At 37.1% G+C, this 72,089-nt stretch overlaps 2 protein-coding genes across 3 annotated transcripts; both read left to right on the top strand.

Annotated features, from left to right (window-relative positions):
• The first annotated feature begins 36,449 nt into the window (after window positions 1-36,449).
• On the top strand, window positions 36,450-52,432 carry LOC130635932 (uncharacterized). Of its 2 annotated transcripts, none has more exons than XM_057445460.1 (9): window positions 36,450-36,636; window positions 44,303-44,659; window positions 49,529-49,825; window positions 49,929-50,312; window positions 50,383-50,487; window positions 50,620-50,644; window positions 50,730-50,760; window positions 50,831-51,236; window positions 51,320-52,432. In XM_057445460.1, the coding sequence occupies exons 1-8, from the start codon at window positions 36,585-36,587 to the stop codon at window positions 51,230-51,232; spliced, it is 1,653 nt and encodes a 550-aa protein (XP_057301443.1). In that variant the 5' UTR covers window positions 36,450-36,584; the 3' UTR covers window positions 51,233-51,236; window positions 51,320-52,432. The 2 variants fall into 2 exon arrangements, with proteins under 2 accessions (XP_057301443.1, XP_057301444.1); XM_057445461.1 differs by having other exon boundaries at window positions 36,451-36,636; window positions 49,929-50,255.
• Window positions 52,433-52,583: 151 nt separating this feature from the next.
• Window positions 52,584-57,690, top strand: LOC130635933 (uncharacterized). Its single transcript, XM_057445463.1, has 5 exons — window positions 52,584-52,830; window positions 53,380-53,529; window positions 54,967-54,994; window positions 55,840-55,885; window positions 56,006-57,690. The coding sequence occupies exons 1-5, from the start codon at window positions 52,818-52,820 to the stop codon at window positions 56,237-56,239; spliced, it is 471 nt and encodes a 156-aa protein (XP_057301446.1). The 5' UTR covers window positions 52,584-52,817; the 3' UTR covers window positions 56,240-57,690.
• The last annotated feature ends 14,399 nt before the right edge of the window (window positions 57,691-72,089 follow it).

Here is a 72,089-nt window from a genome sequence, read left to right as displayed (position 1 = left end):
TGTTCCTTTTCATTAAAAAATATTTGGGTCCTGTCCTTATATAGTTTTTCTTACAAAAAAAGCGCGTAGTCCTGTCACATTTCTTAGAAATTCCTAAAAAATATACCAGAGCATGTGATTTAAATTACTCAATTAGTTGGTGCAATTTTTCCGAATATGGATCCCTCCTCGAAATTAATTTCTAGTGTAGCAAAATTGTATTTCGGCGAAATAAAAATTACGCTAGAGAATCAGTAGGCCGTTTTCGCAAAACTTTTGCTCATCCAGTAGATGTAGGGAGCCTCTCAATACACACTTTTAGGGTTCAGGCTTAAATCCCCCGCTTCTCCCCCTCTCCCCCGCCACCTCCGGTAAAATGCACGACTCCATGTAAACTGTGCACGAAAATATTTTTGTTGTCATAGCAACCATTTGACGTCATCAAAATTTGCTGCTGCGCATGCGCAAAAACCTTCAACGGTATCCGACAGAATGTAACGTCATCATGCGCAAGTGAAGTAAAGTTTTTTAAAAAATGTTGTCCCTTTTAAAAAAACATTGATAAAATGTGTAAATAATAAAGGGACAGAATGAGTTTTTCTAGAAATGCAATCAGCGCAATATACAATGCTGTATCAGCACCAGTAGCATCCACTACCAATGCTCTTACCGCTCGATAGCAGTGTGTGCCGAATACCGTTAGCGATTATTATAAAAAATTAAAGGAACAATTTTCAAGAGGAACGACGCTTCACGATGAGGTTGAACAAGAAGCACAAGAAGACTTATGATACCGAGGGCAACCAAGAAATCTACGCAGGTATTGAGGACATCAAGCATCTGTTTCCACAAAAAAATAAGGTTCTAGAAGGTATTGCAAACCATTTCAAGCTTAACATCAAAGTATATGAGCCTAAATCAAACAATGCGAACGCACCATGGCGACTCATTTATGGGCAGAAGCAGGATAAGGAAGGGTTGAATTGTTGGAAGGCTACTGTTTCTATATCAAAAATATCAAGGTATTGACAAAAACGTTGGAGTGCGGGGTATGCGGTCAGCTCTTTACTGAAGCCCGGAATCTCACGCAGGATAAGAAAAATGAATGCGAGGGGGTCAAGACAACAATCATTTGCAAGGGTGAGAAAGTGAAACGTATGCCGAGCAATTCGGAGAAGGTATTCTATGGTGAGGGGTTTAGCTACGTTGCCTCTCAATGGATTGAATTCATGTGGAAAGAAACTGGGAGACATATACATCATGCTTTATGTGGTCTTGGTGGTGAACGTGTTATCCGTGATGACAAAGGAAAGGAGTGGAAAGTCGACAGCTATGAGCCTATCACGAAGACCATTTACGAACACCACGGATTTTACTAGCACGGATGCTCGTGTCAGTCAGAACCTAATACATACCGGTATGAGCAAACGATGAAAAAGGTGGCTATGATAGAAGAACAGGGATACAACCTCATCACAGTGTGGAAATGTAAAAATTCTCCCATGCTTAACCGATATTTCAAAAAAAAAATTCATCCGGTACACTCATTATATTGTGTTTGATTCCGAAGCCCTCTTGCCACCTTTATATTATCAGCAATAGAAAATAAAGACCCTCAAATTTTGTTAAAAATTTTTGTGGAGGAGCTCGAAAGGAGGCACAGTCTTATCATTGTTGAAGTTGAAAAAATGTACCCGAAACCTGATAATTTCAACATGCTTCCCAAAAAGACCCAGGATGCGTGGACCGAATGGGTAAACCAGGTAGCTGTGATTGGGTTCAACAGTGGTAAGTATGATTTATATATGATCAAGCGGTATTTTGTTGAGGAAATTGCACAAGATAAAGTGAAAAAGCAAGGTTGCAATGAAGGACAACACTTATATGTTCCTGACAATACCCAAGTTCAAATTTCTTGACATCAAAAATTTGCTTCCAAAAACTTCCAAATCCCCTCGAATGAAAGCTAGAGAAGCTCGTGTTCCCGTATGAATGGTTAACGGGTTATGATAAGTTAAGCCATGTTGGGCTTGTCGCGCACGAGGACTTTTATAGCCGATTCGGCGGTAAAAACACACTATCCGTTGAAGAATATGAAGCCTTCTGCGCAGAATTTCATAAGCAGGGCAGATCACAATGATGGATTGGTTACGCGAGTATAACATGGGTGACGTTGAACCCTTCATCGAAGCAGTTGATAAGATAAGACGTCAATATTACGGGGATGATATCGTTATTTTGAAGGATTCAGTGAATATCCTTGGTGTATCGACAAGATATGTGTTGAATAAGACCCTAAAATTAAACCATAAGATTGAGCTCTATGCACCAGGCCAACTATGGAAGCCCAAATGTAAAGAAGACCGCCACAGCAAGACTTGTAAGCATTGTGAAGAGGTGCATAAAACATGTGAAAAATGTACGAAGAATGAGGCCTATGAGCTGTTACAACCGGGTATGGTAGGAGCCCCGGCGATCGTATTTTGTAGGTACCACGAGCGTGGTGCAACAGGAATTAGATCACATGTGTACAAGGACGCCAAACAGTGCCAAATAATCCTAGGCCTAGACGCGAGCATGCTGTATGCTGGCACACTGATGTATGACTTTTCCAGCGGTAATGAAAAATTGTTCCAGATTTTTGAGCCTGGATAGCCGGATAACGTTTAAAAAACAGGCTCCTTGTTTGGGTTTTCCCAAGTTGATATTGAGGTGCCTGAAAGTCTGCGTGAAAAATTTAGTGAAATGTCTGCACTGTTTGTGGTGAAAGAAATACCCGATGAAGCCATTCCGGAGCACATGCACGATTATTTAAAATCTACGGGCCGTAAACGTATTCCTGGTACACATAAGTTGTTGGGTGTGATAAAAACTGAAAAGATTCTGCTCTATACACCTCTGTTAAAATGGTACCTGGATCATGGTTTACAAGTGATAGCGGTACACCAATTTTTAAAATAGAAGCGCGGTAAAACGTTTGCATGGTCCCCTGAAAAAATTGCTGCTTCTCGTAGGGAAACTGATAAAAGTCCAGACAAGCCCAGCGTAGTACTGGAGATACGACCAAGTTGAACGGGAATTCATTCTATGGGAAGATGATTGAGGATGTAGCAAGGCATGGGAATGCAACGTTTACCAGAGACGAGAGGAAGGTCGATTAAGCAATGAAATCTCTTTTTTTTGAAGGATTGGAGCCGATAAGTGATGCATACGAGATCAGAGAAGACAAACGCAAGTGCGGCATTGACAGAGCCTACAAATGCGGTATTGCATTATACCAATTAACCAAGTTACTTATGATTGAATTTTACTACGATTTCTTGAATAAGTACGTGGATCGTCAAAATTTTGAGTCTATCTACAAGGATACGGACAGTGCCTATTTTGCTATCTCTGGTGAAGAATTGCGTGATGTTGTGCGTCGTGAGCTGATTGAGGGGTACGACAATGCGGTGAAAAATTGGCTGGTGACGGACGATTACTCGAGTAGAACGGGAGGATTATTCAAACATGAATTTATAGGTTTTAGAATGATCGCATTGACAGCCAAGTGCGATTTCGTCGAAAGGAAAGATGGCACCAAGTTTTCGTGCAAAGGGCTGTCAAAGAAGCAGAATGCCATGACTTGGTCTAGGTACATCAACACGTTAAAAGGAAGGTTAGACGCTGCGAAAAAAAGGGTTAAGAGTTTATGATCAAGGGATGATAACTTATGAGCAAAGTAAGCTAAGGCTCTCAGCGTTCTACGACAAACGTCGCTTCCTAAATGACGGCATACATACGGTGCCTTTGGAATTGTAAGTCGCGTCCAATATATTCTTGTGTTTGTCACTAAGGCAAACACAACACAAAAGACATGGAAGAGAGTAAGAAATGCACGCGCTTTAATCACTATTATCCCTTAGACAAATTGAGGCTCAACGATCATAATGGACAGAGCGTGCCAAACGTCCTCACGGAGAAGACCGACCACATTGCCCCATATGTGATCGCTCAGTCTATCTACGCGACCGTATTCTAGGCAGAATATGCGAAGCACTAACGTGGGATACAGAGATAGTCTCTACAGAAACTATAGGATGTGACATTGTAACATTCATAAAGCACATCCAGGCACAGTTTAGAGGCGAGATGAAGTGGGAAAACTGAGGTCAGTGGGAATTCGACCACAAGGTTCACGTAAATATATAGAGAGAATGGAGAATATCCCAGCGACGACGAACAGATTGCAAGGCTGCACTACACCAACATGCAGCCTATGTGGATTTTACGGATAATCAGACAAAGGGTAATCGATATATCTCTGAATAGTAGAAAAAATTGTAGTATAGTGTGGTTGATCAAACAAAGTTTCAATAAATGGAATTTTGTTTATTTATTTCAATAATTTTACCATATATAATAGTACTAATATTTTTTTTAAAATTTCGATATATAATAAATAAAATGACCGAGCTTGTAAATATATTTGATGTTGTTGATACTCCTGCAGAAGCGACGACAAATAAGGAAAAACCAATCGACAAACGTCAAGGTTTGAAAGATGTAATCAGGGAGGGTAAAGCACATCTTTTGCCAAAGAAATGTACTGAAAGCTTTGTAGACAAAGCGTCGGTCGATGTGATCGACAAGGCATATGCTGAATATATTCAACGAGAAATTCAAGAGAAAGGAAAAAGAACGGACCAGGCATTATCTGCGCATGTAGTCAATTTATATTCAACTGCTGTGAGCAACTTGATTTCGATCGACTCTGTTCAAAAATTGCCGGGAGATATTGATAATGATCCTATTATTAAAGAATCAATGACAGACCTTGGTATTCTGTGTCATGTAATCTTTGGTAAATTTCTAGCACCGTTACTGGTGTTGGCGCACACTGCAATTCATGTTTAAGTTTTGTCCAAACAACACAAAAATGAAACCGAACAAAATCAAGAAGATAATGCGGAATAATATGTCAAAACAAGTTAAAGGATTATATGGAAAATATGCTCAAGACATTGCATGCGTCAATTTCAAAATTCCATATGGAATTATACCAAGCTTCAACGAATGGCTGAGTCATGGCATTGATGGACGTGGAAAGATTATACTCATTCCACCGGAAGGTAGGTTCCCGCCCCATGTCTGCAAGTGGGAATTAGGCGCGAAGAATTCGAAATAGTATTACGAGAAATGTAAAATAAAAAATAATTTTTAAATTTCGTCGACCTCCCATAAAATAAAATGGGCGACAGTACACAACAAGGTAGAGAAAAAATCATTACAAAACCAGTAAAGAATCCAGGTCGAGTAGCACAAGGTCACAAGTTAGCTGCATTAATGAAAAAGAGAAAAGAAGAAATGAGGAACAGTTCTGGAGACAGTTCAATATCAAGTACTGTACCAAGTGGTTCAATAAGTACTGGGTCCAGTACTACCGCAGTTTTAGGGGGCACGGCAGTAACAGTACTTGTTATAATAGGAGGCGATGGTGTCATCTATTATAAATTTTTTAAACAACAGGGAATGCAGCAGCAGCCTTTTAACAAATCATCAGAGCAGCCGCCACTTCCTGTTGAAAAACAAGTTCAAAATCAAACAATTGTCATTTTTAAGATGCATTAAACCCTATATAATAAAATGAGATCAAACATTACGCCGCAGTAAAAAGAGATATTTCATATGTTATACGAGATCTAAGTAGAAATCGGTTTTACATTCGGATATGCATTTGCAGGCAAGAAATTTTTAGGAATAGGGTAGCCTTCGGCACAGATGGACACTAATGATGTATTGAAGATAACTGGGTATTTCGCAGCCGGCAGGGCAAGCCGGAAAATGGCAATGAAGAAGGGCCTGGATCCCAGCATCGATCGTACCGAAAAAATAAATAATAAATAATAATATATTATGTCCAAAATTTAATGTTTGCCTACATCGCATACATTAAAACAACATGGAAGAGGCCAAGAAATACTCAACCTGCAAACACGTTTTATACCTAGACAATTTTAAGTTCAAGGGGAATGGACAAAGACATGCATTAGGTGTCTCGATGCTAGCAAGGCATCAAAAAAACTTTGTCATATAGGCAACACAACACAAAAGACATCGAAGAGACAAGCCAAAGCATGCAATGTAATAATTATTTACCCCTAGACAATTTCAAGTTCAATGGGCAACAGAATAAAATGTGCATCAGGTGCTATGGGGCAAAGGCAACCGTTATGTATAAATAACTAAATAGCAACCATGGCAGTTATAGCCGGAGGAGCCTTGATAAATGACCTGGCTTTTTCCGGATCAAATTGTTTATTCAGCAAACTCTCAGGTCCGCGATAGACAGTCGAAAATCGATTGTTACAATAAACAACGGGAGTTGAAAAGACAAGCTGGGAAGGATATGAAAGAACTCGTTGAAAGTATGCGAGACTACTACATTGCTACACTTGATAAAAGTCCCAAACTTTCGGATTTTACACACCTTCTAAACAACAACAGGACGGTGAATTAACCTTCATTGTTGGATCCCTGGCCCTTCTAGGTTTTGCAGCTAACAAATATTTGTAATGAAAAAACACACGTTTTGATATGTAATAAAAAACATTTCAAAACATATTGATGCAAAAAAAGAGGCCAAAAAATTGAGTAGTATTTCTAACAACCCGGAACATCTTTGGATTAGGCGAAAAGCCATTAAACTACTGGCTGAGGAAAGTAAATTACCGCGTAAAAGAGTTATCCCGCCAACCAAACGAAAAAATATTGATTGCCCCTATTTTATTATCACAAAACCAAACCAAATGCATCAGTTTGATCTCTTGTACATGCCCCATGACAAGCTGTATGTAAATACGCACAAGTATATCCTGACAGCGATCGATGTGGTTGAAAGATATATGGCGGCACGACCTTTAAAAACAAAAAAGGCCAGCGAGGTTGCATACATGATTAATGATATATATAAAGCAGGCCCTTTACACTACTCTACCATTTTTCAATGTGATAATGGTTCGGAATTTAAATCGGAAGTAGCAGAATTGTTAGAAGGAAAAGGAGTGGAGAGTAAACAAGCTACAATCAAGTATCATCATACCTTTACAGCGTTCGTTGAGTCGTACAATAAAGTACTTGCAGAAAAGATGCACAAGAGTTGGTCACTGAGGAGACTAGTGGTACATGGGTAAAGCACCTGTACACTATACACTATAGTGAAGAATTTAAATAACACCAAGACTGCAAAGAATGGAATAAAACCATCAAAAGCTATGAAGTTGGATGATGTACCACTTGCGAAAAGTGAAGAATACGCGGAGGAAAAACCTTTGCCTGAGGATGGGTTGTATTTATATTTGTTACAACCTGGAGAAGAACATAGAGATGCAAGGAGGCGTGCAAACGACGTTTTTTGGAGCAAAAGAACGTATAGACTGGATAGAATTGTAGCAAAACCAAATAATCGGGTTTTGTATTATTTGAAAGACGGGCCTGATCAAAGATTCGTTGCAGAGGAATTAATTTTAATCCCGGAGGATGTCGAAATACCTCCGCAGCATGTAATGAAGTGGTAGATTTCTTGCATCAAGGGAGTAGCATGCGGCTACCCCCTTGGTGGATCGAGATATTTTTTATGACTTTTAGAGTGACAAAATTATCGCCTGCTCACATCATATCGATCTTAAACAGCCCTTCGAAAAACTCCCATGTATCACCAGGCAGTATAAAGTGGTTGCGAAAAAATTCGTACTTGCCCAGGTCATCTTGTTTGAATCAGCCCCAGGCGTGTACGGCATTCGGATTGTCGCATACTGGTTTTCTCACGATCATATTAAGGTAACTATCTTTTAAAATATTTAGTCTGAGTTGTTTACGCTGGCATCGGATCATGAAATGGGCATGTCCTTCTATGCCAGGCTTGTGGGGATCCTTTTTGTCTACAACACATAGCACAGTGTCTATAAGGCTTCGATGTGGAAAATCTTTCCCAAAGGTCCGTATTTCTTCGCTCTGTACTGTACTCAATGTCATCCTCCAGCACCATAAGTTGCTTATCTCTGTCGTCTAGATCATCCACGAGAAAGGCAATGCTAGCATCTTACTCTTCGATTATCTCCTGAAACTTCTCCACCCCCTTCCTTGCAAGCCATTTTGTCAAAGCTACTGCTTTAGGTTTTTTCGAGCGATGCATAATCTCCAGAGCACCATCCAAGAAGATAAAGATATCATGCAGGTTCCTGCGCCTTCCAGGGGGTGGGCACATTCTGTCATACTCTGTTAAAGGTTTTTGCGCATGTGCAGCAGCAGGTTTTAATAACGTCATATGGTTGCTATGACAACAACAGATTTTAGTGCACAGTTTACATGGCGTCGTGCATTATACGGGGGGTGGCGAGGGAGAGGGGGAGAAGCAGGAATGAATGAAGAGTGTTGAAGTGGTGGAGTCGATATCAGATAAGCAACTGAGTTAAACAAGGATTTGGAGTGAGATGTGAAGCGCCATATTTCGACATGTGTTGGAGAAGTATCAGATTTGGATGGAAGAGTTGGGAAGAAAAATTTGGACTGTATCGCACAGACATTAGCTAGCTACTGAATGCTCACTTTGAAAAATTTCCTACAGAGTCTTATTTGTTGATGTTTAAAGCTTACCTCCCACTTCAAAAAAAGTTCATCTCATTCTGTTTATACTATGTTGAGAATTTGTAATTTAACATTTATTAAGTAAAATTCGAAATAATAAGCTAATATAAAGCCACTCGAGTTTACAGCATGCTTCCTTCGCGAAAGCCGCCATTTTGTTAATAATTATATGTGTTTTTGTCCTATGCCTTTTTGTAATAAGAATAATAGAAGTAGCGCAGGAAAGCATTCCTTTGCCAGTCTTCCAACAGGCAAGAAACAACGAGCTACGTCTCAATAACAGAGTCGATACGCTTTCAATGTCGAGTTTTAATCACTAGAATGTTTTGATCAACGTTGGCAAAAACGGCTTTGGCAGTTCTTTGCATTAGGCCATATGAACATTCTTGCATAGGTGCTCGCTCTTCTACGTTGCGTCTAAGACTTTTCTATTATATTCTGATACACTAGGCAGGGATTTACGGGATATTATTTTGTTTTGCGTGCGTTGTTGATTCTTCTTTCTTTCTTTTTCTTTCTTCCTTTCTTATATTAATCTATTTTAATTTATTTATCGTGTCCCGTTTCATTCTCATATCAAAGAATGCTAAGGTCCTGGGATCAAAGTTGCTTGAATTGTTAACATAATAAGCCCAGGGTTGTGTTTTTGCACCCGTTCTTTCTATGTTTACTTCTGCGTGGTCGTAATTATTAAACTTTAGAATTTTTATCTTTTATCTTTAATGAAAACGTCTAATCAATACTATATATAAACTTATTATAGTTATTATAGTTATTTGTTTGTTTTATTTTTTCATTTTAACATTTTGTTGCCTCGAAGCACTTTTTATTTTTGCTTCATTTAGAACATGTTTAAAGCAAGTAAACATAATTTGAAAGACATTTTAATAAAGTAAAAATGTGTTCACATCATTAAGCACGCTTTAAATCGTGCTTGAAATTTATAGCATGCTTTTAAAATTCTAGTGTGAACCCCTCCCCCCCCAAAAAAAAAGTTCTATACATTGCAGGTAAACATTCAGCTTTATTTCTTAGAAATAATTAATAATGCATTAGCTGCACATATTATATTGTACCCATATATCTTCAAGATTTTACATACTTTTGCCATAGTGCCAGTAACGACATGTTTCTGTGTGAGATCTATATCAACGCTACGACGAGTAAACACATACTCAAAAAACTCCATGACCCAGGTATGTTTCAACAATATATGTTTATGTTTCAACAATATGACGTTGCGTATTAAGGAGAATGTGACATTTTTAATCTTGTCGTGTATATATCTTGCCAATTAATTTATTGAGTTATCTGTTTTGATTGTGAAACACTACACTAAGTGCATTTAATTTTAATTTTGAAACTTTTCTTCAGGATCGATTAAAAGGCTTGGTGTGGCTAAATTTCAACAACGAGATGAATATAAATTTAGATGACATAATCGATATGTTTGCAATAAAATATCCAAAAAGATTTAAAATGTTAGATATCCTGAACGACGATTAAAAGTCTTGATAAAAAAAGTAATAAATCTTGTATATTATTATCTGTTGTTTAAATGTCCCGTATATAAATTCCCTAAAAGTAATAAGGCATGACAACAACATTTTTAAAAACAGCATTTTAATTACTTAAGTTGTACAAAAAACATTTAACACCGTACATACTTATGAAAGATGAGTCTGAGAGATGATTTCAAGCTATTTTAGCCGTTTAGGGGCGTTCAAGGGCGTTGGTGAGCTCACAACGCCCCCAAACAAACAGTTGTAAGATTACTGCCCTGGCCAGCAGTAAAGCCTCTTCAAAGCTTTTTTACACCAGTCAAAAAAATATCCTAGATTGGCCCCTGGAGGGCTTATTGGAAAGGGAGGCTAAATAAAGGAGGGGCTAAAAAGAGAAATTACGGTAGTCATGAGCAAATTTTTAGTTTGCAGCGAATTAGTGCAATTATGGTTTGTTTACTTGGAATATTTGCTAAATTTATTTGTAATACAGATTGTTATTAACATTTGGTGATAATATGAAGTAATAGCATGTATCATTGGGCAGTTATAAGGCTTTTTTTATTGTCCTTGGCGTTAAATGAGCTAGGTATTAGCTAGCTTTGAATATGATATGACTTGTGCCAAACAAACGTGAAATTTCAAGCTGTTTACCTAAAATTGGTGACGTTTCTGGTATATATTCTGTGTCCCAGTTATTAAGTGTACTTTCTTTGAAATGTTCTTGCTTATTTGTAAATTTAAGTCTCTGAATTTGGTAAAAATATTATTTATAATTTTAAAATATATGGTTGACTAAAAAGATGATATCCTAATTCTTAAATTATGTATTCAGAGAGTTCCCATTTTGGTATTTTTTAATGGTGATTTTGCTCAGTAAACAAATTTTTCCTTAAGAGGATCGCTAAAACACAAAACGTTTATTGACGTACTGCCTGGAAAAAAAGAAATTTATATAAAATTTTATCATGTCGAACTTTAACTTTAATAAGTGAAAACTATGTGAAATACTTTGTGACGTCAAAAACAACTTTTTTTGTTTCATATTTTCACATGTTTTATATCGATGTTGTAACCCGATTGGGATTTTAATCCAAGTAGGCTAAATGATGTACTTGGGTTAAACTAGCTCTTAAATGACTACTTGGTTCGTACGGCCAGTTTTTTTTGCGAGTTGTGTTGCCTTGTGGTGGTATACCAATATGGCGACAATGGAGGCGCTTGAAGAGACAACGTTTTTATCAGTGGTTAAATGGCATTAAAACAAGAACATGTCTGATTGGTAAGGAAGATATTGATAGTATCATACAGTCAAAAAGCAATGGTGGTGATGTATCCCATTAAATTGAAAAAAAGGATTAAAACAAACGCTTTTACTTTGGTTAATTTTCCAAGTGAGGAAAATTGTTTATGTGTGGTGGAGAAGTCCAAGAAAAGAGGTTTGATTAACGCAAAGTAGTTACTTTTATTTTTGTAGGCGAGACTCTTTTAAACAATTTACTTCATGTAAAAGTGTTATTGATACCTACAATCACGCTGATGATATTCGGTGTTTGAAACGTGTTGTTGCGAAAGAAGATATCTTCGATCTTTTACATGTCCACTACGCACAAACAAAGCGGTCAATATCTTTCTTGGGTTACAACATCGACAGGTATTTTCTGTGCAGCAATTTAAACAATTCTGCAAGATAAGCAAGAAAACAAAATACATAAGGACCTGGTTTTTAAGGAGATTGAGACTGAGATTTTTATAAATATTAAGCACGTTTACAGCTGAAATATTTTCTTTTCTTTTTCTTTTAAATAAAAACCTAAAAATACAGGGTGTCTCTTAAAAAAGAATATATGGAGATTTATGGTTAGGCTTTACGCTCTACAAACTGTAAGTATTAAGGTTAATCATTACAATGCCTAATATAAATGTACGATTTCAACAAATGTTAAAAAATGATTTGTTGATAACTCATGTCGCTAAGCTATAGTGTTGTATCTGGAGAGGCCAAACATAAGTTGATAATCGTGGCTTTTGATGATGTTTATTTATAAAATAAATCACATGGATGAGCGGCCATTGTAACTAAACTCTTAGATGTCGAACTAGGCCTTGACGCCGTGTAAGACACCAAAACACATAAACAAATATGGCAAATAGGAAGTGGCGGCTGGAATCCTTTCCAAAATACTTGTGAAAATGCGATAAGAAAATCCAGCCTTTTCATTATTCTTGATGTTGAAATCTCTTTAGTGTGCCATCCCCTTTTCCCCGAAGTCAATGTTACTTTTCTTTAGGTTTCTGGAGTACTTTGCTCTGGAGTAGTTGGCATCAGTCAAGCATATTCAATATTGATTTGGGGGGTATGGGGAGCTAAATTTAACATTCACAATATAATTTTCCAGGGTTGTAGCTTAGCTGCTGGCTACTTTGGCTTAGCTACCAGAAAACTAAATTTAATTTTTTAAACTGATCGAGTAATATGAAATGCCACTGAGCGTTAGTAAACTGTATATTGAGTTTCAGTTTTAAATTTACTTAGAAACAGTAAAATAAAAATGTATTTACATAATTCTAAGAACGTGGCTAAGTTTTCGTTGTTTAGCTAGCTAGCTTGATAACATATAACTTACCGTATAGCTTACCGGATCCAGCGGCATGGTCTTTAGTAGGCCAACATCGGTGGTCGTTTTAGAACTGGGGCTGACAGTCTTCTTTGAATTGTATAAAGCCCCCTAACAGCTTTTAAAGTTTTTTATTGAAGTAGCAGGCATTGCTTTCTTCGGTAGATTGTTCCATTCATTAATAACACAAGAAACAAATGAAAATTGTCTTTTATCCAGCCTACTATGAGGCTTCCATATCTATTTAAGTGTCCCCTTGTCATTTGATTCTCACACAGTTCAAAAAAGTGTAAACAACCAGCATCCCGAAATTTGCTCACAACTAATCTTGTTTTCATGTTATTCTGCATTTTCGTATGTATATTTCGCGAAATCAAACATATATGGAAATAGGTCTATTCCCTGTCTTTTAAAACATTTTTTTAAAACTCCACTTCTGACACTTTATACCTTCATTAGATAAGCAGATAAAAAACGATATAACTTGCTCAAAGACATCAAATCAAATGTTTGTTACAGGATTCCCCTGTTTTAAGTCTTCTTCACAAAATGTTTAGAATTTATTGCGCAAGCTTAAAGTCCACCGCTAAACAATTGTAAGCCCAACTCTAACCCCGTCTTCAGGGTTTTTTGCCTTTTTGACATCGAGGCAGGCGGCGAAATTTCCCCTGGTACAGGTTGGTGAGTTCTGTAATGCGATTTGCTTACATCCGACACAGATAATTTATTCCCGCGTCATAATATATGCATCAATTTATTATAAAGATGGCGAATTTTATTACAAAAACATTGCAAGATTATGAGAATGTTAAAAAAGACTGACTAAAAAACGGTGCGTTAAACAGTAAATATTTTTAAAAAGATTTATTATGCCAGAAATGTTCTTTTTAAAGCTTAGTAAAAAACATGACTTGGGCAATTTAGCTGGATAAAAAAAGACATATAAGTGGCTAGTTAATCTTGCTAACATGTATATATATTGTTTTACTTAAAAACAAGTGCTCTTCCAAAAGTATTGTTTTAATCAGACCGGCTAAATGGGTCTTCCAATTATAAACAAATGTGACTGCTTATCAAGTTTAAAATTTTGTTGGTCTGTCATGTATAGCTAACGAGCAGAAACGTCACACTTGTGCACAATTTAGCCAAACCAGTCAGGTAGAAAAATGTCAGGTTTCGAAGCAAAATTCGTGTCTGAAAACACCACAAAAAAGATTTAGAGCTGAAAACATATGAACCAAAAAAAATTATGTAGCTAGAGGGACTACTCAATAATTACATAATGCCTGAGGGGTTGGGGGTATGCTCTTTTTTATTACGCACTGTTACGAAAATTTAGTTTTTATGTATGTTAAATATTTTTAGTTATTTTAGTGTACGATCTTTATTATGAGTTAGTTTCTTGCCTCTGTGATACTTGATAAATAATGCTTCTTAAAAGATTTAATCACCATAAAGAATATATAGTTTCAGAGTGAACAAGTAATAGCTTGGTTTGAATTAAAACTTTCGTAAGTCTAGCGTTGAAAAACATAAACAACCAAAAGACATCGTCCCGCCATGTGTAAAGGACTCGATCAAATTGCTTTCACTAACCGCATAAACTGTAACAGAGAGACAAAGTTATTAATTTTTTATAGTTAACAATATACTGGTTATAAAAAGCAGCTTGTACCAGGGTCTTGTTTAGCCGTCAAGTAAGTTCTAACAAGGCCTAGGCAACAAACCCTGGGGACGAGGATGGCCAAACTCAATTATGAAACGTGATACAACGATTACGTATTGTTCGTTAGGTTCATACCATCGTGGTATAAATTTATTATTAATGTAGAAAAAACATTTATACTGAAAAATATGTATACGTTTTTAGTCCAACACGTTATTTTATTGCATTTATGTCATATACCGAACATATTATCGTTTGTGTTACTTTCTAGTCTTTCCGAGCCTTGGTGTGCACTTTAGCTTCGATCAGATTTCGCAGCATAAAATCCGAACTTTATTGCGCCGCACTTATAAAATTCTTGAATTTGTCCCTTAAGAAACTTTTACATGATCAAATTTTATATGACATATAATATATGATCATATAAACCACCAGTCAAGAAGTAAAAAAAAGTATAGAGATAGGCAAATGTTCCTTCTGGCACAGTCGCGTGCGCGTACAACATTGACGTCACAACAAATCCACCACCATGCGGTACCATACCATGCTTAGCCATGCCCAGTGGGGTAAACTCCCTATCATACAGCAATGAGTAAGGGTAAGTCCCTAAAAAGTAGTGACATCATCAAAGTATACAGAATAGAAGTTCAAAATTTTCTAGCACAATTCCCATAATATTCTACGCGCATATCAAAATGAGAAACTCCCTATTATACAAAACGGAGTAGAGGGAAATAACTGTGTAATCTTCGGACTTTGTAGAAATATAATAACGATGAGTTGGTTTCACAGTATTCTGGACCATGCCAAGACGCAAGACATGTGCAACAAAGCCGTTGGGAGGAGCTGCATCTACTCAAATATGTCCCGGATAGGTTCAAGACACAGGAAATGTGCAACAAGTCCGTTGAAAGGAATACTTACCTATTCAAGTTTGTCCCAAAACGGTCGACGAGGCGAGGCATGTGCAATGAACCTGTTGAAAAGAATCTCGAGGTGCTCGGGCGCGTGCGGGACAGGGTCAGGACGCAAGACATGTACAATGAGGCTGTTGAAAGGTATCCACGCGCGCTCGAGGATGTTCCGGACAGGTTCAAGATGTAAAACAAGAAAACAAAATACATAAGGACCTGGTTTTTAAGGAGATTGAGACTGAGATTTTTATAAATATTAAGCACGTTTACAGCTGAAATATTTTCTTTTCTTTTTCTTTTAAATAAAAACCTAAAAATACAGGGTGTCTCTTAAAAAAGAATATATGGAGATTTATGGTTAGGCTTTACGCTCTACAAACTGTAAGTATTAAGGTTAATCATTACAATGCCTAATATAAATGTACGATTTCAACAAATGTTAAAAAATGATTTGTTGATAACTCATGCCGCTAAGCTATAGTGTTGTATCTGGAGAGGCCAAACATAAGTTAATAATCGTGGCTTTTGATGATGTTTATTTATAAAATAAATCACATGGATGAGCGGCCATTGTAACTAAACTCTTAGATGTCGAACTAGGCCTTGACGCCGTGTAAGACACCAAAACACATAAACAAATATGGCAAATAGGAAGTGGCGGCTGGAATCCTTTCCAAAATACTTGTGAAAATGCGATAAGAAAATCCAGCCTTTTGATTATTCTTGATGTTGAAATCTCTTTAGTGTGCCATCCCCTTTTCCCCGAAGTCAATGTTACTTTTCTTTAGGTTTCTGGAGTACTTTGCTCTGGAGTAGTTGGCATCAGTCAAGCATATTCAATATTGATTTGGGGGTATGGGGAGCTGAATTTAACATTCACAATATAATTTTCCAGGGTTGTAGCTTAGCTGCTGGCTACTTTGGCTTAGCTACCAGAAAACTAAATTTAATTTTTTAAACTGATCGAGTAATATGAAATGCCACTGAGCGTTAGTAAACTGTATATTGAGTTTCAGTTTTAAATTTACTTAGAAACAGTAAAATAAAAATGTATTTACATAATTCTAAGAACGTGGCTAAGTTTTCGTTGTTTAGCTAGCTAGCTTGATAACATATAACTTACCGTATAGCTTACCGGATCCAGCGGCATGGTCTTTAGTAGGCCAACATCGGTGGTCGTTTTAGAACTGGGGCTGACAGTCTTCTTTGAATTGTATAAAGCCCCCTAACAGCTTTTAAAGTTTTTTATTGAAGTAGCAGACATTGCTTTCTTCGGTAGATTGTTCCATTCATTAATAACACAAGAAACAAATGAAAATTGTCTTTTATCCAGCCTACTATGAGGCTTCCATATCTATTTAAGTGTCCCCTTGTCATTTGATTCTCACACAGTTCAAAAAAGTGTAAACAACCAGCATCCCGAAATTTGCTCACAACTAATCTTGTTTTCATGTTATTCTGCATTTTCGTATGTATATTTCGCGAAATCAAACATATATGGAAATAGGTCTATTCCCTGTCTTTTAAAACATTTTTTTAAAACTCCACTTCTGACACTTTATACCTTCATTAGATAAGCAGATAAAAAACGATATAACTTGCTCAAAGACATCAAATCAAATGTTTGTTACAGGATTCCCCTGTTTTAAGTCTTCTTCACAAAATGTTTAGAATTTATTGCGCAAGCTTAAAGTCCACCGCTAAACAATTGTAAGCCCAACTCTAACCCCGTCTTCAGGGTTTTTTGCCTTTTTGACATCGAGGCAGGCGGCGAAATTTCCCCTGGTACAGGTTGGTGAGTTCTGTAATGCGATTTGCTTACATCCGACACAGATAATTTATTCCCGCGTCATAATATATGCATCAATTTATTATAAAGATGGCGAATTTTATTACAAAAACATTGCAAGATTATGAGAATGTTAAAAAAGACTGACTAAAAAACGGTGCGTTAAACAGTAAATATTTTTAAAAAGATTTATTATGCCAGAAATGTTCTTTTTAAAGCTTAGTAAAAAACATGACTTGGGCAATTTAGCTGGATAAAAAAAGACATATAAGTGGCTAGTTAATCTTGCTAACATGTATATATATTGTTTTACTTAAAAACAAGTGCTCTTCCAAAAGTATTGTTTTAATCAGACCGGCTAAATGGGTCTTCCAATTATAAACAAATGTGACTGCTTATCAAGTTTAAAATTTTGTTGGTCTGTCATGTATAGCTAACGAGCAGAAACGTCACACTTGTGCACAATTTAGCCAAACCAGTCAGGTAGAAAAATGTCAGGTTTCGAAGCAAAATTCGTGTCTGAAAACACCACAAAAAAGATTTAGAGCTGAAAACATATGAACCAAAAAAAATTATGTAGCTAGAGGGACTACTCAATAATTACATAATGCCTGAGGGGTTGGGGGTATGCTCATTTTTATTACGCACTGTTACGAAAATTTAGTTTTTATGTATGTTAAATATTTTTAGTTATTTTAGTGTACGATCTTTATTATGAATTAGTTTCTTGCCTCTGTGATACTTGATAAATAATGCTTCTTAAAAGATTTAATCACCATAAAGAATATATAGTTTCAGAGTGAACAAGTAATAGCTTGGTTTGAATTAAAACTTTCGTAAGTCTAGCGTTGAAAAACATAAACAACCAAAAGACATCGTCCCGCCATGTGTAAAGGACTCGATCAAATTGCTTTCACTAACCGCATAAACTGTAACAGAGAGACAAAGTTATTAATTTTTTATAGTTAACAATATACTGGTTATAAAAAGCAGCTTGTACCAGGGTCTTGTTTAGCCGTCAAGTAAGTTCTAACAAGGCCTAGGCAACAAACCCTGGGGACGAGGATGGCCAAACTCAATTATGAAACGTGATACAACGATTACGTATTGTTCGTTAGGTTCATACCATCGTGGTATAAATTTATTATTAATGTAGAAAAAACATTTATACTGAAAAATATGTATACGTTTTTAGTCCAACACGTTATTTTATTGCATTTATGTCATATACCGAACATATTATCGTTTGTGTTACTTTCTAGTCTTTCCGAGCCTTGGTGTGCACTTTAGCTTCGATCAGATTTCGCAGCATAAAATCCGAACTTTATTGCGCCGCACTTATAAAATTCTTGAATTTGTCCCTTAAGAAACTTTTACATGATCAAATTTTATATGACATATAATATATGATCATATAAACCACCAGTCAAGAAGTAAAAAAAAGTATAGAGATAGGCAAATGTTCCTTCTGGCACAGTCGCGTGCGCGTACAACATTGACGTCACAACAAATCCACCACCATGCGGTACCATACCATGCTTAGCCATGCCCAGTGGGGTAAACTCCCTATCATACAGCAATGAGTAAGGGTAAGTCCCTAAAAAGTAGTGACATCATCAAAGTATACAGAATAGAAGTTCAAAATTTTCTAGCACAATTCCCATAATATTCTACGCGCATATCAAAATGAGAAACTCCCTATTATACAAAACGGAGTAGAGGGAAATAACTGTGTAATCTTCGGACTTTGTAGAAATATAATAACGATGAGTTGGTTTCACAGTATTCTGGACCATGCCAAGACGCAAGACATGTGCAACAAAGCCGTTGGGAGGAGCTGCATCTACTCAAATATGTCCCGGATAGGTTCAAGACACAGGAAATGTGCAACAAGTCCGTTGAAAGGAATACTTACCTATTCAAGTTTGTCCCAAAACGGTCGACGAGGCGAGGCATGTGCAATGAACCTGTTGAAAAGAATCTCGAGGTGCTCGGGCGCGTGCGGGACAGGGTCAGGACGCAAGACATGTACAATGAGGCTGTTGAAAGGTATCCACGCGCGCTCGAGGATGTTCCGGACAGGTTCAAGATGTAAAACAAGAAAACAAAATACATAAGGACCTGGTTTTTAAGGAGATTGAGACTGAGATTTTTATAAATATTAAGCACGTTTACAGCTGAAATATTTTCTTTTCTTTTTCTTTTAAATAAAAACCTAAAAATACAGGGTGTCTCTTAAAAAAGAATATATGGAGATTTATGGTTAGGCTTTACGCTCTACAAACTGTAAGTATTAAGGTTAATCATTACAATGCCTAATATAAATGTACGATTTCAACAAATGTTAAAAAATGATTTGTTGATAACTCATGCCGCTAAGCTATAGTGTTGTATCTGGAGAGGCCAAACATAAGTTAATAATCGTGGCTTTTGATGATGTTTATTTATAAAATAAATCACATGGATGAGCGGCCATTGTAACTAAACTCTTAGATGTCGAACTAGGCCTTGACGCCGTGTAAGACACCAAAACACATAAACAAATATGGCAAATAGGAAGTGGCGGCTGGAATCCTTTCCAAAATACTTGTGAAAATGCGATAAGAAAATCCAGCCTTTTGATTATTCTTGATGTTGAAATCTCTTTAGTGTGCCATCCCCTTTTCCCCGAAGTCAATGTTACTTTTCTTTAGGTTTCTGGAGTACTTTGCTCTGGAGTAGTTGGCATCAGTCAAGCATATTCAATATTGATTTGGGGGTATGGGGAGCTGAATTTAACATTCACAATATAATTTTCCAGGGTTGTAGCTTAGCTGCTGGCTACTTTGGCTTAGCTACCAGAAAACTAAATTTAATTTTTTAAACTGATCGAGTAATATGAAATGCCACTGAGCGTTAGTAAACTGTATATTGAGTTTCAGTTTTAAATTTACTTAGAAACAGTAAAATAAAAATGTATTTACATAATTCTAAGAACGTGGCTAAGTTTTCGTTGTTTAGCTAGCTAGCTTGATAACATATAACTTACCGTATAGCTTACCGGATCCAGCGGCATGGTCTTTAGTAGGCCAACATCGGTGGTCGTTTTAGAACTGGGGCTGACAGTCTTCTTTGAATTGTATAAAGCCCCCTAACAGCTTTTAAAGTTTTTTATTGAAGTAGCAGACATTGCTTTCTTCGGTAGATTGTTCCATTCATTAATAACACAAGAAACAAATGAGAATTGTCTTTTATCCAGCCTACTATGAGGCTTCCATATCTATTTAAGTGTCCCCTTGTCATTTGATTCTCACACAGTTCAAAAAAGTGTAAACAACCAGCATCCCGAAATTTGCTCACAACTAATCTTGTTTTCATGTTATTCTGCATTTTCGTATGTATATTTCGCGAAATCAAACATATATGGAAATAGGTCTATTCCCTGTCTTTTAAAACATTTTTTTAAAACTCCACTTCTGACACTTTATACCTTCATTAGATAAGCAGATAAAAAACGATATAACTTGCTCAAAGACATCAAATCAAATGTTTGTTACAGGATTCCCCTGTTTTAAGTCTTCTTCACAAAATGTTTAGAATTTATTGCGCAAGCTTAAAGTCCACCGCTAAACAATTGTAAGCCCAACTCTAACCCCGTCTTCAGGGTTTTTTGCCTTTTTGACATCGAGGCAGGCGGCGAAATTTCCCCTGGTACAGGTTGGTGAGTTCTGTAATGCGATTTGCTTACATCCGACACAGATAATTTATTCCCGCGTCATAATATATGCATCAATTTATTATAAAGATGGCGAATTTTATTACAAAAACATTGCAAGATTATGAGAATGTTAAAAAAGACTGACTAAAAAACGGTGCGTTAAACAGTAAATATTTTTAAAAAGATTTATTATGCCAGAAATGTTCTTTTTAAAGCTTAGTAAAAAACATGACTTGGGCAATTTAGCTGGATAAAAAAAGACATATAAGTGGCTAGTTAATCTTGCTAACATGTATATATATTGTTTTACTTAAAAACAAGTGCTCTTCCAAAAGTATTGTTTTAATCAGACCGGCTAAATGGGTCTTCCAATTATAAACAAATGTGACTGCTTATCAAGTTTAAAATTTTGTTGGTCTGTCATGTATAGCTAACGAGCAGAAACGTCACACTTGTGCACAATTTAGCCAAACCAGTCAGGTAGAAAAATGTCAGGTTTCGAAGCAAAATTCGTGTCTGAAAACACCACAAAAAAGATTTAGAGCTGAAAACATATGAACCAAAAAAAATTATGTAGCTAGAGGGACTACTCAATAATTACATAATGCCTGAGGGGTTGGGGGTATGCTCATTTTTATTACGCACTGTTACGAAAATTTAGTTTTTATGTATGTTAAATATTTTTAGTTATTTTAGTGTACGATCTTTATTATGAATTAGTTTCTTGCCTCTGTGATACTTGATAAATAATGCTTCTTAAAAGATTTAATCACCATAAAGAATATATAGTTTCAGAGTGAACAAGTAATAGCTTGGTTTGAATTAAAACTTTCGTAAGTCTAGCGTTGAAAAACATAAACAACCAAAAGACATCGTCCCGCCATGTGTAAAGGACTCGATCAAATTGCTTTCACTAACCGCATAAACTGTAACAGAGAGACAAAGTTATTAATTTTTTATAGTTAACAATATACTGGTTATAAAAAGCAGCTTGTACCAGGGTCTTGTTTAGCCGTCAAGTAAGTTCTAACAAGGCCTAGGCAACAAACCCTGGGGACGAGGATGGCCAAACTCAATTATGAAACGTGATACAACGATTACGTATTGTTCGTTAGGTTCATACCATCGTGGTATAAATTTATTATTAATGTAGAAAAAACATTTATACTGAAAAATATGTATACGTTTTTAGTCCAACACGTTATTTTATTGCATTTATGTCATATACCGAACATATTATCGTTTGTGTTACTTTCTAGTCTTTCCGAGCCTTGGTGTGCACTTTAGCTTCGATCAGATTTCGCAGCATAAAATCCGAACTTTATTGCGCCGCACTTATAAAATTCTTGAATTTGTCCCTTAAGAAACTTTTACATGATCAAATTTTATATGACATATAATATATGATCATATAAACCACCAGTCAAGAAGTAAAAAAAAGTATAGAGATAGGCAAATGTTCCTTCTGGCACAGTCGCGTGCGCGTACAACATTGACGTCACAACAAATCCACCACCATGCGGTACCATACCATGCTTAGCCATGCCCAGTGGGGTAAACTCCCTATCATACAGCAATGAGTAAGGGTAAGTCCCTAAAAAGTAGTGACATCATCAAAGTATACAGAATAGAAGTTCAAAATTTTCTAGCACAATTCCCATAATATTCTACGCGCATATCAAAATGAGAAACTCCCTATTATACAAAACGGAGTAGAGGGAAATAACTGTGTAATCTTCGGACTTTGTAGAAATATAATAACGATGAGTTGGTTTCACAGTATTCTGGACCATGCCAAGACGCAAGACATGTGCAACAAAGCCGTTGGGAGGAGCTGCATCTACTCAAATATGTCCCGGATAGGTTCAAGACACAGGAAATGTGCAACAAGTCCGTTGAAAGGAATACTTACCTATTCAAGTTTGTCCCAAAACGGTCGACGAGGCGAGGCATGTGCAATGAACCTGTTGAAAAGAATCTCGAGGTGCTCGGGCGCGTGCGGGACAGGGTCAGGACGCAAGACATGTACAATGAGGCTGTTGAAAGGTATCCACGCGCGCTCGAGGATGTTCCGGACAGGTTCAAGATGTAAAACATGTGCAACAAGGCTGTTGAAAGGAATCCCAATGTATTAGAATACGTGCCCGACAGGTTCAAGAGGCAAAACATGTGCAACAAAGCCTTTAAAAAGTATTCATGGCTATCCAGGTATATACCGGACCGGTTCAAAACGCAAGACATGCGCGACAACACGTGAAATACATAAGTCATCCTAAAACATGGTTGTAAGATACTATAATAAATGTGCATCAGCTGCCAGGGAAAATTTAATATATTTGGAAGTGCAGTAGCCATGACTTTTATGATCAGTATTGGTATCTCCCTGCCGCTAATAGAGTTGGCCCTGGTATTACAAGAATTGAAGGAGAGGGTAAATGAATGGATAAGAAATTCGAGGCTTTTGAGGGAACGTCTTGATGACCTAGAAGATGATCGTCCTTGTAACTGTGATGAATAAATGAAACAATGTAAGAACTCTGAAAGGGTAGATGTGCCTGCAAACGTAGGCTGGTGGTAAATGGTAAAATGTTGTGCTGGTACTGCTACCACGAATATATCACATATAATGGAGGTGGTTGCGTATGTACAATGACATGCAATTCTCTAAAGTCGTTTAATTACAATTTTAGAAGATGCTACAATTTGAAATGAGCTTGTCAGGCCTAAGTTATTCTACTCATTTGGTGCTACTTTTACAGACATCGACGATATCAATGTGGACTATCTTACGGTTTCAGATCCCATTGCTGCTAACGGGGGTAAGCATCAACGGTGCATTATAGGGTACCATACACGGGACCGTGTGGTAGCTCTGAGGGTAAAAACACCTAAAGTCTGGTCTCAGCATGTAGGGACCCGGTAGAATGCCAATGCAGTACCAGCAATAAGTCTTGATTTTGACGATTAACCCGATTGGATTTTGAAATATCGCCAAATCTTGTGCAAGATTAAGGGGCTTATATCTGCGCCATTGATGACAGAGCCCGTAAAACAGGACAGTTATGTGAACGCCAAACTTAAATACTACAAGGGCGCGATCACAACGAAATTCTATGGTATGCCAGTGCCATACGATGAGCCCTGCCAAACCAGTGCCTAGCTATTTAATCGGTCTGTGTACAAGTTAAAAACTACTACATCCAGGTACACATCACAGAATGCCGATAAAAAGACTTCAAAAAAGAATTGTTGCTGAGTGAGGATTAAAAACCATATATTTTATAGGTCCATGCAAGACCTGTAAAGTATATCAAATTAATACTTATACTCTGCTTATACTGCACAAATTAAACTTTTTTTTAAAACTTCTAGCCTTCTTTCTTCCCGAACATTGGCAATTACCTGGGCTCGCTCTTGTTCGTTGATGCTATTTGCAATACGATTAAATCGTTGCTGCATATGTTCCTTCGGCAACATATGCCGTTTCTTTTTGCGGCTAAACAGGCTGTACTCATAGTCACTAATCGCACCATTTTCCATTGCCTTGTTGATCAGGATGACGATAGAGTTCAGTTTGCTTTCCGTGAGTAGCCTGATACTCTCATGCTTTTTTGATTTGACATGGAGTCTTTTTGAAGCGTTCCAGAGACCGGCCTGACCTATTCCGGCTGCGTTCGCGAGTTCCCCCACGGCTTAGATCAATGGGACCCCCCAACCCGAGGCCATGGCAACAATCCCTATTCCCGACGTAATCACGCCAATGCCATGCAGCCTATGTTCATAGAAGCGTACCCACGTATTATGCATTCTAAATCTCTTCGCAAGCCTGTTCCGCTCCTTTAACTCATCTCGTAGATATATCTCTATTTCTTTGATCTTTTTAAGCCTAAAGACTTGTCCCTCCTGCACATCAGGACCAGCAACTGTTGCACTCGACAAACTCGGATACAGTCTGGTTACGTCATTCATTTAATCTATGAGAATGCACATAGCTAGAACGGTGGACGTGACATTCTTCTCGTGGTGATAGACGCCTGTTAGCATGCATTCTAGACAATCAGTTGGAGCCTTCAGTGGAAGGTAAACAGGGGTATCAGCATATCTCCCCAAGAGTTTAACTCTTTGGTGAAAATAAGGCCAAAAGTTTAGACTTTTTGCCATCAAGAAGGCAGTTGTCCTCATCCAACTTTGTGCAGACGAGTCTCAGCCTATGGTAAATGTCGGTTATGTAATATGCATCGTAGCCACCGCTCGTTTACTTTTATATGGTAGGTCCAAAAGCTCTTGCAATGGTCTATGAATCACGACCATATAGCCATCCCTGACACGGAGGCTGCAGTAGCCATTTTGAGTACAAACAGTTTGATTTTATCCTCCGCCCGGCTATTGACAAAAGTCGGGATATACTCTATCCTGTATAAACCACTCATAATCTCAATCCGAATCACCTTCTGGTCAGGCCTTACCTTGTGAATAGTGAAGTCGTTGTTGCTGTACAAATTCAACCATCCAGGTCGAATACTGATGGATGTCAGAGTTATACGAGTGTCCTGTTCCAGGTAGTCCTGAATTATAGTAGGCTTTTTAATAGCGGTGATGTGCAGTTGTTTCATCCCTTCCTTCTAAGAAAGGGATAAATTTACATTCGTACAATCTTAAGGCAAGGTACAAAAATAACAGGTGAGAATGGCCGATTGATATTACAAATCTGGAGCACCAAGATCTTTATGTGAGTATAGACTCCCATATTTCGGTGGTATTTCCGGAGTTTACCAAGTATGCCATCAATGTGCCAACAACCTATCTTGATGTCCCCGTTCAACAGAGTTAGGAAGGGCAAGCGCCTAACTATTGGAATATCAAGGTAACTTTGACACACACTGTCCAACTACTACGTTAGGCATATGTGTCAAACATATGACAGGCTCCGTACCCCTTATAAACGCGATCTTTAAATTCCACGTACATTATCACATGCGTTGTATTCTTGCAAGAATGAAGTTACCAATGCCATATGATGATGGCTTCTTACAGTACAAAAATACGTAGTCAACCTCCAAATATGCGCAGGTATGTAGGGAATACGGCGCAGATTCCAATGCTTTGTACAAGTTTAAAGCCGTCATGTCATCATTAACGAATGGCAGATGGTGGCCCCAAGTTGACGCGATTGGGCTAAGTTTATTACACCTACAAGTCAGGGCTTGACATCTGAAGGTCTAACCAAGCAAAGCGAGAGTATTAGGGCTTACGCGGTCTTATTGTTAGGATCTTAAGCGGGGGCTAAGGCATCCCTGGTCGGCTCTGGTGCCGACAACTACACGACAAGGCAGATTCTATCGCAAAAATTTGAGGCCATGATCCAACTTCAGGAGAACGTAGGGCATAATATAACCGAATTCAGAAGGTGTTGCAATATTCCAGGACACCTGTGAATTTTGCCGTTATGCACGGCGCATACATGCTACCATCCGATATGAAGTTATGCATAGGAAAAATTAAAGGGTATAACAACAACATTTTAATAGCGCCCACCAGCCCAATTATTGTTATTCGGGTTGATTTAAAGAACAAACCTATTGTGAAACATGCGTCTGCCGCACCCCTCAAGGATACTGCTAAAACACTTGTATATACTCCAGGGCAAGCCACACCTCCTATACCTCCAAAGCACACCACACCTCCTATACCTCCTGTACATACTCCTGATCATACCATACAGGCTATACCATCTACACCTCAAAAACATACTACCATACCACATACAATACTCAAACAACCCCCACAAAATGAACACAAGGACACCAAGACTACCATGATTATAACATGAGTAGGCCTAATAAACGCTTACATCTGGTGTAAATAGGCTTATTTTCTCACATAGAGCACAACAAAACCTGAGGCTGCCGCAATGGCCATGTACAGATGTTTTGCGGCGTATTCCACGACTGTTGCCGCTACCCTCAGAACGAAGGATACAACCATGCCAATAATCCCAGGTAATGCAACACCCGCCTTACCTGTTAAAAACTTTCAAAATTTACTTAATTTTTCCAGCTGCTTCTCTCCAAGGCCTCTTCCTGCATCTGCTGTGGTACTTCCTCCTGCAGCACCTCCCCCCCCCCCCCGCCAGTTCTTCCTTCCGTAACGGAGAGTACAATGGTGTTTGTCAATAGACCAATGGCAGACACGATACTCGCTATAGTTATACCCTGCTCTTTGAAGAGTATCTTTAGCTTCTCCAGCAGAGTTATTTTATATTTGGCAATTTTCAAAAGAGTGTCTTTGATGTATCTCTGCTGGGAGTATATGTCAGTGGATAGTATGCCATGTGTTTTCCTTATGATATTTTCATCGTTCATATCCTTAATCTCCTTCTTCATCTTTTCTATTTCCCTTTCAAGATTAGCTTGCTGTTCTTCGTCTGCCCCAGCCTTCTGCTTCTCAAGTTCTTTTACCTTGCCCTCTGCCTTGTTAATCTCGCTGTTATATAGAATCATCTTGTTTTTCAAGTTTTTCAAGTTACCCCTTAATGTCTGAAGTTCGAGGTCAAGTCACCTTCTTTCACGTTCGGTGACGCCACCTTCATCAAGGCCGGCAAAGGAAGTGTCTTGGATAAGGCTCTCCGTGGCATCTACAAATTCATCGATCTCCTCTAACAATTCCATCTCAATATTTTCAGCCTCGACCTCCCTCTCTATTTTATTATACCTTTTCAATAGGCACTGGACCCTGAATTGGGTGTTGGATGTAACATAGTCGACAAAACCCAGGGCTCGCAGGCGATTACTACCTAGCAACGTTTGTATCTGGCCAAGGGTTTTTAAGGCACCATCTTGATTCGTAACCACTATTTCATTGAAGATTTTTTATCCTTAAACTATCTCCTTAACAATAAGTTGATTCCCTTTATGCTCCTTGTTGGCCTCATAATATTTCGCATTAGGCTGTAACCCCAACTACTCCGTAAGACGATCGTTAGAGCCGTCGATCTTTGATCTTAGTAGCTTTTGCTTCTGCCCCTGCTGCTGTTCTATTGAAAGCCGGGAAGTTTTGGTGTTCCAGGGAGTTTTGACGTAGTATCATCAGGTTTATCTGGATGGCCATCATCCTCCTCATCATGATCAACATCAATATCAGGCACAAACACCAGATTAGTTGGCATCTTTATTATAAGATTTCGCTATATAGTAAACATGAGTACATTCGGAACGCCTCTAGACCCCTATGCAGAGACGAAGCAACTCTTTGGTATCAAGAGCCGAAAACAAAGGGTTCAGATAAGCCAAATACCAAGCACGATAAACCAGAATGAAGATCTGTATGTGGATCTCCCAAACATGTCGCAGAATGATATCCTCTTTCCGGGGTCCGTCAAACTCCTATTTGATTTGGAAATAACGGCTACTAATACAAAGCGTACGATCGTGTCAAATATAGGCAAAAGTCTGGTACGAAACCTACGTATTACTTTGAACGGCAATGAGGTACAGAATATTAGCGACTACAATACCCTGGCGGTGTGCCAGGACTTGTGGCCACAAAAATTTGACAGGGACAACAACCTAATCCTGGACGTCATCAACCCAAATGACAAAACGATCAGAGCCTTACAGGTCAAAGCTAGTGATCAAGGGACTGACGAGGAAAAGGCAATCGTGGCGGCGTATGGTAACACCATATGCATACCCTTGGCCAAAATGTTTGAGTTGACGAGAGATTTACGCTTTTATACGGCGGGTTTATATGACCGCCTCCAATTTGTAATAAATATCGCGTCTTACGGTTACGTGATCAAGGATGCCGGGACAGCAGCCTCGGGAAGCACAGGAGCCAAGACAGCTGATGCAGCCTATAAGATTAGCAACATCAAGCTTGAATATGACAAGATCACCCATGAAGGCCTCGCGAGCGCTATGATTTCAAGGTATGCAAGATTGGCCCTGCCATACAAAAGGAGTAAGGTTGTCACCATGAAAAAAGCAGATACCTCATACAACCTTCAAATCGACACCGCCGTGACATATAATAAATATTTCAGAAAAATCACCACATATCGTTACTGAGGAGGTGGTTCAAAAGCTAAGAAATATCTACTATATGCTGGAACATCTGTGGATACAAGACCGAATGAGATGCACCAGTGTGATCTGTTGTACATGCCACATGATCGGTTGTATGGCAATACGTATAAGTACATTCTGACGGGCATTGACGTGGCCTCGAGATAAAAAACTAGCAAGACCCCTAAGAACGAAGAAAGCCAGTGAAGTTGCCGACATGCTCAAAGATATTTACAAAGCGGGACCTTTACGATGTCCCAAGATTTTTTAGTGTGACAATGGTTCTGAAATCAAATCTGATGTAACGAAGCTACTAGAAGGCAAAGGTGTTGAAATTAAGATGGCCACTACAAAATATCATCATACATTTACGGCTTTTGTAGAGTCTTACAACAAGGTACTTGCCGAAAGACTATTCAAGCCTCAGGATGCGCAGGAATTGGTTTCTGGGGAGCCTAGTACGATTTGGGTCAAGCACCTCGTGAAAAGTCTAAACAACGACTGCGTGAGTAGCCATAAACTATGGTTCCTGTGTCTACCTGAAATAGCCAATTCAAGCAGGGACGCTTATCAAGGCTTTTATCGGCTATGGCGTCGTCAATCACAAACAACGTATCCTCTCCTGCTAGTAACGACGAAAATATCGCTATCCATTCAAACAGTTGGTCCTCGGGGTCTATTAGGAACACATAGCTATCCCTCCATAATGAGGCCCTTTCGAGGTAAGTGGTATTCCACCGTAGGCTAGGGGAAAGTATCACTATATTGTGATAGTGTCCCGTATACTCATGCTCAAGCAAATCCAAAACACGTTGCGTTTTTCGCAAGAAGTTGGGCCTGTGAAGATTGCTGTATGCGGATCTCTTACGACATCAAACATTTTATTCAATAGTTGCTCCACTTCCTTTCCTGAATTTCGCCCTGCCTGTTGCGAAGTACACAACCATCTTAAGGACATCATTGGTGTCCATTTTTGTAGAGGGCCTTGTTATGCCCAACAATGTCTTACCTGCCATGGCATAGGCAAAGGTAAAACCAAGCTCCACGATTGTCTCGTACAGCATATCTAAAATCTCCTTTTCCTTTGGGGTAACGTTGCTTGCACTCATTTATTATTATTACTGTATTTTGAAAATATCGATATTTGGCTGGGCTTTGCCATGTTTTTCATGTTGGAGCTCTGGATGAGCCGCCTGCTTGTTTGATTCATTTCCACCCCTGCCAAATTTATAACAGACGCCTACTCCTATCGTCAATATGACCAAACTCCCGATTTTATAAAGGTATACATCCGTTGACTTGCTTGAACCTATCGCAGGTTCTTTATCATCCTGTGAAGGTTCTTTGCCCACGTTCTTCTTTAAGTCACCCTTTTCCTTTCGGTTCCATTTGGCAAGTCTCTTGCCTGCTGCTACACGACCCTCGTTCTTCGGCGGTTTTGTTGTAACCCTCTCTTCTTGTTTCTGATCTTCTTCACTCATTTTATTATAGCACCTCCTACTCCGCCTCATTCTTCGCATCCTTCTTCTTTTTTTGTCTCAAATGCCGGGCTGAATGACTTGCCACGAGGAGCCGGACTAAACACCTACCGATGGTACCGTATATGTCAGGGCTTATACGGTACCTAGATCTGTCATGAAGTCTCAGATTATGGGGTCTTCTTCGATATCCCTGCGCAATTCATCTACACTATTTATATCTACAAAGTTTCCAATCATGCTAGCATACAAGCTTATAGCATGGGTAGACAGTGCTTTTGAAGTCTTTTCCCATTCTCTTGGAGCTCTTGCTGTACATACTCGGTATGGATCCTGTCGATTGCTTCGTCGCGGGCTTTGTAAGTCGAGCCCTCTGTGCACTTCTTCGGTAGGAGATGACCCTTGCTTTTGCATAGGGTCTCATTCAAGGCCTGATACTTATCAATTAGTTTCTCTATCTGCTTGTGTTCTGCAGAGGCATTGTCGGATACTTGTGCAAGATCGGACGACATCTTTATTATACGTTGAAATTTTAGATAGGATAGTAGTATTATCACATAGGGCAAAAATATAGCTATATACAAACATACTTCGATTTTATTCCCCTGTAGACTCTAGGCGTTTATCGTCGGCCCTATTGCGTGCTAGCTTGTTTACCTTTTGCGTATGTACCTTATGGCTCTTGTTTTGGATCAAGACCTGGCTCTTGTGGATGTCAACGCCCTTTTCCAAACATCGCCGGTAGTCATCGAAGGTGATGGTCTTTTTGGTGACGCACCTCTTCACGCCCTTCGCCTTGCGATCACCGCTCTATTTGGTAAAGCTCTTGTATGCAATTAACTTGGCCGTTAGGGTGACGATCTCATTCATAATTTTACCACCTAATTTTTCCTTCATTAAGCCTACCATCTTCTTGTTCCTGCATGTTGGGAGAGGCCTATTATCATCCGGATTATAGGCACCGGCATCGAAGCGTGTTTCAACATCGTCCTTGATATCCCTATAAAAGTTTCTGTTCGTATATGGTACACAAAGGAGTCTGTGTCCATGTAGCAGAGCTGTATTTTAGAACCATATTTGTCCTACATATAGTTAAAAAAATTGTACATGACTAACCTTGACATCCAAGATGGCATGTCCTATATACACCGGCTTGTTCATCTTGACCTCGGTCTTGCCCATCTCTACACCTACCAAGTTTTTGGTAAACCTGCTTCCACCTTTAAAATTTGGCTTTATTACGAGTTTCGTATACTTGTCCTCGATGGTAACCAGCTTTTCAGTGGTTTCTAATGTTCTCCATGGCCACCGAGAGGTTCATGAGTCTATCGAAATCCTTCTCAAATTTCATTGTTGGCAGGCGTTCTCAGCCTTGTGTTGTGATCAATATAGCCTGCCAGCCATGCCTTCTTGTTAAACCGTATGACCCTGCACACTCTCTTCAATTTAAGCCCATGTTTTATAGCCTTTCAGTGAATGCCTCGACGTTTGACACCCACTTAAAGCCATCCGTGGGCAGGTCTTGACGCATCGCCCAGCCGTATAGGTTGTTCGCATCGAGATACTGCAGGTAGGAGGACTCCTAATTCGAGTTATACTGGTCTCCCATATACTTGTTATTAGCCTGGCATACCAGTGTACGGCCTGGGTTATACCTCCTCTTATACCCTTCTCGAACATCATGAGCATGTCAGGATCGGTGAGAAGCTCTAACTTAATCCATGTAATTTGAGTCCAGCGTTCCATGCCAAGCCGGGTGCGGAGAAAAAATGGGCGGGATAAAGGCTGTAGTTGTTCAAGCAGACGCCTCAAAATGTCTCGAAGACGTCGGCCAATAGCAGGACGTCTATTGTCAGGTAGATGTCATGGTAGTCTCCATCCATCCATGTATTCATAGGGGTACACGCCCTTTCTCAGCATTAGCCTAAAGACATCACCTTTGTTGATGAACCTTGCCATGGATGGTACGTTTGCCTTTACCTTGTCCTAGTGAAGCTGCTTCAAGGTATTTGAGTTGCAATATTTGCACCAAAACTTTGTCATGCCTTTAGCGTCTATGCCCTGGAATTCTAGGCAGGTATTTGCACACTGATGACTCTTCATACCTGCGGCGTTTCTAGCAATGAGGTTGCTTTCCAATTTGTCTAGCGATGATGCAATAAATCGACAGGAATCTATGAACCTATTTCTATGGTCTTATAAGTCTTGCCATCACCATATCCCATACCCCCAAAGGGGTACCTTGATTTTGACATTGAAGCTGATGGACTTATCTGTATTCTCTGCAATGCACCCAATGTCATGTGTGTCTTACTTCTCGCCCATTTCCCGTATGAAGAGATGGACATCATACCCCGACAAGTTGTGGAATATCAGAGGGATGTGGCCCGGTATCTTGTATTTGAGGTTACAGCTGTTATGCGTTGCACCTCTATATTGCCCCGTATAGTTGCAATGGTTTACGGTTTTATACGGTTAATTACGTTTTTTTTTGCAGCCGTCAAAGGCCTTAAGGCAGATATGGCATTTCGATGTCTCGTCATGCTGTTTGCGTTCGGTTCCTGTTAGTTTGATCATGGGTTTTTGAAGGTGGGTATAATATATTCTTTTGACCTCATTCTCCAGATGGATAACGAAGCGGGTGACGCAGTATTCAGCCCTGTATACTGTTAGAGGATCTGGTACATCCCCAGGCAGAGGTACTTTACGTGCATCAGCCTGATGGTACATGCCTGCTCAGCCCCTTGGTGTTTTCACCTCTTGCATCTTCCACCGAGATGAGTAGACTCTCGAAATCTGCATATACGGCAAAGGGTACCCTGAATTGCTGTTGCCCATCCCTACAGTATAGCCATTTTTCAGCCTCTGTTGGCATTGTAATTTTAACAGCCTCGTGATCCTAGCAATACCTGTAACGTTTATCCCTCGATTCAACTGCGGGGAAGCCCTGCAGGCAGTTTAGACAAAAATTCATCGCATTCCTATTCTGCGAGGTCTCCTTGCCTAGGAGCTTTGATAGACTTTTGACAGCCGTATAATGTCTCTCTATATCATCTGTGATAAACAATAGGGTCACCACCTTAGTACGTCCGTTGCGCACCGAACGGCGTAGGATGTTGATCTTCTTTCCCGCTATATATAAGACATTCACTCCAATGTCAGGGTTATTGGCCTCAAATTTATATATGCTCTTGCTGCTGGTTGGAAACTCTATACCCTCCCAGTTATAAAAGTCCACGTAGGGTTTATCTGAGATATTCGATTTGGGTTCCTCCTATCTCCTCATGATATAAGGAAGGTATAACAGCCCATTTGAAGCACTCCTCATCCTCATTCACCGGGTTAATAATTGCCTTTTTTGAGGCTATCCATTTGGGTCGTTCGATGTATGATGAGCCTCTTGTTTATCTCAATTTGCGGAAATCTACGTCGAGGTATAGTATTCGACCAATTGTAAAGCCACTTTGAAGTATTGCTGGATTTTCCACACCTGTTTTGATTTGAGCAAACATCCTATCTAGCACATCATCTACACCGCTACCCTGAAATACTAAGGCCATATTACTATGAAATACCTTCTTCACCTCTATGTACTCATCGTTAGCCCCCTCTATATTTGACGGCTTCTTCCACATTATCCACAGGGATAACTGTATCTTTGCAGACCCCATATCTTCTACCTGGTCCTCAACCAAGGTATTCACGTTTTGTCACACCATCCCTATATATCCGTCAACGTTAGCTCCTCCTGTTATGAGCATGCTTATGTTCCTGTAGTGTAAAATCTTGCCTCATATAGATGGTCTTCCTCGGCCTCTTTTTCTACCTCATTCTGGAGTGTAGGCCTTGTGTTGGCTGTCCCGTTATAGAACGCCATCACCCCCAGTTTGAATGCTGCATAGGTACTCTTGACACCCTCTTTTATAGGCTTTGGAACAGCGTCCACAACCAGTTGTACCATCCCTGCATCTTATCCCTTACAGCGGAACAATTTTTCGACAGTTCCTGTTTCTTGAAGACATCCACCTCAGATTGGGGCAATACCCAGTTGTACCATTCCCTGATTTTACCCCCGATGGTTGGACGGTTCGTGGCCATCTTCTGTCTCTCGAAAACGTCCATATCCTCCGATATTATTATACCTGGTAAGCCACGGGTTTATGCAATATCATGTAGTTGTTTCACGGTATGTGTGTTCATTCTTGCATAGAATTTTTCTTTCTCAGAGGATTTCATTGTGCCCAACTAACACAGTTATTCCCCTTTTTATTGCGCACGCTTTAATTTTTGATGAATATCAGGGAATTCACCTTTCTACTCCTTATTGTATGATAGGGAATTTCCCATTTTGATATGCGTGTAGAATTTTATGGGAATTGCGCTAGAAGATTTTGGAGTCCTATTCTGTATACTTTGATGACGTCACTACCTATTGGGGCATACCCTTACTCATTGCTGTATGATAGGGACTTTACCCCACTGGGCATAACTTAGCATGGTATGGTACGGCATGGTGGTGGATTTGATGTGACGTCAATGTTGTACGTGCACGCGACTGTGCCAGAAAGAACTTTTCCCTATCTCTAGTATTGGGATAGGCCATGGCGGAGTAGGCGGTCACAACTTCATCTCTATTAGACTTGGATCTCGGAATTGCGTTTAAAAGAGGAGAATGACTAAGAATTACTTGTAATTGACGGCAGAAAATTTTGACGAAATTCATCCGTCCGTCCGTCCGTCCGTCCGTCCGTCCGTCCGTCCGTCCGTCCGTCCGTCCGTCCGTCCGTCCGCGGTGGTATAAAAAGGACGGGCGAACCCGTGGATTTTTCACGGGCTAACGACTAGTGTTAATAATTTCGGTACAATTAAAAACAAGTTATGATTGGTTAACATCTAAATTTCAATGGAAGACAATACTTTAAGGGCAGAATTTTTCGCAGGCAGAAATTTTTGCGATTTTAGCCCCTTTTCGCAAAAATTTCTGGCCGGTAAGAAGTTTAACCTGAAATTTGCGAAAGTTATTTTCGCAAAAAAATCAACTTTTTCTAAAAATCGCGAAAGTTTTTTCCAAATTTTAAAAGCCGAAAACTCTTAAATAACGAAGGCTCCGAGGACGAGGGTAGAAATAATAGAATCACAACAAAAAAATAATCACCCCGAAAATTGGCTCTAAAACTCTAACTTTTAAAAATGGCTTCAAAGCTCGATTTAATGTGGGGAAATCAGGTAAAAATCGAAAAACGGAAGGGTTTGAATATTATCGTATCAGAAATTTCAAATTTCAAGATAAAAAACGAAGAGAAGGAGTGACACAATGATTTGGTGATTTTTTTTCTTATATGAAGAATTACTCGATAACAATACAATTTTCTTGCTGGACTCTCTTCTTTTTTTGCCGCTCAAAAACCTTTCATAAATGTCTCTACTCCCATTTCCAGAATCTTGATCTTAAGTTGACTTTTTCTTTCTCTTGTTTTTGTCCAACGGTGTGGCGGAGGGAGGAAGTGTCATCACAAAATTGAAAATAAGTTCCCCATCAGTTCTTATTCCACAGGTTCAGTATATATATTGTGAACTAATTCTAAGTAGCGCATTTATCATGACTTCACACTTAATTTCAAGTCCACTTTGAACTAAAGGTCCGCTGCGGTAATTCATTGTCATTCGCGAAAGTTTTTGTTCCCAAAAATGAAGATTTTGGAAAATTCGCGAAAGTTTTTCTGTAAAATTTCTTCCAGAAGTAGGCTTTGCAAAAATTAACTTCGCTAAATTTCGCCTTAGGTTTATATGATCATATATCATATAAAATATAGGACGTGTTCTATCTTTAAAAATTTGGTCATAGAAATTTTTGTCATATACGTATGTTACACGATCAAATTTATATGATCATATAGTATGTCATATAAAGTTTGATCATGTAAAAGCGGCTTAATAAAAGCGCTTTAACTCGTGCTCTCAGACTCTGCACTTTTTTCACATCTTCTAACAACAAATTAGAACAGAAAAATAACACGTGCGTGTTTATACTATTCTGGTGTGCATGCGCATAACCCGCTATATGAAAGTTGGTAAAAGCGTGAACCCGGGGTATATTTACGCAACAAACAGGCGTAGAAGATTGAAAACAAAATTGGTGGCTACTTCGTAAGATCGGCCAATTTGTGGAAGAGAACAGTTTAATTAACAGTAGACGGGTGACAGTCAGAAGAGTGTCATTGAGCACAGACACAAAAAGAATAAAGCTTCAATAATGTACAAAGCTTTACTGTTTGTAGTGGTATTATTTTGTTTAATTAATTATGGTAAGTTGTATTATCTGCTATGATACATAGTTTTCCAGTACCCCAGATAGCCAGCTATGAGGTAAACAGAAATGGGATTCCATAATTTCGTATTGCCTAAGTAAGAACTTTAAACACACATTATTGATGTATGTTTCCTCATGAAACAATACTAAAGTAATTGCCAGGAAACTTAAGCTATTAGTTGCTTTATAATTCATCAATTTATCCTCACCATCTTTCTTAAATTATATACCATAATTCTTCTTTTATGCCTTGTTCCTTTATTTAGCCCTAATCTTTTTTTAGCCCTACTTCTAATAAGCTCCCATGTCCAGAGACTCAAAAAGACTGCTTTCATTCCAGATTCCCTAATTTGTCATGGAATAAATCTAGGAACGAGTATGTGATACAAATATGCGATAAATATAATCACAAATAATTTTCATAAAAACGATTACTAAACTGGGGTGATTAAACCTCTAACATGTCTGATAATTTTCCAATCTTCTTGCAATTTATCTACCCCAACATTTTTTAAACGAGAGATCAATGAATGCTCCATATAAAATCTCTTTCAGTAACCAACTGGGAGCTGGTAAGTGAAACTAAGGATAATAATGGTGTGCACAATGTTTTTCTGTGAATATTTATTAATCTCCATGAGAAATCATTTCCTAAAAAAGGTAAGTATAAAGAAAAGCACTTTAGAGAACCCATGGATTACTAAAGGACTCATTAAATCATCCAAAAGGAAGCAGCGACTGTATGATGCATTTTTGAAAAAAAGAACTTACTCAAATGAAAACAAATACAATAACTATAAAAAATACATTTAAGAAACTTAAAAAGCACGCAAAAAAAGTATTGTGCAGATCAAATAGCGAAATCAATAGGAAATACTAAAAAAGCCTGGAGTTTAATTAAAAAAAATGGCACAACTAAAGACAATATTGAAAAATTTCCAAAGCATCTTATCATTAAAAACGAAATTACACATCAAAAAGATATTTAACAATTTTTTTCTTCTGAAAAAACTCACAGCTCTTTCTTAAGTAATTGCGATACTTTAATAAGTGAATCTGAACTTAGCAGAAAGGAAATGCGAAGTGCTTTCTCATCATTAAAGTCAAACAAAATGACGACATTAGTGTAAATATTGTAAAAAGAGTTTATGACATTATAAAACCATCTCGATTTTATGTCTTTGGTCTTTCCTTTAAGTATGGACAGTTTCCAGATCAATTAAAAAATGCTAGAGTGATACCAGTATTTAAACCAGACAAAAATTTCGATGTCACTAATTATAGACCTATCTCAGTATTGCTATGCTTTTTAAAAATTCTTGAAAAAATAATGTGTAATCGTCTGTATTATCATCTACGGCAAAACAATATTTTCGAAACAATTTGTTTTTTAAAAGCATCCTTTAACAGGTCACGCAGTCATGGAATTGATAAGTGAATTGTCGGAATCCTTTAATCAAAGTTTGTTTACCCTAGGCGTATTCATTGATCTCTCAAATGCTTTTTTTCTTTTATCTAAACTAAAATCCTATGCTATTTGGGGCAACAATTTAAAATGGTTTACAAATTACTTGACTAGCCGAAAACAATGCATTGCATACAGTACAGTACAGTCTGAATGTAATCTACCGTGGACGCGAAACTCACATGAATAGTTACACAGAACAATAACATTGCGATAGCTTTTGTTTTTTTAAGAAAATAATTGCCTCGCTAATAACCAATGACCCCACACGATTGATTGTTTAATCACAATAGGTTGCAAGATCAATTTTAGCAATCTATTTTGCGCGAACTCTTTTGAAAATTTTAATTGCAGTAATTAAGCTTTTTTTAGATCGCATTTTAAAATTTAAAAAAACAAAAAGCGGCATAGAAATGTTTTTTAGATCCCTTTTTAAAAGTTTAAAAACAAAAAGCGGCATTAAATAGTGGTGAACAATGCTTCTCCTATGTTTCTTAGATTAAACGCGCTGGAATCTTTTTAAGTAATTAAAACAATAATATATTCTCGCACAATGTATTACAAAACTTCGATTTTTATTATTTAATTACTTCACGCTAATACGTAAGGGAATAGCTTATCAATACATTTACACAATGCATCTCGCTATTAGAAGAAATATAATTGCTCCAATATTTCTTTGCAAACGCATTGTTTTTTAACACGCAAATATAAACTCGCAAAATGCTCAAGGGATTTAATTATAACAAAAGACAAACGACTGCCGTCCTCCACGCATAGGTGTGATATTAGCGTGTACACGGTAGATTACATTCAGACTGTACTGTACAACGATAAAACGACACCCTCTCAGCTACACTACTGGAATCAGGACACCTAACATCGTGAGCGCTTATCATGCGTGACACGAATGATCCTATCGTGACCATCGCGATAGAAAAAATGTTAACAAAGAGCTTCGCGATAGTCGCGATGTATAAAAAAATAACGATGCTATCGCGATCATCACTATTTTTGTGATTGTCGCAATGGATTGTGAATAACATTAAAAATATTTTTGCATCTTGTATTTTTATTAGAAATTGGATTGTAGAAATAAGGTGACTCCAACTTAATTACTTGTTCTACGGGCAAAGTAGATAGTAGTTTACAGTTTGTCGGTTGGAACAACAAAAGAATTAAAAAAAACCAACAACGGAGGATGGTGTTACGACAAGCATATTTTCCTATCTATGTTTTGCTTGTATTAGCGAATGTTAAATTAGCGAATGTCCAATTTAATGAAAGTTTATGGAAAAATAAGAATATATGGTAATAATAATAATAAATCAACAACGGAGGAGGGTGTTACGACAACCATTTTCTAGGTATTTGTGCATAACGCACGCAGTTTATATTTTTTAGTTGCGAAGGAATATTATATAAATTGTCTCATTAAAAAAATGTAACTGGTACTCAAGGTGAAAAGATAAAAATGCTTGCATGTTAAAAAGCTTGTTTTCAAAAGTTTTTTTTGTGTTTTTTTGAAAGCTGTACAGCAAGAATTATTCTTGTACTGTTTCCAAAGTTATACAGAATATACCTGCGTTGTTTTGAAAGATATACAGCAGATTATACTTAGGCCTAGATTAGACGCCTCATGCCGTGCGAAACTTAATTAAATTAAAATCGGCAAAAGAGTGACATTGGTATTTAGTTTGACATGGAGTGAGTTAAACTAAATGCCATGCATTTAAAATATCTATGGTTTATTGTTCCTCTCAATTTCACAATAAAAGTAAAATATTGTAAAAGGGTCAGTGTGACCATGAACAAAATAAAATCTACGTGTTTCCTTTCATGCTGTATTTTGAAGGAAAGAGTAATGGCGAGAGAAGAAATCATTTGTTTAGTTTTAGAATATTTAAGAAATAAAGCATCCTGGTATGCAAGAAGAAGAAGAATTATGCTGATTTTGGTATCAGCGATTCATCGCAGACAGAGATTGTTGTGACCTGGTTTCAAAGCTGCATAATGTTTAAACAGACCAAGAAGGATCCAATGTTGTAGACGTTTTCAAAGAAATGCTGGATGGTGGGAGATGGTTTCAAACGAGTATTCTGATAAAAGATTTAAAGAAACTTTCAGGGTCAGTAGGGAAACTTTTCAGTATATCTTGGCTAACATTGAGGCTCATATTTCCAAGCAAACAACATCAGAACAACCAATTAGTCCAGACACGCGCCTTGCAATATGCTTATATAAACTAGCTAGAGATTATAATTACACATTGTCCGAAATGTCAGGAATAGGCGAGTTGACTGTTATAAAGATCGTGGAAGAAGTTTGCCAAGCATTAGTAGAAAATATATGGGTTGACGCTGTTAGAAACATTTTCCAAAAACAAAGGAAGACTTTGATTCAAAAATGAACAAAATGGAATCCGAATGGCAGTTTTCTTATAGTTTTTCAGCCATCGATGGCTCTCATTTACCAATTAAGTGCCCACCTGGAGGAGGAGAGTCAATGAAACAATACCATAATTTTAAAAAATTTTACTACGTTATTCTTCTAGCCCTAGTTGATGCTAAATACAGATTTATTTGGGCAAGTCTTGGTGCACCTGGTAACACTCATGACTCCACGTTATTTCAATAAGCAAACTTGTGGTCAAAGATTATTTCTGGTGACGTTTTAATGTGTAACATCGAAGATATCTGTTTTCCTCTATTAATTTTAGGAGATGGCACTTTCCCTATGAGGACATGGATAACAAAAACATATGGTGATGCTGTTTTGTCAGAGCGCGAAAGATATTTTAATTACCGCCTTAGCCGTGCTAGAATGGTTAGTGAAGGTGCATTTGGTAAACTAAAGATTCGCTCGCAAATTTTACGTAAAAGTGCGAAAGTCATAAGGAAACAGTTAAAAAAATGGGTTTAGCTTGTGTTGTTTTGCACAATATCTGTATTGAAAAAGGGGACGTTATTCCACGTAACATTGATTTATCAGTTGATCCACTTTTTTAATGTCTAAAATAATATTTTACAATAACTAAAAACCTTTATAAATTTTCATAAACTGGTCCTTCTTTATCCATATTTATACGATGGTTGCTCATACCATATCTAGCATGACTATGGTGCTGTTGTGAATGAGGGGGTGGGGAATTCATGAAATTCCATGGTGTATATGCCTGGTGTACTGGTTGTTGAACAATTGGCTGCTGGACAGGCATTGTCACCATGCGTTCCAAAAGTGCCATGAATCTGTCATCACGTTGTTGCTGTCTGTCGCTTTCTTCTTTTAAAAAATCTAATATTTTTTCTTTAGGATCATTTGAAAGTGCATTGTTAATATCACATAAACGTTGAGTGATGTTTTCCTCCCTCCGCGTTTTTGCTTTTTTTGTTGTTTCGTGAATTGGTACAAATAACTTTCTTTTTTTATAATTACTAGGACAGTTGTCAGTATCATTACTGGAAGGCGGTGTGGTTTCGCTAACACTTGGCACACCAGCTTGTGCACAATCTGGCTCCACTGATTGTTCATGTTGACAACTGTTAACCCTTAACGTCCCTTTTTATAAACACCCCTCTCGTTTTTAATGCCCCTCTTTATTGAACGCCCACTTAATTAAAAATGGTACCCCTGGGGTGTTTATTAGAAAATTAGAAAATTGTACATTCCGGAATTAATGAAGCTAACCTGTCACAAATTTTGCTTATTTCTTTAAGCTAATTATAAAAAAACAGAAAACATTTGATAAACTTTTTGTCCTTGTGTTTCAACTCAAAACAAGATTTTTAATTTTTTTTTTTGGATTTCTCTATCCAATGCCATTGCTATTTTCTTGTCTTTGGTTAAAATATTAATCTTGGTCGGGACTACCAAACCCACTTTCCGCTTCCTTTTTCCCAATACTGTAACTGTCACACGATTTTCAAAAATGGGAATCTGAAGCACTTAACATGGAATTCAAATGTCAATGTGTAGTGACATCTTTGCCAAATGACTGGACGAACGGGGATTTGGTTTTATCAATATTTGAGAAAAGTTATCGGAATGCTTAGTTTTCACAAAATACTGTTAGCCTGGGATACCTTTAAAGCTCACATGACAAAGTGGTGAAAAAAATTGTTGAAAGAAATGAAAACAGATGTGCCCTGGATTTACTACGTACATCCAACCTCCTCACGTTGTTTGGATTAAGCCATTCAAGGGGCATATTGTGGAGTTTTATGATTAGAGGTTAGCAAATGGTGTACATCAGTACACGGAAGCCGGTAACATGAAACCTGCACTGCAGCACTTAGTAGTTGCCCGAATTAATCCACTGTTTTAAGAAAGATCAGCCTTGCGCATCTGGTTCTTAAAGTTCCAGCTATTAAGAAATGCTGATGAACTGAACGAAAAAACCCATTCGCACTAGCTGACTCTTATGTAGAAGAGGAAAATAATGAAGAAAATTTAATAGATGTAGATGAAGATGAAGACGACACAACTATGTCAATACTGAAGATTTGTAAAAATCTTGAGAAATAGAACTAAGATGTTAAAAACAATTTTTTAATAAACGCCCCTTTCTAATTAATGCCCCCTAAGCATCTTTAAAAATTTTTAACAACCAGGGCGGTGAATAGAAAAAATATGGTAACCAAAATTGTATATAACAAATACTAACGCAACAAAGATGGATTTACTGATCATAAATAACATTGGGTAAGGATTGAAAACCTTACCCAATTAAATCTATTTTGGAATGATGCATTGATGATGTTATCAAAAAACTCAATATTTCCATAACTTTTTGATAAAAGCACATATTCCTATACATTTTCTTAATCAACAATTCGAGATCTTTACAGCTATGGCAACAGATATTTTATATTTTTGCAGGTTTTGCTGGCATCTATACATTTTCTTAATCAACAATTCGAGATCTTTACAGCTATGGCAACAGATATTTTATATTTTCTTAATCAACAATTCGAGATCTTTACAGCTATGGCAACAGATATTTTATATTTTTGCAGGTTTTGCTGGCATCAGCAAAAAATGTTTAAACTGTTATTACAGTTTTTGTCCAAAACATAATGGCCCATTTTTTTTTTATTATTATTATAAACAGGCCACCTGACTTCATTGAAATTTAAATGATGAATCATTTTCATTTCTTTCTGCTTAGGTGGATTTTTTAAGTGAATTTTTTCTATTAGAAATGCAATGGAAAATATGCTAAGGTGCCAGGTGTTAAAGTTGTTAAATAAGGAATGAATATGTTGATATGTTTACTAACATGTCAGTGTTTTTATAGGGTATAGCAAATCAACGTGTTGGCTAAAATGTTAATGAAAATCAATCAACATGTGGTCTTGATCTGCCGCTGCCTTTTTAAGAGAAATATTTTTTTCCAATTTCTATGTGTTTGGATAGTAAAAATGTTACATTTTAGATTTTGCTATATCATTAGACAGGTCATTATTTTCTTTATAAGTATAATGAAATTTTATTATTTCAACTTTTTGCTAAAAAAGGACTTTAAGGATGACTCTAAAAAACTTTGGTGTCAGATCACTCTGACTCTTAGCCTTATTTCAAATATAACTGTCATATACTTTCAATCAATAGAATCATTCAGCAAACTCCTTCACAATAAAACACGAAAAAAAATTCTTTTTCTCTTTCTTTTTTAGATTTTTGTCAACTTAATTTATAATACTATGTGCAAAACGGGCTTATAGAAGAAAAGAAAAAAAAAATCTGTGATCTGAATCATGCGATTAAAACAACATTACTTGATGCATTTATTTATTCGACTCAATTCTGTAGGTTAAAAATGTGAAAACGAAAATGGAAAAAACTACATGATTATTTTGGGTGCACAAATTTTTGTTGATGATAAATGAGGTTTGCGTGCACCATTGTCGCTGCGTACAATCCCCACCATGCACAGTCATCACTGTCCACAAATTTTTCAAGAAATGATTTTGATAGCCTAATTATGTCACAAAATGTATTGTTTTTGTTAAATTATTCATAGCACATATAGGGTTAATGAAACCAATTATGGTTCTGTTAACCAAACTTGTTCCAAGGAAAGACTACAAAAACTAATAGAAATTAAGTCCCTGTCAAGGACATTTGCAGAGCTGTTACCTGTACCATGACAGATTAATTGTACTACTGTTCATATTTAATTGCAAATTTATTGTAGGTTTTGGAGGAACAGTTGAACCTGAAGCATCAAATGTAACAGTGATACGTGGTAAAATGCTAGAAATAAGTTGGACAGTAAGTCCCACAGCTGGTGAACGTGTCATTGGTTTGCAAGTATATGTGTTGCCCAACATCACTTCTGAAATATTAACTGGTAGCAGTCCACTTGCGTCAGTTTATGCAGACACTTTATTTGGTGTTGGTAGATTGTCTGCTACATTTAGTGGCTCGACATACAAATTGATGTTAAAGAATGTAAGTTACACTGATAGTGTAACATTTCAACTTCAAGCAATTTTTCTCATTGGCACTAAACCTGATGTCAAAACATCCGAAATTCAGGTTACTGTTAATGGTGAGTTATTTTGGTTTTCTTCTTTTCTTTTGTTTGTTTGTTTTAATTTCTGTAGACTAAATTTTCGTTTGTGTCATACTTTTAAATGAATATATACTTTGAACTGACATTCCCATCCAGACTAAAGCAAACTAAAGACAAATGTAATAAAAACTTAATGTTCTCTTTTGTTTCTTTCTTTTTAATTGATTGCTTTTGTAATTAAGTAAGTTGAAAACTTTATTTCCTGCTTTAATTATGGTAGGTAAGTCATAACTTTTTTCTTGAAGTGGCACATTGAACCCCTAGCAACAAGCATTGCATGCAACTTAAGGTTTTGTTGTTATCAGAATTTTATTTGTGCTGCAAAAAAATTTGCACAAGTCTAAAATATATATAAAAGAAGAAATCAAAAAAAGTTACACGACCTAGGAAACTTACATAAAAAAGCTGCATGGGTGAATGACATAATATTAAGGGCTTTTAAGCTTTTGTGTATTACTGATGTTATTTTGTAATGATCTTTTTTGTATTGCAAAGGAAGCAAGTTGTGCAAAATTCTGAAATTTAAAATTATCACCGTTTTATGCTTAGTTGTCATTTAAAAAGTCTTGAGTACATATTTTTGCTGCTTGTGTGCCCTGCTCCCTGTTGTGTTTCACATCTGTCTTTCCAACTTTACAATGAAATTGGTTTTATGCCGAAGCCACAAAGAAAATTAAGAAATCACACTGAAGGAGTATTTTATCCTCAAATTATGAAGTGTATAATTCACTTCCAATTTTATATAATAGAGAATTTCATTAAGTACCTTTAGCAGATCGCCATAACCATCATAAAAGCCTGATACAGGGTTCAGACAGACCCTGGAAAACCTGGAAAAAAGGTCCTTTTTTAGAAAATTTCAGGGAAACTCAGAAAAACCCAGGGATTTTTTCTTTTACCCAATTCAGGGAAAACTCAGGGAATTGTTTTCTCAGCTTTACCACCTTTTTATGCTTTAAATCTGTTTAAATCTAAGTGACCTTTAAATTTTAAATGGGTTATAATTTTACCTATTGATGATCCCCAGCTCTAATATATTTTTGTCATGGCAAGTTATGTACTGTTTTCTTGGTAATGCGGCATCTGATGATCTTATTGAACATTTCAACAAATCAACAGAAACACTCGACCCATCTAAAATAATACAAGTGTCTGCGGATGGTCCAAATGTTAATATAAAATTCATTAACATTGGTACTTGTACTCTCCATACAATCAACAACGCTCTAAAAACTGGTGCTAAAACTTCAGACTGGAAAATTAAAAACACTTTAAAAGGTACATGGCAACTATTCCATGACTTTTCCGCTCAGCAAGATGACTACGAGACTACAACTGGAAGCACTATCTTCCTCATGGCCTTTTGTACCACAAGGTGGACAGAAAGTAAGCCTGTAGCTGATCGAGCAATAACAATATGGTCCGACATTTGGAGGAACAGTTGAAAGTTTTGAGGAAAAAAGAAAGAAAATTTAATTTTGGTAAATGAGTTTTGAAAATGAGTCTTATACCCCCTGCATTAACCCGCATATTCTATTAAACTCTTAAATGTTGTATAATATTTCTTTTTATTAGCTATCCCTGTCCACGTGGAAGACATTTTTAAGATGCGGTAACTTTTACTGCACTTGTTCATATTTTGTTTTAGTTTTCTGATTCTCATTGTTGGCAACTGACTGATTTTATCTTCCCATATTTGAAGAGTTTTTACAAACCATATTTTGTTTATTACACTTGCAACTCATGTTTATATTGTTAGATTTTGTTTGTTACAATTTGTTGAGTAACAAGATTTATATTTGACATTCAACGTTTTCTACTTATATTTGCTCAGGGAAAAAAGGTACCAAAACCAGGTCAGTTTCAGGGGAAAATGCCTTTAAAACGACCAAAATCTCAGGGAAACTCAGGGAATTTATTTTGTCAGCCCCTGCAGTTGCAGATTTTTAAAAATGTAAATATTAGACGTTTGGGTACAAGTGAGTCAAATACAATACTACAATACAGGTTTATCAAAGTGTCAAAAAAAATGTGAAACACCCATTTAGAAACAAAAATTCTCCTATTTTTTTAAACATTAATTAAGCCCCAATATCTTGTTCAAAATATGTCAGAAGTATATCTTTATATCAAAACGTTAGTGTAACTGTGGCTTTTTTTAACTAAAAGTATTGCATCAATACAAACTGCGTTATTTACTATTTTTCTTCCTTATGAACACAACTCATTCTAAAACAAGTATTTATGTACATGGATTCTAGCTTAACAAAATACTGTTTGTAAAAATCTAAGCCAAATTAAAATTTTATATTGACACAAGTATATGATTCAAATGCTTGCTGTTTACAATGTTTTGCGTATCAAAGGGCTAGCAACAGACTACTTGCTGTATTTAAGACAGTTCATAAATATGTCACACATATTACACATCATTCATGATGAACAAAATATGTTTAAAGTAAATTTGGGCAAAACTGTTAATGTTGGGAAAAAGCTCTGATTTTCCCTCTAAAACATACAGTTTTGTGGTTGTTGTCTTTAATTTTACCAGTCCTTTTTGTCTATCTCTATTTATGCTAGCAAAAACTACGTCATAATTTCCAGTCCTCGTTTAAACTCTGTTCTTCTTCTTTAATGTGCATTATCTACATGTTCATGAAACACTGGTTCATTTTCAGGTCAATGTTGCAAAACCAAATTTTGTTACCGTTTTATCCATAATTTAATTGGAATAACTAAGTGCACCAAATTTGCTTTATGTTTAAGTAGATAGATAAAACTAAAACATGTTTAAAGAGTTGTGTTTTTTATTGTTGGTTAAAGGCAATTTATTAACAATTTAGGAAACAAAATGATAAGAAATTTATAAAATGGACACAGTTAAATTTTTCAAGTTGAAATTTTCAGGGATCAAATTTTGTTTGTATACTGGTAAGTTAAAGGTTTTTTGGGGTTAAAGAATAGTAAAATGGTAAAAATAAGCACTCTGAACTTTAAATGTGTCTTTTTTATCTCCAATTTTCTCATACGTAAAAAGATGGTTTAACTTCTTATTTGAATTGTCAATAACAATAAACTGTTAACAGAAACACCAAATAGAATATGTACTAAATATTATCTAAAAGAAAATGATAAAATAATAACAAGAATAATCATGAACACATTTTCATGCTGTTAACGCTGTTAGGAAATCAAAATTGTGTCTTTTGAAGATTGCGAAACAGTTCTAGAAATAATTTGTATGACAAAGAGAAAAGAAAAATGATAAAAAATGAACAAATTGGTGAAAATGTATAACATTTGTTCATTTTTATCCCATCTTATCCATTTTTAAGAAAAATCCATTTTAAAAAAACGAAAGAGTTAATGAATAATAATAGTCGATCAAAAAGATTTAGAAAAAGTAAAGTATTTGTTTAATGGCAGTAAGAAAGTGATAAAATATTAACAAATGAAAGAAAAAACTACTTTATAAATAAAAATTTAAAAGTTATAAACTTCAGGTTTTATTTATACGCTGAAACGCCACATATAAAAAAATATCATGCAACGATTCGATAACTCACAAATTGAGTATGTTAATATTCTATCATTACATTTTCTACAACTACGTGTTGGACATCAATTTAGTGCAAAGTTTCTTAATATCAAAATGGTTTTTTTGACAAAATAACCTTTAGATTGAAATATAACAGTAAATTGCATGGAAATCACAATATATTAAAAAATTATTCATATCTTTCCAGGAAGTCCTGTTAATATCTCTCCTGTAACAATAGCCACATTCTATGATGGCTGAAGAAACATTAAGTGTTCCCAAAATTCTTATTTCCTTACACACACAAATTATAAAACAATAACAAAGTTAGTTTTTTATCATTTCCTTGAGTGGATCGAAGAAATCAAAAAAATTCGATGTTAACTTTTTATCACTATCAAAACACACATGCTGAGTATATTTCATTTCAAAATATCAACTTGTGAAGATTTTGTCTCCAAAAAACACTTTCATGATTTTTGGATTTGCAAATTAATTACCAGTTACATGTCCTACTAGAAAGCGTAGGCACAAAAATTATGCTGAGTTCTTATTATTATAAGACATTGCATTTCCCTTATAAGTTTCAGGCTCAATAACTTTAAACCAGATTATTCATAGTACCTTTGTTGATGGCCATGTCATAAATATAAAACTATTTGTATGTCTTTTATATAATCCTGTTTATTGACACAATCTATCTTTTGTTTTGTGACATGCAATGTTCTTGTTTCTGAATTTAAAAAATAACGTATAATCTTCAATTTTTATACTTTTCGTCCACATTGTATTCAATTAGCATTTACATTGCTACAGTTTTCTTTTGACAATTTCTATGTTAATTTCGTTTTATGCCGACTTTATTCAAAAGTAAAAAAACCCAGAAAAATTATAAATACAACCAACAAGAAAACAATGTGCAAGTTAAAGTTGGTGATGAACAATGCATAATAAATTTATTTTGCTATGCTGAAGTGCACTTAAAAACATGGATTGTGAATACTCATAATGAGAAAGTAAATGTAAACACTTTACGCTTTTATTTCATTTACAACTTGCATTCATTCTGCCACAGAAACTTTCTTTTAAATGTGTTAGGAATTTGTTAAAAAAGTGTGTTGCATCTAAGATAGTTGCAAATTGCAGTATATACTTGTTAAGATAAGTTGGTATTTGGTTCCTTATTGTTGCTTAATTTGTGATTTATGAGGTACTTAAGACATTTTCGATGTTTCAATGCAAGTATCCACAATCCAGTATGACTATCAACTCAGTTTTGTGTTAAATTTGCTGATAAAATGTCATAGGCAAACCAAGTTGGTGTGGTATGGCATTGGAATCAAATTACTCAGTAATTGAAACCAAAACTTTAACAGTTAGGCAAGGCATTTGTGGCTATCCGAAACCTGATGGTAAATGGAGAGTAGGAGAAGACAACTTTGAAAAGTCATACAATGTAAGCGTAATTAACACTGCAACAAGACATTATGAATATACTTTCAAAACTCGAAGTATCAGCCGTACAGATTGTGGAAAAAATATAACTTTTTCTGCAAATAACACATTAGGAAGTGTGACAAGAAATGCTGCAATTGATGTTACATGTAAGCAAAAATTTGTGCATAATTTGGATTTGGATTTCATTTTCTTTTGTTAATATTCTTATTTATTTTTTCGAAATTTGAATTATATTTGTTTTTTTTCTAGTTAAACCTTTAAATGTTTTATTTGAAGAATCATACAGACACAATGCAAGTTGCATTTATGTCGCCTGGTGTGGGGAAGATACTGGAAACTGTATTATGAATTACCATTTGCAATTTCTTGATAAAGGGATTATTTACAACACTTTCACCACTCCCAACACAAATTTTACTTTATGCAATGCAACAGTTACTTCCATCGTTACCAATGTTAGTATATGGGCATCATACAAAGGAAGTATTGGACAAAAAAATACTAGTGAGATTAGCACTAAACCTCCAACAACAACAACAACAACAACAACAACAAAAGTCCCGATAACTTCAAAAAGTAAGACAACAGGCAGTATGAATAGTAAGGCAACAACTAAGGGAACGGCTATTACAAGTATGAAACTTTTTGCTGCCGGTTTCGTTGAAATTATTGTTATACTTTCTATATAATTGTTGTTTTGCAGAAAGTGGTGATGGCAGCAACATTGGTTTAATTATTGCCATTGTGGGTGGAATTCTAATTGTAATCATCATCATTATCATTGTCGTGTGTGTATTGAAACATAAAAGTAAGTGTTAGAGTTACCGACATAATTTTTCCATGATATCTAAAAATACACTTGTTATTATTAATAAAAATGTGTTTTTATTAGTAAATCATCCTTGTGATATTTAATGTAGTGTTTTCTTCTATTTTATAGAAAAGAATGGCACAGGAAATCATAGGTACGTTCTGTTTCAATGGTTATTATGTAGTACTATTTTTAGGTACTACATGTTTACATACTTTGACATCGCATTTTATTTTTAGTGGATATGCCATGCGTGTGACAGGGGAAGAGGTAAAGATAATTTAATTATCGCTCTAACCTTTTTTTCTTAAAAAATACTAATTTAAATTTTTCATTATAGAATAATTATGTTACCGATCCAACTAATTTAAACAGACGTCAGCCAGCTAATCCAGATGATCCTGAGCAAGCAATCTACTCCGAACTTGGTCCAGGCGGAGGTAGAACTGGTCCCCGACCTGCACCGGAACAATCAGATTACGCTGAAATGAAAGTAGATGCTATGGGCTATCCTATTGATGGTGCCAAAGCTAGTGAGCCCCCTACATATGCGCCAGTTATTAAGCCTAGAGAGGGAGCCAAACGACGTACACCATCGCCACCACGTAGCAATGTCGATGGAGCTCGGGCTGCTGCTAGCACAGAACCACCTGCTTATGCCCCAATTATGAAAAACAAAAGTTCGTCTAGAGGGCGTTCACCACCACCAGATGAGGATGATCATGAAGGTGTGATTGTTTAAGCAGGTAGGTGGATAATTTATCCGAGAACGTCCTTTAATTTTTATTCCGTTTTGAAAGTTTTAAAAAGCATTTGGTTTATGTTATAGAGGCTGTCACGTGGATAAGTGCAATATCGATCGCTGGATGCAAACTATTTTTGTAGTATAAATATTATATATTGATATAAATATCAATTTAAATACGTTTATGTGTCTTGGAATCCCGTGCATTTATTAGTTTTTATCTTGTTGCAGTTTATTGTAAAACGGGCGATTTTCAAATTGATAGATTGATGCTTACCAAAAACCAATCCATAACTTTCTATCTTGTGCAAATTTATGGGGTCATATTTTTTTGTGAATAGAAAAGTTACATTTAAAAGATAGAAACCGTATTTGAAGTTGTTGTATTTGTTCTATATAGTTTTTGGCACGTTTGAATTCGAAATCTGAAATTTACTTTTCTGTCAATAATGCTGAACCAGCCAGCTCTGTTTTTAAAGTTTTAATAGCGAGATTTTATGTTAAAAGTCCAAGAATGAAAGCTATTGCAACAATGCAGGATTCTGGCGAATTAATAAAATCACATTCCGTAAAAAAATTCTACAGAGTGAGAATATTCCATAATAAATTAAGTTTTCTTTTTACTATACATGCAAAGAGCAAAAATTGTGTCATTTTATGTACAGCTGTGTTGCTAATTTTGATAAAAGATCTCGTTGTTTATAGATAAGATAATTTTTTTAATTTTGTTATTGATTTTTATATTTACTTGAGTCAATTTTCAATTTTAGTTCTGCTAAGAGCAATATCGTTTAAATGTTTCATGTAACATTAACAGAAATAACATTTATTGATCTCATTTTCATATTGTTTTGATTAACGAACTTATGTATATAGCTTTATTAGAGATTCTGTATCTTTGTAGAGGGTGGGTGTATGGTATTTTCAACTTCTTTTTTTTCTTGATTCAACTTGTGGTAGCCTAAAGTTAGTTTTATGTGATACTTTTGTGTAGATCTGTTGTAAGATGTATTTAGTACTATTTCCATTCCATTTTCTTTTTACGGCACCATAAATAGAATTTTTAGTAGCATTTCTGTGAGGGAATGGGTAATATGGTATTTTCGTAATTTTTGTAGATCTTAAACTGATTAGAAGTTTATTTTATGGATAATTTTATGTAAGGTGATTTTATAATAAAACGATGTAGTTGTAAAAGATAGTATGTGTTTTTTAAAAGTCACGTTGGTGGTTGTTGCGACAGGTTTGCTAAACATAGCTGCAGCGTGCATATATTTTTTCCAGAAGGAAAAATACTCCTTTTTCAGACTCCAAACGACTTTAACTTGGATGCGATATTATGAACGCGTTGTATTTAGCTGCAAAATGCGATACATTTTCTGAAGGATTCTGAACGTGTGTAAGTATTTTTCAATCCGCTTTTGTATGCAGGCTATTATGAGTAAATAATTTAAAGCAATCTAATGTGGCTAAGTGAACACAATCGTCATATTAAAAGATTATCTGCGATAAATTTTCCATCAATTGTGTATGCCAGCGCAATGCATCCTTTACAAGGATTGATGCAACCATCAGTCCCAGTATGCAGCTACAAGGTATGTGTTTGCCATTTTTGAAAACATTATGTTCCTTGACAATCTAAAATAATGTTTGTTTCTTGTTTCTTTGTTTTAGATGTTACCAAAAATTCTGTCTATTTCTTTTGTACTTAACTTTTTTACACAAATGACTTTGTAAAAGTTGTGCATGATGTCAAGCTAGTCTTTGCAAATTAATCGAAACACTTGTAACAACGTTGTTTGAAGATAATGTAGTTGCAACATTAAATAAGTTGTGCTTCTCTTTGAAATTAAAAGACCAGAAAAGAAAAATATATTTAAGCTTTCTTGTCAACATGCACAACTTAAATTTTGTTGTAATTATAATATTTTCAAGCAATAAATTTCCACCATGTGAAGATTTCGTTTTATTTTCGTTCACCAATGCACTAATGAATTCTTTAATTGACGTTTGCAGTATTTACGTTTTTGTTTATTTATTATGCCAAACTTCAGATTTGTACTTTAATATCTTATTTGTTATATCCAACCAACTATGCTATTTTAGGGTGAAACGTTTTAATTCGTTAATGATTTTAATTTTAGCACCAACCACCCCTGGGCCAACCGAAGAACCACCAACTCCAACTGATAAAGGCAAAGGAAAGGGAGGCATCATAGCTGGTGCTGTAATTGGTGGCATCATTTTCGTTGCACTGATTGTGGTTGGCATAGTTCTGTTCTTACGATGGAAAAGTAGGTAACTCAGCAGTATTAAAAAAAACTTGGAAAACTTTAACCTTGGTAAGATTTAATCATTTTAAACTCATTTTTTTAAATAAAAATTATTTCAGCTTCAGTGTGTGATTGGAATCAGCGTAATAAACCTACCTTTACACGAAAATAAAGAAGCAAGTGAAAAACGCAAATTTTAAAAATTCGCGTTAATTAAAGCTCCGGTAATTTATTCTTCGCGTAAATTTTTTCTTCGTTAATTAATGTGTGGGCTAAAAAATCCCCCGTTAACCTTAATACTTAAAAATAATTTTTAAACGCCTTCGAAATAACTCGTGGATATATAGTTTAATTAATAGAAATAGAAAGAGAACACACATATTGAATTTTTAATCTCGAACATGAGATACTCAGAGCAGGATGGAAAGCAGCAGGTATCACTGACAACTTGTCAACTACCTGTAAAATCAATAATAACCCTTTTCAGTAATCTTCTTTGAGCATTTTGACAGAAAGATAAAATACGTGTGATGATATTTCATTCTATCTTTTTTATTTTCTCAGTTTGAACCTGTCTACCTTTGTTAGAATTTGGGTTAATCAAATACCATTTGAGATTCGTTGATTCGCGTAAATTGCCACACACTTTAAAATCTAATTCTGAAATTCGCGTTAATTTTTGATGGCATTAATTGATCACCCGTTAATTACTTGCTTCTTTATTTTCGTGCAATAAGGTAATTGATTTGGAAATTATTTTTCAATGAAATGTCAATCTAAGCCTCATCAAAGAGGAAACCGTATTTTACTTGTTATTAGCCAATGAAATACATGCTTCTTTCTGTCTTCACCATCTGATTCCAAGTGCACTTTAGTTGAAGTTTTTAAATTCTTAAATATGTCTTTGTGTCTGTAAACTATGGCAGTCATAAAAATAGTAGTTCACTTTGAATAGCTACATCATTTTTAACCTATATTCGATTGAATTGAGTTAAGCTCAAAATGCGGCAAAACCATAAAACTTACAACTTTAATATTCAATATTCAATAATTATTTAAACACAACAAGATTTTGTTCGTTTTGATTGGTAGCACTAATTCTTAAACTATTAGCTGTGCAATATTGGTCTATAAGCTAGTATTAAAATTCTAAAATTGACATTTTTAAACATTAACTTTTAATGGTACAGGGCTGGACTGTATTTTAAGTTTTGTTTTGGCTGTCTCGTATTAACGCAACTAATAAAATTAAATGGTTTACACAATAACGATACAAATTCTAAAACATGCAAAAATAAAAATACAACCCTTATTTATCTGTGAATTAAAATTCCATTATTAAATAACCAGAATCCAAATGTGCAATTTAAACTTGAAGCTTACGTTTAACGAAAGAATATGATTTTTCTCCTTTTTCTAATTTTATTTGCGTTTTATATTGTTCCTACTTTGTTGCAGAAAATCATCCGTCCAAAACTGATACAAGGTTAGTTTTTTGTTTTACTTTCAGCTTTGTGTTAATTAATTGTTCCTTAAAACGCAGCCGCAGCTCCCAACATTTGAATGTCGGCGCTTACCCTCTTAATTGCCATTACATAAAAGATGACAGCCTTTTCTCACATTGTATTCGTCATTAAAAGAAATTTCCTTATGGGGACATTTAGCGGTTGAATTATTGAATTTCCACAGCTGCCAAAATACTGGCGTTGTGCTAGAAAAATAATTTTATTGTGTCTATCCTGATACTAACCGCTGGGAGATGCGTTTAAGAGGACCTAATGAAAATTGGCATTTTAATGCAAGCTGAACGATGGGCATATAAAACGTGTGTATAGCAATGACCTCAGAATTTTCCTTTTTGACGATATTTAGCGAACATCAAAGTCCAATTGTGAGAAAAAAAATTCGCGAGTTATTGCGAAATATTTAAAAACAGTTGCGTATTTGACAGAGTTTCTTCTCTTAAGGCACATTTGTTTGAACAACAAGATTTGATTTAACATCAACAAAAAATTACTGGCTCCCCAACTTTGGTAATAGCCTCTCAGTTTCACCATCTTTGTTTGTTGCATAACATGATTATGTTTTTGTGAAAGTTTTTAATCTTTATATCCTGATTTTGCTGCATGGATATTTAATCGAAAATTAAAGAGACAAACCTGAAGCTAATGTATAAAAAATCACCTACAACTTCTGATTTTTTTTGATTTTTTTTTGCTGAAATTAAGATGCAGCTTGAAGTGCGAACTTTTCTTTAAAGTAAAGGAAAAAATTCCACACTTGATTTTTTTACCATTTCACCTGTTCATGTTCCTAACTTTTACATTGCAGTGAACAAATGAAAAGCTTGAAAACGACCAAATCAACAGAAGAAGGGGTAAGCATAGTTCTCTTTAACACATTTGCATAGCATGTAAATATATTAAGAGTAACAGTATGTTTAAAGACAACCATAACTACTGAACTGAACTGTATTGATTTGTGTGGTATTTTTTAGGTGCACTATGCCTCAACAGACGTCACAGTACCTCCAGAGAAACGTGATCAACAAGTTTACGCTCAAGTTGACCGAAGTGGTGGTGGTGGAAGAGATGGACCTAAACCGGAAGTCGTAAAAAGTGATTACGCGCAAATGCAAGTCGATGCTGATGGTTATCCTGCTTCTGGTCCAACGAGCAGCACGCCACCGGACGAATACGAAGATGGGATTTCAAGTGGTGTTGTGGTGTGAGAGGTGGCCGGTGGCCTCTGGCTGGTGCTAAGGGCGAGTTCTGTGTGAAAATCATTAAAGAAGGAATCGAGAAATTGATTATATTTTGTCGCTTATGTGAATGAATAGGTAGATTAAACCAATCCTTCTCGAATCTTCAAATTTCACTGTTTTTTTCTACATCTTTCCTGATTTTAGCATGCCTATAAATTGTTTCTAAATTATGGCGTACTCAAGTGTTAATAAGGTGTTCCGTGCAAGCAGTCCTGCTGTCTTTGTGTTAACTTTTGCTGCAGTCAGTTATTAAACCTGCTTTGTAAAGTTTTACTTACAGGGACGGTTGATTTTCAAGGTTTAAGTATTTTAAGACATTTTTTTATTTGATTTTTTAATTCGAAATCTGCATTTGTATTATATTAGACATTGAGATTCTTATTTGCACTTAGCTATAGAATTGTTATGTAAGGGATAGGTAATATGAAACTGCACGACTATTTCAATTTACTTTTATCCTTTTGTCTTGATATAATTCTTAGTTTTTATCTTCAGTATATTCTAACTTTAAAGTAGAGGCGTTTAGAGTAGAGTAGAGGCTCAGTAGAGGCGTCAATTGATAATTTGCTTGAATTTTTTTGATTCTACATTCTAAAAAGTAAAACTAATCTGCTGCTTTAATTACTGAGAAAGTAAAACTAGTTAGCTGTAATTCTAGGAAAGCGTTTTGACAAATTGCTATTACTTTTGGTAAAGTAAAGCCAATTTGATCATGTAGTCTACTGACTAAAATGTTTAAGATTTTTAATTATAGATTAAAAAAATTTGTTATTGTTTTTTTTATTAAGGGATTTTTTATGAGTTTCATTATTTTTAAAGTTTGAGGCTCATGAAACTAGAATTCCATTTTACAGTTGTCACTCATTAAAATAATCTGACTCTTGAGGCAAAAACAAAGTTCTTACAAAAGGTAACCTGATCGTGGTGAAACACAGGAGTTTTAAATAACCCTCAAAAATACGTTTTACGTGTTAAGTTTTTACTTTCAATTCCATATATACGTTTTTTTTATGTAAGAAACAAAACTTTTTTATGTCATGCCGGAAGTTCCTTAACTTTAATGTTTCATACCTTTAAATCCTTTTAAACAAGTGACCTGTCTATTTTTTAATCCCAGCCTTGCTTTAAGGGAACTTGTGTTTCTTATAAAAAAGGACGGTGTATATGGTGAAATTTATTTTAAAGAAACTGCTATCATCTCATCCCTCTTTCTATACACTTATATTTACTTTTGTTCATCCGAGAAACATTTCCTGGGTTCTAGTTTACATTGCTGTCAAATGTATTAAGATTAAGTATTAAGTATATGTCGAAATTCGTGTTGTGTTACTTTTTATCGGGTTAATTATGTTTTTGTGTTACTACGGTAATATTGTTATATTTGTTGTGGGTTAATGAAAATAAAGTTTCCAAGTTGATCCTTTGTTTTGTTTACTTCTTTTAAAATAAAACACGTGCAAATATTTAGGCCAGACAAATACGTTCTTATTTTCTTATTGTGTTGTGTTAAAATCCGATAGGCGCGCATCGTCATGACAACCGGCAATGACAGTATCCCTTTTTTCAATACATGTATTACTCAATGTTAAATGTCAAGTCAAAAAGGGAGGATTTAAGAATGACATTAGGTAAATTTTGTGACAAAATGCCATTAACCTATTTTTAGTTTTCTGATTGTTAAAACATGGCCTGCCTTCATGCGTTTTATGGTAATCACGTGAAACCGATAGTACTAATTGATCCTCGAACTGCGGTTAAATTAATTTTTTAATGATCCTCTTTGACGCATTGTTTTGGTTTGGTTTTGAAGTAGAGAAAGCGAAAGTTCTGGGAACCACCTGATCTCTTCAATCACCTGCGACGTACTTGTGACGTATTTTCTGAATGTTTTTTTTGTTTTTGTCGTTGCTAATAATTCAAATCATAAATTATACAAATACTTCGTTTTGAAGTTAAAAAAGATTCTTTATGTTTAATTAATATAAATATAAATAAAGCATGAGAAACCTGTTTATATTTTTTATTAAAAAACTAAAAACGATTCAAACCAACACAGCTTACACTATTAGCTCACAGCTTATTTTGAATCCTCGCCTCAACGTGTTATGTGCGTTTTGTTAAAGTTTGCTACCATCTTTGCCGTATAAATTTGATACACGACATGTCGGATATTTCGCTTGTTTCATCCCAACGAATACACTGATTTTTCAGTAATTACGTCTATAATGTAATGCTGCCAAGAGTCCTTGAGTTAATTTCTTTCTAATGCTTATATTTTAATTAGTAGAGTGATTTAAACAATTAAAATAAAGCTATGTTATTGTAGAAAGTACTCAGGATTTAAGCCGCAATTTCCGACGTCCGTCGTTAAACCATCGGTCATACTTTCAGTTTCCATTGTAATTTAACCTTTGTTGAACTTTCATTACGTCATGACCCATTAATTTAAGGCGCCCACGCCTGAAAATGGTTCTACGTCGTAAGGGCTGGAGAATCATTTGTTTGAATTATCGAGTCAATGAAAACGCGGGCCTGTTTAATGAGTTACACGAACTCGAATTAAAACTCTGCGAAGGAGTACACGCGCGGTATTTATGCAAGCCGCGCGATCTCAAAGTTAAGAACGGGCCGCGGAATATCGTATGAGACTTATCAAAACACAGTTATAATAATTTTTTTTTAATTTTCTGAAATTTTTTGAAAATTAAATGTGGACTATTTCCCTTATCTTCTGATTCTTTTTATTACATTTTAACTGCCAAAGGCTTTTTTATTTTATAAAAATAAGCTTTATAAGATATCCTGGGTAGGATTTCAGGTTAAAAGCAATAGGATCATTGTTTAGAGCAATAGAGTATAGTGACCAACCTGGTTAGAATTTGATATTCTTATATAAAAGCTTGCACGCACCGCACTAATGTCAAGCGTTGACGTTATGATAATGTTATTGGTACGTTGAATATAGCCAAACGTTTCGTTGTCAAACTTTTATTTCGATATGATAATAGCAATGGACAAATCCTTTTATATATCATTGCTTACTGTAGGATAATTACTTATCATATCTAGCAAGATGGTGATTGGCCGATGATTTTCTAATGATTTTCCGAAAGGGGGAGATAATAGCTAGGCTAAGTCCCTGATACAGGCTTCAGATTCTTGCAAAAACAAATAATAATGAATCGTGTATAACTGAATATTTAACTCCGTTCTGGTTAGTACGACACTAAATCTGGCAAGAGCCCCGATACCCTGGGTGATTCTTGGGTCTCGAGACCCGGGAAAAAATACTCTAAAACTAATACAGAATACGCAAGACCTGATACCCGAAACTCGATACCCTGACAACTATACCAGGCACTCGATATCTTGAATTTCTTTTTTTACAAAATTTGCGCAGGAAACCAATATAGCGAATAACAAATACTAGTCGCTGAGCCAAAATATGGTCACTTTTATTGACTTTTTTACCAAATGGATTTATAAATAAGGTAATGAATTACTTACACTATTTCTTATGCACTTCTTTACCATAAATACTTTTTGTCTATTTCAAAAGTTGCAAGAGTTCACAAAATAAAAAGAGATGTATTTTGTGTTGACACTTAATAATGTTATAGAACTGTCGTTGGATGCTCTTATCATAAGGATAAGACTTAAACGTTATACGTTACTTGACTTTCGATACGTTGCTTGACTTTTCTGCTGTGCTATCAGCCACAAACGTTTTTGTTGAAAGAAACTCGTTTATAAGAAACTTAATACGCAGATCTCTAAACTTTTACTTATGCAACTTTCTAGTCAAAACAATCGCAACTTCCACAATACTTGATTTTGAAGAAAGGGTTGGCTTTACCGTATATTGCTATTCTTAATTCTTTGTTTGTTGCATACGCACAAATTTTATTTGCAATCCCGATACTTAATATTTTGTACATCATTACTGTTTTACTCTTAAGATATCGCATAAGGATGTTTTGGTACAAAAATTATAAAATATTACGAAATCTAGACTATTAAGCCCTCTGTTTCGTTTTTTATAAAAAAAAACGTAGAACACGCATAGCTATAACTTGAAAATTAATTTTACAGCAAGAAAAGGTCTCAAATAGGCTGGAGAAATCACAATATAAAATTGGTTTTCCGCCCTGGTCTACTGCCATATCGGTCTCAGCCCCCAACTTCGATCCCAAAGATTTTTCGTATTGGCGTATAAAAAAATGTGGCTTGCCCAGTACCTTAAAGCGAGAGAAACATGGCCGTTTGTAATCTCGATACAACAAAAGTAACATTCGCCACTAGGTACGAGGTCAGGTCTACAACAGTTTCAAATATTACCCGTAACTAATACATTTTCGAAAGCAATTTGCTTTTCCTCTTCGTTAACAAACAAAATCTGTGTGGCGGATCTCGAGCAAGCTAGGTTCATCATCAACAAATAAATTATTAAAACGGATGAGAAAAATAAAGAAAAAGTGAGGAACATTGCATAACTTCAAAAAAGGAGAAAACGTCTAAACTCGCTAAAATTTCAGAAAAATCGGGATTAAATGTCTTGCTTGTATCTAAGGCCAATGTCAACTTATATTATGACATGAAAAATAAAAAGGCAACCCTGATACTCCATATGGTTTTTACTGCTTCACGCAAGAAAGCAGAATACAATTAAGATAAAAGCTGGATGAATTTTAACAACTGAAACAGCTATTTTCTAACCTAAATCTTTGGTGAAAAGCAAGGCATGTAGCAGATCTTCGTCACCTCCCATACGCGGTATGTAACTTGGAAGTGTAAGGGCATACTTTATCGGGCGAGTAACAGAATATTTGTGCAGGACCTAAACCTAAAAAAACCTAAAACCTGTTTTGTGTGACGTGGAGCGCGATGTATTGAGTGTAGAGACTTTGTTCTTGCATAAATACTCAGGAGGCTCAAGTAGTGCGCTTTTACTCCTGTGAGTGTGGTTTCCATTCACTTCTGCGTGGGGATCTTTTACTTCTACATGTTGCTTATTCGCTTGTGAACGCTATTTTTTTACTACTGAGCTCTCTTTATCGTGTAGTGCACTAAGTATAAGGCACATTTATGCTGTGCTTGATCTGTATTATTAGGACGGAATTGTGTTGATTTTATTGTTGGTAACAGAATTTTCTGTGCTTTTCGTTGGAGGCCTGCGTTGGGAGGTGATCTAACTTCATCCAACACTAGAGATAAGGATATTTTTAGCGCACCTCCTTTTACACTTATGAATTTTATGAACCCCCCAGCCCCACTTCACTGATATCACATTTACTACCCATGAACGATGTGGATATCAATGCAGTCCACCATGCATGCGCAACTCACCTTGTTTATAGTTTTGGTTGGAGAGAGTTTGAAAATTATTTCGAATGCTGGTACAATGATGCTGCCCACACCAGAGACGACGAATGTAGTCAAAAAATACCAAATGGCAAAAAGACGATCGCTAATAACAAGCAAGGTTCGATTAGCCTCCAGAACATATGCCGAAGCCAATCAAGGGGATTATTATTCATTTAGCAACAAATAAGAAGACGAGATGGGTGATGCCTAGAATTCGACGTTTACATAACAATGGAGACGAGAAGCGGATCTTGCAATTAGAGCGCATAAGTATGCATTGCATATAAGCTACTGATTGTAGAGACAAGGTGGTGGGAATATTGACTAACATACAGCAATTGTCACGCCAGAAGTGAAGTTGCCGATACCAGGAAAGAAAAAGCCCACTACAAATACACGGGAAAAGAAATTGCTACATTCGTTTTAGGATAGGACCAGTAACGCAGTTAAATTGTTTGTTAAAAGGAGGAAAGTACTAACGTTCAGGGTGTCATCGCGGTGAACAAAGAGATAACGTATCTATAAAATTATATGTACATGATTTACAAATCTTTGTAGATTTATGCAGTATAGACAATCTATCACACAATCCAAGCAGCAAAAGGATGAAATTTATATTTATAGAAAGCACGTATGCAAATGAAGTTCTAGTCAAGCAATGATGTCAAATACTTAAATGCAACCTACTTTAAACATTAAGGTAAGGGGAAGATCAAAAGCGATACTGCAAAACCTTGCACAAAGCTAGAGTAGATTAGACGATAAGAACCTGCACGTGTTTAATACATACCTTAAAATAGATGTATAAAGAATGCATTAGATCTTGCACATACCATTAAAACAAGTATTTAAGAATACTGGGGAATAATCGTTAGACCTTCTAGAAGGCCCACGCATGTCCCTAGTTTTTTAGAAAGATATAAAAGGGGGTATACCGCGGGTACTACTTCGCTATAATAACGCCAACAACAGGTATATGTTTGAGCATTATCACACAGAATAAGAATTTTGATGCCAACAATTTTCCATGGGTGGATCTTGGCCCAACTTATAACACCTCATTGACATGGATCGATCTCTAAGATCGATAGATGTACACCAAAAATATTGAAAGAACAAGCTTGGATATTGCAAAACAATGCGCGGCAGCAACAGCAACCTACCATTATTGATAAAACGAAACGGTAACGTTAAGAAACAGTACCACATGAAAAGAACAGACGCAAATAGCAAATAGCAAATAGAAAGTGCATATAAGAACATATTAAATTAAAATTAAAAAAGTGGGTCCGTCTAAACTTGAGACCGTGTTTAAGAAGGATTATTGCATGTTAATAAATTGTTTTGGTGTTTAAAATAGTGCGAAAAATATTTTTTTGCCATTGTTATAGGAAGCTGGTGACAATCAAGAAAAAAGAACCTAACACTGATTATAAAATTAAAGTATAAAAGTGACGATCGATTTCGCAAATATCTCAGGGGTTGAGAAGGGTAAGACATAGAATAGAATGATTAAACCTGTATATTTACAGGCATTCCTAGACCTACTGACAGTGGATGTAGCTTCCCTATGCGCACATGTAACTAAGATAGTACATTGCATTTGCGGTGAAAGGAGATTCATGAATCTATATATCATATTTGCACGGAAGAATTTTACACCTCTTTGCATAAACATAGCAAATCACGTAGAACAAAACCGTTACACCGACAGGAAAGAAATGGGCCGCTTTAATGTTATAGGCCAGATTACTAAGGAATTACAATTTTGCACATAATATCTTCTCACCCTCGGTGGACTATTTCCCGAAATGAAAACACAATATTACCTGGCCAGCACACTAAATCCAGTAGGCTAACAAAATTACTTTGGCGGGAGTGTAGGCCGAGTAACTAACGTTAAAAAAGTGCTACCCACTCTCCACAAGGTCAACGTTATGGAACAATGTGCTCCACGACGCAGATGATTTCTAACAAATACATAGTTTGCCGATATAAAATGCGTTTAAGGTGTTGGATAAGGTCCAACACCTTAAACGCAGCTAGTATAGGGAGGGAATATAACCACACCTTTCCAACCCATCGGGGTTATAGGATGGAATCAAAATACTACTACTAATAAATGTGCATCAGCTGTCAAGTAAAATTCGATATTTTTGGAAATGCCGTAGTCATGACCTTCATAGCTGGCATCGGTCTCTTCCTACCACTAATGCCCCTGGCATTGGCACAAGAATTAGAGAAGGATAAGGAGAATGAACGGAGGATTAAAGATCTAGAGGATCGTATTGATGACCTAGAAATAAATGGATGAACAACAATGCAAGGACTGTGAACGTATGCTGGATGAATATGACAGATGTACCTGCGGGTGCTATCAGGAATATATAATATAGAATAGATGTGGTTGTGTATGTACGATGACATGCAATTCTCTGAAGTCGTTTGAATTACAATAAAACAAGATGCTACAATTTGAAGAAGAAATTGTCAACCCTAAAATTTTCCACAACTTTGCGACTACCTTTACAGACATTAATGATATCAACTTGAACTATCTGACGGTTTCAGATCAAATACCTGCCAATAGAGGTAAGGATAATCGGTACATAGTAGGGTATCATACACAAGACAATGGAGTGACTGGGTATAATGCCAGTGCCGTACCATCGATGAGTCTTGATTTCGAGGAGTACCCTGAATGGTTTGCGAAGTATCGCCAAATACGGAACAAAATTGAAGAGTTGATCTCCGAGCAATTGACGACGGAGCCGGTCAAAAAGGACCGTTACGTGAATGCCAAGCTCAAATACTACAAGGATGCGATCACTGCTAAATTCCAGGGCATGTCAGTACCCTATGATGAGCCATGCCAAGCCAGTGTAATCATGGCTATTTCATCAGTGTATGTGCAGAGCAAAAACCACTACCCCCAAGTACATATTACGGAATGTCGATATAAGGACTTCAAAAAAGAGTAGTTGCTGAGTGAGGATTAAAAACCATATATTTTATAGGTTATACAGTACCTATAAAATATATTTAAATTAAGGTCTATACCCGGGTGGAGAATCTAGATACCGCTGGCATACTGTGTAGACTGAAGTTTGCTTCTGCCCTCTTCCCGAACTTTCTCAACTAGCTGAGCACGTTCTTGTTCATTAATGGAGTCAACAATCCTCTTGACACGCTGTCGCATCTGTTCCTTGAATATCATATACTTTTGCTTCTCCTGCATAATGAGACTAAACTCGCAGTCGCTGATAACCCCATTTTCTACAGCCTTTGATAAAAGACCAACAATGGAATTAAGCTTTGATTCCGCCAATAGTCTTATATGCTCATTATTTTTTGATTTAACCCCAAGCCTTTTTCCGGCGTTTCTAAGGCCTGCTTGCCCCACCCCAACGGCGATGGTCAAAGCACCCATTGCCACCGCCAGTGGTACGCCTAATCCTGATATTAGTGTACCAATACCGATCCCAGGCGTGATCACGCTTATACCCAACAGAACATGATCACAATACCTCACCCAGGTCCCATGCATCTTAAACCTTTTTGCGAGCTTATCACGCTCTTTAATTTCCTTTCTCAGGTATTGTTCGATTTCTTCGATCTTTTTGAGCCTGTATCTCTGGTATATCAGCACTTTGTGCGGGTGCACTCGGCAAACTAGGGTACAGTTTGCCGGTATCGCTCATCTTTATTCTATCAATAGCTGCATGGTTAGCCCAGTGAAGGATGCATTTTTGTCCTGATGGAATTCATCCGTCAGCATAAACTCGAGATGACCTCTACTACCTTTCAAAGGAAGGTAAACAGGCGTATCAAAACTCCATGTCAGCATATCCCCCCAGGTGTTTAATTCCTTAATAGGCAACAAGGCGAGAAAATTAGACTTCACCATCTAACAGACAATCATCCTCATCCAACAGAGGGCAAATAGGCCTTAGCCGAATGTAAATGTCGGTTTTGTAATCGGCATTATAGTCACCCTTCTAATAATACTTTTTCGCAGGATCGTATGCGAACCCTAAAAGTTCATGCAGCTGCCGATTAAATGCAACGGTGTACCCGTGACTAACACGGAGCGTACAGATTCCATTTTTAGGATAAACAGCTTAATTTTATTTTCTGCTTGGCTATTAACAATAGCCACTAGGTCGTCGATCTTATATAGCCATTATACGTATCCCAGTCTCCCTCTGATCAGGTCCAACCCTACGGATGGCGAAGTCGTTGTCATTATAGATAATCAGCCACTCACCTCGGATACTTATCGACTTCAGGGCTATTCTACAATCCTGTCCCAAGTAGTCCTTAAATATTGCGGGCTTATCGATATCAGTGATGCATAGTTGCTTCATCTTTGTTTTAAAACAAAGATGAACATCTATTCATACAATCCAAGAGCTAGGTACAAATCCAACAAGGGAAAATGGGCCCTTGGTGTAACCAATTTGGAGCATTTGGAGCATCAGGATCTGTACGTGTCTACAGAATCACACATTGAGGTGTCATTCCCAAAGTTTACCAAATACCCAATCAAAATCCCGACTAATCTGCTGAATGACTCTGTTAGAGTGGGCTTGAAGGGATAAGAACTAGACTACTGGAACGTGCAGGTTAATTTTGCCACCCATTGCGCAAGCACCGCATTGGGCATATCTCCCAAGCACATGACGGGCTCGGTACCCATTGTCAACGCCCTCTTTAAATTCCATGACTATTACCACATGCGTCGCATACTAGCAAGAATGAAGGTATCCATGCCATATGACAATGAGTTTTGCCAGTATAAAAACCCCTACTCAACCTCCGGGTATTCACAAGTATGCCGCGAGTATGGTGCCAATCCAAATGATCTCTACAAATTCAAGTCAGTGAGTGCCTCGCTCACCAATGGTTCATGGTGGCCACAGGTTGATGGAGACTGCGCTAAATTCATCATCACCACAAGTCAGGGCTTGACGTCGGAAGGCCTGACCAAACTAAGTGAAAGTATTCGCGTCTAATTGGTCTTGTTGATCGGGTCGCAGACAGGGGCCAAGGCATCCCTACTCGGGTTCGGTGCGGATAATTATACCGCGAGGTAAATTTTAATGCAAAAGTTTGAAGCCATGGTACAACCCCAGGAGAATGTAGGGCATGATATCGCTGAGTTTCAGAAGGTGTTGCAGTATGCCAGAACACCAGTTAATTTTGCCGTCATGCCAAGCACATACATGCTGCCTTCCGACATGAACTTGCGAATAGGCAATATTGTGGGGTATAACAACAACATGCTCATAGCACCTGCAAATGTCAATGTGGAGGTCCAAATTGATATGAATAACAAGCCTATTGTCAGGCATGCAGCAGCCGCACCCCTCAAGCATACTATCAAAGCACCTATACATACCACACCTCCCGGCATACTACACCTTCCAGGCATACTATCAAAACACCTATACATGCTACACCCCTTAGGCATACCGAGCATACCATCAGGCATATGGCAAATATCAAACCAACCCCCAAGCATGCTACACCTCCTATACATCCACCTGTGCACAGGGAACCTCCGGAAAACCAACATGAGGATAACAAGGCTGCATTAATCACGACAGGGGTGGGGATCATTATTGCCTACATCTGGCTTAAATAACTAATATCAGACCCACCCACCCCCCAACATAGAACACGTCAAACCCGGCAGCGGCTGCAAAGGCCATTTACAGATGCTCTTCCACGTATTCTACGACTGTCGCCGGCACCCTCAGAAGGAAGAAGGCAACCGTACCCATAACACCAGGTAGGGCAGCACCTGCCTTACTGGCCAAATATTTCAGGAACTTTCCAAACCTTTCAAGCTGCGGCACTTCCTCCTGCAGCACCTGCCGCGGCACTCTCTCCCGTAACGGAGAGTACAATGGTGCTTATCAGTAGACCATTAGCAGAGACGATACTCGCTATAGTTATGCCCTGCTCCTTAAACAAAATCTTAAGCTTCTCAAGCAGAGATGTGTTATCTTCGGCGATTTTCAACCGCGTGTCCTTGATGTATCTCAGCTGGGGGTATATGTCAGTGGATAGTGTGCCATGTGCTTCCCTTATGGCCTTTTTCTTATCGTTTAGATCCTTAATCTCTTTCTTCACCTTTTCTATTTCCCTCTCAAGATTAGCTTGTTGTCCTTCGTCTGTCCCGGCTTTCTGCTTCTCAAGTTCTTTCACCTTGCCCTCTGCCTTGTTAATCTTGCTGTTGTATAGAATCATCTTGTTTTTCAAGCTTTTCAAGTTACCCCTTAATGTCTGAAGTTCGAGGTCAAGCTCCCTTCTTTCACGTTCGGTGATTCCACCTTTATCAGGCCCAGCAAACGAAGTGTCTTGTATAAGGCTCTCCGTGGCATCTACAAATTCGTCGATCTCCTCTAGCGATTCCATCTCAATATTTTCAGCGTTCTCAACCTCCTTTCTATTTTGCTATACTTTTTCAAGAGATTCTGGGCCCTAAATTTATCACCCCTGTTGGGTGTAACATAGTCGACAAAACCCAGGGCTTGCACTAGCAACGTTTGTATCTGGCCAACAGTTTTTAAAGTACCATCTTGATTTTTAATCACTATTTCCTTGAAGGTTTTTTTCCCTTTCACTATCTCCTAACAATAAGTTGATTCCCTTTATCCACCCTGAAGGCATCATAAGATCTCGCATAAGGTAACCCCAACTTCTCCCCAAGATGATCGTAAAAGCCGTTGACCTATGATTTTAGTATTATCTGCCTCTGCCCTGAAAGCGTGTCCCCTGCTATTGGTCTGTTGAAGGCTCCGGCGTTCCGGGGAGTTTTGACGTGGTATCATCAGGTTTATCTGGATGGCCCTCATCCTCTTCATCATCAATATCAATGTCAGGTACAAATATTGGATTATTTGGCATCTTTATTTAAAATTTCCCTTATATAAATATACATGTGTGCATTTGGAACTACATTGGATCCCTACGCAGAAACGAAGCAGCTTTTTGGTATCGAGGGACGGAAACAACGGGTTCATATAAGCCATATACCAAGCACTATTAACCAGAATGAAGACCTCTATGTAGACATTCCAAATATGTCCCAGAACGATGTTATATTTCCTGGAAGTCTCAAACTCGTGTTTGACCTGGAGCTAACGGGGACCAATACGAAGCGTACCCTAGTCAGTAATATCGGCAAAAGCCTGGTGAGAAATCTGCGAGTTACCCTGAATGTCAATGAGGTACAGAATATATCTGATTACAATATCCTGGCAGTGTACCGGGACTTGTGGCTGCCCAAATTCGATCGGAAAAACAACCTCATTTTGTAAGTCATCAACCCCAACGATGGTACAATCAGAGCCCTGCAGCTCAAAGGCTACTGAGTACTTCGGTACGGATGATGAGAAAGCCATCGCCGCGGCGTATGGCAACACCTTTTGTATTCCGTTCGGCAGGATGTTCGAACTGACGAGGGATCTCCCTTTTTATCAGGCAGAACTCCATGACAGATTGCAGTTCGTTCTGCATTTCGCGCCGCATGCTGACGTGATCAAAGATGCAGGGACAGGCACCGGGGCCACGGCTAAGGCACCTGACGCCGCGTACAAAATCACAAATGTCAAACTGGAGCTTGACAAGATCACTCATAAAAGCCTGGCAATTGCCATGATGTCAAGGTATAACCGTCTAGCGCTGCCCTACGAAAGGATCCTAAGAAGCAAGGTGGTAACCATGAAAAAAGAAGACACGAGTTACAACCTTCAGATTGATACCCCTACTAAGAGCCCCAAAGGCATTTTGCTACTCTTTATAGACCGTGGGAAAGTGAAAGCCTATGCTGGTGTAAATGAAGTCTTCTATAACCCCAAGATTGAGATGATTAGCATCACTGTCAAGGGTGAGCCTAATCAGCTGTACTCTCATGCCATGCTTCCCAAGGATAATCTGGAACAAGTCTTCAACCTTTTCGGTAGCCATCAATCGAATGTGACACTTGGCCAATTCTTCAACGAAATATATGCGTTATTCGTTGATTTTAGAGCAAGCCCGGATCCGTGCCTGCACGGTAGCGGAAAGCCCCTTTAACGCCTGAGCGACGGCGTCACGTTGCACATATGCAAGAAAGCCGACGTAACCGGGCATTTTAGATGTTACGTCTATTTGATGATGGACGCGCAGTTGAAAATCCTAGGCGGGCGATTCCACTTGGTAGAGTATTAATGACCACAACTCGTATTTGTTCCCTGAGGACAAATACGAGTTAATATGGAAGGAACCAAAAGTTGCCCAAATTGTAAAAAAAATGTTGGCCTTAGATGCATTTAGGGTGTTGAAAAGTGGTCAAACAACAAAACGTTGTATCTAATGCCTGGATAAAAAGAACCAGCGGCGTACCAAAAACAAATGTACCCATGGTACATCAAAGGCAGAGAGCCTATTGTAAGGATTGCAAGGGAGGTCGGATTTGCCACTATGAAAGAAGGAGAGCTCGCTGCAAAGAATGCAAGGGAAGTCAAATATGCCCCCATCAAAAGCAGAGAGCCTATTGTAAGGACTCCAAGGGAGGTCAGTTATGCCACCATGAAAAAAGGAGTGCCTATTGCAAAGAATGCAAGGGCAGTCAAATTTGCCCCCATTAACGGCGGAGGTCCCAATGTTAAGAGCGTAGGGGAAGTCAAATATGCCCCCATGGAAAACTGAGATCCCAGTGCAAAGAATGCAAGGGGAGTCAGGTTTGCCAGCATAAGAAAAGAAGAACCTATTGCAAAGAATGCAAGGGCAGTAAAATTTGCCCTCATGAGAAGCGGAGGGATCGGTGTAAGGAATGCAAGAAAAGCAAACAGTCAGAATAAATACGGTTTCATTCTGTGGAGTACTAATGATCACAACTCGTGTTTGTCTCTAGGGGCAAAAACGACTTAATATGGAAGGAACCAAGAGATGCACACACTGTAAGCACTATCTTTCTTTGGACAACTTTAGGATCAAGGGCAACGATCAACTGACAAAAAGTTGTATCAAATGCCTGAATGTAGCCAAGGAGCCAAGGGGACGTACAAAGTGCATCCATGGTAGGCGGAGGGCTTGCTGCAAGGACTGCCGGGGCAGTGAGATTTGTAACCATGAAAATATGAGGGCCCAGTGCAAGGACTGCAAGGGGAGACAGATTTGTAAACATGAAAGGCAGAAGTCCCATTGCGAGGACTGCAGAGGGAGGCAGATTTGTAAACACGAACGACAGAGGGGTCAGTGCAAAGAATGCAAGGGCGTTCAGTATTGCCATCATCAATAGGTGAAATCCCAATGCAAAGAGTGCAAAGGCAGCCAGATTTGCGACCATCAAAAGGTGAGGGCCTATTGCAAAGAGTGTAAAGGTAGTCAGTTTTTCAGGCATGAAAAAAGGAGATCCACCTGTCCAATTTGCGACCCTGATGGCCATCTAGCTGGTGTTGTAAGCAGCCGAACCCACTCGCCCTGAAAGGAAACAAGGAGCTCAGTTCCCAGGAGTACATCGGGTGCGATATCTCTACACTGCGGGTTCATATTGAGGCCAAGTTTCCTGAGAGTATGGCCTGGGCAGCCATGGAAAGTGGCATATCGATCACAAAATCCCGCTCAAGTATAGAGAAAATGGCGATGATCCTTCGCTTGCTGAGGTTGCTAGTAAGCTTCACTACACCTACACTCAACCTATGTGGGCGGGTGAGAACATTTAAAAAAGCAATCGTTTCGCCTCAAAATAAAGATGGCAACTCTCGCGATAATGGCAGGGGAAGCTCTAATCAACGCGCTAGCATTTTCAGGAACCAACTATCTATTTTCTAAACTTTTGGGACACGAAGAAGCGGAACGGAAAAGGCACGACCAAACGATGGAACAACTACAAGAACCCCAGGCTAAATGGGTACAAGACTGACAGGCAAAGATCGACTGGTTCGGTAAGCAACGGGAATTGCAAATAAAGGCAGGGAAGAGGTTGAAAATTAGATGACGACATGTACAGGTATTATATAGCCTCAAACGAGAAAAAACCTGAATTGAAAGATTTTTACACGCCTTGAAAGCAGCCACAGGATTGGAAATTGAGCTTCATTGTTGGCTCCCTATGCCAGCAAGTCTTCGTAGCTTATCTGTAAAAACGTTTTTGACATGTATAATAAAAAAATAGGTCAAAAGCATCACCACACGTTCTTACCGAAGAGGAAGCGGAGAAATTAAGCCAAATTTACTACACCCCAGAACATCTGTGGATCGGGCGCAAGGCTATCATATTCCTCGCGAAGGAGAGTGGTCTCTCCAAAAACCAAGTAATCCACTGGCTGTCTCATCAACTCTTGTGGCTGAGACACATCAAGGGTCCTAAACGTATTGATTACCCCCATTTTACCGTTACGGGTCCTAACGAGATGCATCAGTTTGATTTACTGTACATGCCCCATGACAAACTGTATGA

The sequence above is a fragment of the Hydractinia symbiolongicarpus genome, chromosome 3 (assembly GCF_029227915.1).
Source record: "Hydractinia symbiolongicarpus strain clone_291-10 chromosome 3, HSymV2.1, whole genome shotgun sequence".
Classification (NCBI taxonomy): Eukaryota; Metazoa; Cnidaria; class Hydrozoa; order Anthoathecata; family Hydractiniidae; genus Hydractinia; species Hydractinia symbiolongicarpus.
The sequence above is the reverse complement of the archived record's forward strand: the minus strand, read 5'-3'. Positions and strand labels throughout refer to the sequence as shown.

What these genes read in the sequence shown, in the direction of transcription:
- LOC130635932 (XM_057445460.1), top strand. Translation starts at nt 36,585, where the DNA reads ATGTACAAAGCTTTACTGTTTGTAGTGGTATTATTTTGTTTAATTAAT. An exon ending in TGCTGCAATTGATGTTACAT is followed by an intron (nt 49,826 to 49,928) that starts GTAAGCAAAAAT and finishes TTTTTTTTCTAG; the next exon opens with TTAAACCTTTAAATGTTTTA. An exon ending in GTGTGTATTGAAACATAAAA is followed by an intron (nt 50,488 to 50,619) that starts GTAAGTGTTAGA and finishes TCTATTTTATAG; the next exon opens with AAAAGAATGGCACAGGAAAT.
- LOC130635933 (XM_057445463.1), top strand. An exon ending in CCGTCCAAAACTGATACAAG is followed by an intron (nt 54,995 to 55,839) that starts GTTAGTTTTTTG and finishes TTTACATTGCAG; the next exon opens with TGAACAAATGAAAAGCTTGA. An exon ending in CCAAATCAACAGAAGAAGGG is followed by an intron (nt 55,886 to 56,005) that starts GTAAGCATAGTT and finishes GGTATTTTTTAG; the next exon opens with GTGCACTATGCCTCAACAGA.